General features: G+C 35.5%; 3 protein-coding genes across 7 annotated transcripts in view; 2 read left to right on the top strand and 1 right to left on the bottom strand.

Annotated features, from left to right (window-relative positions):
* Positions 1-35,768: 35,768 nt before the first annotated feature.
* LOC116125727 lies at positions 35,769-37,587 on the bottom strand. Its single transcript, XM_031411443.1, has 4 exons — positions 37,132-37,587; positions 36,668-37,030; positions 36,502-36,589; positions 35,769-36,139 (listed from the first exon to the last, which is right to left on the bottom strand). The coding sequence occupies exons 1-4, from the start codon at positions 37,585-37,587 to the stop codon at positions 35,769-35,771; spliced, it is 1,278 nt and encodes a 425-aa protein (XP_031267303.1).
* A 19,442-nt stretch (positions 37,588-57,029) lies between these two features.
* On the top strand, positions 57,030-61,078 carry LOC116125745 (GATA transcription factor 24-like). 4 transcript variants are annotated; one of them, XR_004127380.1, is made up of 7 exons: positions 57,030-57,142; positions 57,736-57,805; positions 57,894-58,027; positions 58,561-58,714; positions 59,450-59,562; positions 60,660-60,817; positions 60,925-61,078. XR_004127380.1 is itself a non-coding variant. In XM_031411462.1 (4 exons), the coding sequence occupies exons 1-4, from the start codon at positions 57,048-57,050 to the stop codon at positions 58,631-58,633; spliced, it is 372 nt and encodes a 123-aa protein (XP_031267322.1). In that variant the 5' UTR covers positions 57,036-57,047; the 3' UTR covers positions 58,634-58,805. The 4 variants fall into 4 exon arrangements, 1 of the variants encoding a protein (XP_031267322.1); XR_004127381.1 differs by lacking the exon at positions 57,030-57,142 and adding an exon at positions 57,235-57,249; XR_004127379.1 differs by lacking the exons at positions 60,660-60,817; positions 60,925-61,078 and adding an exon at positions 59,872-60,097 and having other exon boundaries at positions 57,036-57,142.
* Positions 61,079-68,490: 7,412 nt separating this feature from the next.
* Positions 68,491-72,089, top strand: part of LOC116125743 (putative PAP-specific phosphatase, mitochondrial) — a 6,123-nt gene continuing 2,524 nt past the window's right edge. Inside the window, exons 1-4 of one of the 2 annotated variants that reach the window (XM_031411459.1) lie at positions 68,491-68,742; positions 68,855-68,951; positions 69,072-69,174; positions 71,727-71,896. In XM_031411459.1, the coding sequence (XP_031267319.1) occupies positions 68,630-68,742; positions 68,855-68,951; positions 69,072-69,174; positions 71,727-71,896 (483 nt within the window). In that variant the 5' untranslated portion in view covers positions 68,491-68,629. Of the gene's footprint in view, positions 68,743-68,854; positions 68,952-69,071; positions 69,175-71,684; positions 71,897-72,089 lie in introns of both variants that reach the window. The other variant, XM_031411458.1, reaches the window with a different exon arrangement.

The following is a 72,089-nucleotide window of genomic DNA, read 5'->3' as shown; positions in this document are numbered from 1 at the left end:
AGAATTTTGAGTGGAAATGATCAATCCAAAGTGTGTAATTGTCAATACCTATTAGATACTTTGAGTGCAAATGCGGGTCTTGGGGGTGTAGTAGTAGTCTATGAAGATAATGGGTTTTAAGTAAATTTTAAAAGAGTTGTGCTTCGCAGGCTTAGCTAGTTTCAAAGTCCTATCTCAGCTGTTGTTTCATTTTCAACTACCAACTGCCGCCCATTTCTATGTATTCTCTCCTTTTGACTCTTTGCTTTTGCTATCTTACTTAGGACTTGGCCTGGCTATTATTGGCTTTTGGTTAATCTCCAATGGCCAACGCCAAACCCAGAAACCTTGATGTTACCCAATCAATACAATACAAATTTTTTATTTAAATCTACTAAATCAGAAATAATTTTTATACCGATTCACAAATTTTATACATACTCATTAGTAACTAAACTTCTAACTATATGAATCAAAGGTTTACAACTAATAGAACTATTATATTATTACTAAATACTAATTTGTTTTAGTACAGCTGCAAGAGTAATATCAATTTGAGGCTAAATGTGAAATTAGATGTGACCTCAAAAACGCTTAGGTCAAAGTTTTTTTTTTTTTGTTTTTTTTTTTTGGTTTAAATAATTGCCTCTTCCACGAACACAAGACCCCTAGATAGCTAACCTCAGTAGTTAAAGAGCTTGTCATCCAACCATAAAAAAAGAGGTTTTTAGGTCAAAGTTGGTCCTCGAGATGATGATTTTCATAAATTTAATGTGAATGAAAGTCGATAGGGTTAAGTCACCCTCTCTCCACATATATATAATCATGCCTATTTACTTTTGCTATGCAAATCAAGGGTTAACCGTTAATGATGTCAAGTTACTCTCTCTCCACGCGTATAATCGTACACCCCTAAAATTTTAACCATGCAAATCAAAGGTGGTAAGTGACGAGAGAATTTTTTGAATTTGTTTCATTAAATTGTTTATTATATAATTAAGGCATAATATATTGCCAAAATAATATTATCTTAAAATAACTAAAAATGATTTTGTCAATGAAAGGGAAAATTTTTCACTTCAATCCATCTTGCATCAAATTTTATAATTAAGATTATACCAAGTCTAATGTTCTAGAATTTATTCACAAAATAAGGAGAAGTAGACCTTTTCTTTGTTGGAATTTTTGGGTCAATGAAAGAAGACTTTGTCATGAATGATACGGCCCATAAAAGCTCATATATAATTAGGGCTTTTCTGAATCAATTTGTCTAGTCCTTATATATGTAAATTAATTAATTAATTAACTAATTAACTTATGATTGTCAATATCATATTACAATTATACAACTAAAACAAGGGCATTACAACACATCTATTCTATGCAAGACAATCACATAATTTTACATCTAAATATGTAAAGAAAGAGAGATGATGCATTTTTTTTTTTTTTTTAATGACTGAATTGTTCGGGCCGTTTTATGTGTATCTCGACTAATTCTCAGGAAAAGATATCCTACAGCAACCCACCATCGCGGCCTCTCAAGTAAATTATGGGTAATGGTACTATCTTTGCGCCTAACGGGGAATCAAAGATGATGCATTTTGATTCTAGAGTCATATAATTTAATTTTTATCTTTTTGAATTATGAAGTCATGTAATTTGAGTTATGTGCATACAAATAATTGTCTTCTTAAACTGCACAAAGATTTAAAGTGATACATCTTGAAATATTTTAATTAAATATGTTTGAATTTAAATTATATATACATATGAGTGTGTTAAATAATCACATTTTAATATTAAATAGATTATTGAAAAAAAAAATACTATTATACTAAGTACATAAATTATTTCTAAAGAAACATTTTCTTATGCTTAATTTTCACTGTTATTGCACTATAAAGGGTACTATAAAATCCATCTCATATAAATTTTCACACTGTGAACTATTTATTTGGTCTTACACTTGTTACACTCTAAACTTCCAGTAATTCAAGCTTTCATTTTATTATTATATTTATAATAATAATTTTATAATACATTTTAAATAGTATCCCTAGATTATCATACATTATATGTAACCTATCTCTGAAAGATACTTTTAGATGAAATTGAATTTGTCATAGTTCGTTGATGTAATAAATCCATATGTTATTAGTTTGAAAAAAGGGGCAATGTGGTCATATGGTTAGAAAAAAAGTTAAATCAGATAGCAAAACAAGTAGAAAATATATTTTGATTATAAATAAAAGATTAACAATTTTGGACAAACTGTTAGACAATTTTAATCAAACAGCTTGAAATTTAGGTCAAATGGTCAGTCATTATACTAAAAATGGCTAATGATTTTGCATAAAAGGACTAACTATTTTGGTACCATCGCATTTATCAAATGTAAAAATGTCATAGTTTTACCCATTATACCATGATATTTAATGTGAAACACTTCGATTGGGGGTGGAAGTATTACTTTCCCAAAATTGGAGGAAAATGTTTTAACACCGCACCTATGGGGTCACAGTATAATTTAACCCTAAGGTAGCGTTTGATTCAGAGAATATTTTATTACTCGGGAATATTATATTAATGGAAAAGTAGATTACCTGGTATAAAATATTTTTGTGTTTGGTTTGCAGGGGATTTATAATTGATAATGGTGTTTGGTTGACAATAATTTAATATTACATATGAGTATTTTACAAAAATACCCTTACTAGTTCAGATATCTAGGAATCAATTATAGCTTTGTTTGGTTGAAGAGGTATAATTTTGCCCATTTGCAATTAGTTTCTATACTTGTCCCTTCAAAGTTTAAGAGTTGGGCGAATATTTTCTAAGTTTTTGCCTAAATTATGTAACAAAATATAACCATTGCAAACAATTTTCATTTTTTATTCTAGGAAACTGGTTCTTTTACAAAGTAATATCGTCTTGTGGGAAATGACCAATGAGCCTTTTTTCCTAAGCCGCACAAAGAAATTTGAAACATAAAATAACAAACACAGCAGCAACAATGTACACTGCAATACTGGCATTCATCACCCTAAACACACCATTACAAACCTACACAAACATCCATCTCAAGCCCTATAGCAACACCCACCAACTGCTAAACCAACATACACAACTAGCAACTCAAACGTGCAGTGTAGGCTCTCAACACCTCTGCCCAATCGTCATACGATCATGTCTCGTTCCTCCATAACACCATCACCCAATGCATCAAACATGCAAACCATATCCTGCAGTAAAAAACCTGTTGCACAACTAAAAACTACAACCAAAGAGAAAACACAAATCAACAACCCACAAACAACAGAAAATCCATTCCTCTCACAATAACATACCAGACATTGAAATGCACCCAGGCCCACCAAAATCCTCCAAACATAGAAGCAAAATCCATAATCCACACCCCCCTTCAGCCCATACCGAAACACATCTCACTATCTATACATCTAATGAAACTATTGCAATTTAGCAGTTTGAAACAAACATTTGTATGTAATAGATATTTCAATAGAAAAGAAACTTAAAGTTGTATCATTGATTTTTCAATTGTGCCTTATCACAATGTTGGATTGTTTTCGAACTTTATTTTGTAACACATAAACTACTTTTTGTACAACAGTTATGGAAACACGTAATTTACAATAAAACAATGCGGTCGAATGCACGTTACTCGTAGCTTTAACCTTTTGTGCTGTTTTCACAGTCCTGTATAAGTCAGGAAATCATACTTCTTAGTGATGCAAATACAATTCATGACCATGATATGGTAGGTCATGATCAATGGTGACATAGTCCATATTATATTAAATCGGCAATTACAAAAGCAAATGTTTACCATTGCCTTACTGTACGCGACGTCCAACAGCAATTTGTCACAGAAAGATTTGACATCATCCTCCCAAACCAATCCTCTTTCATCTATGGTGAGGCAGAAGTTACACAACAACATAATAAATAACCAATTGTATCTTGATGGAAAAGGATGTAAAAAATTATGACTGGCAATGGAACAATGCAACACATACAAAGTACGGGTGCCCTTCGGTTAGGGAAAATTTCGCTGGTGCACGTTCGAGGAACTTATATATATAATAAAGCACAAAATAGTCGAAATCAGTTTGGTTCCTTTGTTGGGGCACCTGGACACACATAACATTCAGTAAGTCAGTGAGCATATGCACAAATGACAACAAAAATCCAAAATGTGACCCCTGTGGGGTGTAACCCTACACACATCAGGCACCATAAGAGGTATATCAGCCACTTGGTTAGTCTTTTCTGTCGTTGTTTTAGCAATAGTGATATCGAGGGCAAACCTGTGGAACAAGTTGTGGAATTAAAATTAGCCACAGACTCCAGCACAAGTGAAAAATGTGGAGCAGGATCTTGAAAATTGCCACATTTATTTTCGAATTTGTGGTTGTCTAGGGTTAGATCTGAAATTACAGTTGCGATTTCTTGACTTAGGGTTTCTTTGAGTCTTGAGTTTTTTGGGGCTTTCACACTCTTAGTAACTGTGAGACTTAGGAACCTAGATATGTCTAAGTTTGAGGTAGAAAAGTTCACGGGAGACAATGATTAAGGGTTATGGAAGATGAAGATGAGCTGTCTTAGTTAAGGATGGATTGTCAACTACCTTAGAGGGTGAGGATAGCTTACCTAAGTCTCTATCAGAGAAGATGAGGAAAGTGTTAGAGTAGATGCCCTAGAGCCAATCAATTATTGTNACTCCCATAATTGCCCCCGACCTATCTTCGTTGGTGGGGACAACTCTCATGACCGTCTCTGACTTGTAGGGATAGAATCACTCCAACCCCTGTCTCGTCCCTGACTTGTAGGAATAGAATCACTCCAACCCCTGTCTCGTCCCAGCCCGATGAACGAGGCTTTTCAGGAAAATTCCCGAACATAATTAAATATATCTATATATAATCTTAACATAATTTATTAAGTAAATTGATTAATTATTCAATTGTATAGTGGCTTAAGCTTAGTTAACCATATTAATTAATTAATTTTTCATTAAATTAAAATAACTAAATTCAATCTTAACATAATTTACTAAATAAATTGATTACTTATATAATTGTATGAAGGCTTAGCTGATTAGGCTTAATCAACCATGCTAATTAATTAATTTTTCGTAAAATAAATATATTTATATCTAATCTTAACATAATTTATTAGATAAATTGATTAATTATTCAATTGTCTGGAGGCTTAGGCTTAGTTAACCCTGTTAATTAATTAATTTTTCACAAAATTAATATAACTAAATTCAATCTTAACATAATTTACTAGGTAAATTGATGAATTAATTCATAAACATTATCTCCACTACAACTAATAAAATTAGTCAATTTGTGAAAGAGACAAATCTTACTATCCCAAGTTTCCAACATTGATTAAGTTTAACATTGTATTTAATTGATCAGTTAATTAATTACAAGGATAATTAAATTTCTGTAATTTGTAAGTGTTAAGCAATTATGTATATTCATATATTGGTTTGGTAAATTGTAATAATCTAATCAAATTTATTTTTGGGTCATGTATTATTATTTTGTGAAATTCATAAAGTAATAATACATATATTTAATTATTAGACTCCCTTATTTAAATTATTTTTTCTATAAATTTAATACAAACATTAGAAAGTGTTATAAAAATAAATATCATAAATTTAGATACATTACTTAAAACTATTATTTAAACTGTAACTTTATATACAATTTTGCAAAAGAAAAAAAAACATAAAATTCTTAATAAAAGAAGGCAGGGCGGGTTTTTTTTAAGACCGTTTCTGGCCTTACCCCTGATATTTCCAAGGATTCCCTGTCCCATTCGGGCCAGGTCAAGTCGGATTCCCACGGGGTCTAGGCAAACACCCATCCCTATTGGAAAGTATTAAATAAACAACTTTTTACTAATGACACTTTCCCATCCATCCACTTTTAAAATATCATTTTCCTACCCAAACTTTATATTTCATTGGTAATTTCGGTTAAATACAATCATATATATCGTAAAGTCGAAAATACCCTTGACAAAAGCCCTATCAGGCTATCACCCCAACCCGCAGCTATCACCGATCATCAGCGGTCACCCACTACTTTTTCGCATGTTTTCCCCTCTTTGCAGCCTTTTCCGGTCACATGTGACATCGAAAACTCTCTCCAACGGAACCAATCGAACCCCCACCCTCCACTCAGCAAAACCCCTACCTCTACTCGCCCTTCCATCTCGTCGTTTGTTGCTAGTGACCTATCATTGTCGCCACAAGACAATCACATTTTGCGACTCCAACCATCTGAAAACAACTAGATTTTTGGCTGCTTCCCAACGCAATCAATGTGTGCACACCCGAGCGCACACTTCAACACCACCCCAACACCCAGGCTTGTGTGTAGTGGGAGAAGGCTGGCTGGGGGGAAAAAGGTGGGGTGGTGATATCTAGAAAGGCTTGGATTTTAGTTAGGGCAAATGGTCGAGCAGGTGGTGTGCGGCAAGGTAGGGAGGTTGTGGGGAAAGCTTGGGAATGGTGGAAACCTAGAAAATCACCAGCAAAACACAAAAAATAAAAACTTCTCAATACACACAATCTCCTACAAATTTCCCTACCAATCAAACTCCACAAACAACAAATGCTGAAATGGTATTTTAAAAGTGTGTGAATGAGAAAATGTCATTAGGCAATTATTTGGGAGGAAAAAAATCTTTTGTTCATATTAAATACTTCTTAAAAATATAAAAAATGTCATAAAACCCTCCAAAAAATCATAAGCACCTACAGATCGTGCATTGTTACAGCGCCAATGGCTTGCGGTGGCAACGTCAGTGGCTTGCGGCGGCGGTGGCTGTTGGCAAGTGATAGTGACTTAGATGAATAGAGGTGTTTTTGTTAATTTTAAAACTTTTATTGAGAAAGGTAATTGTTAATATTTTGAGTTGAATAAAATAGAATTAGATTTTGAAAAGAATTTGAAATATTAAAACAAATATGTATTTGGATAGGATAATATGATAGGAAGTGGAAAAAAAAAAGAAACAAAGGGAGGGTAAATTATTTTCGTCTTCTCCAACAAAATTATAATCATGACACACCATGATCTCCACAACAATCTATGTGATAGTAGAATCATCTTAGTCGCAATGATATGTAAGATCATAAAGGCAAGCTCTTAGCCAATGGCGGACCTGCATTCGATCTTGATTAATGTCAACTTCTTGTTCATCTGAACCATTAAGCCTACCACTAATCTAAACCATTCTATTTTTCCATTTGATTTTCGTAAAAAATTTTAAGGATCCTGAGATTGTTTGAAATTATTATAAATATATTTTTTTTTCATTATTATCCACTCATGAAATTGAAAGAATTTTGAGTGGAAATGATCAATCCAAAGTGTGTAATTGTCAATACCTATTAGATACTTTGAGAGCAAATGCGGGTCTTGGGGGTGTAAGTAGTAGTTTATGAAGATAATGGGCCTTAAATAATTTTAGAAGAGTTGTGCTTCGCAGGCTTTGCGAGTTTCAAGGTCCTATCTCAACTTTTGTTTCATTTTCAACCTCCAACTGCCGCCCATTTCTATGTATTCTCTCCTTTTCAGTCTTTTCTTTTGCTATCTTACTTAGGACTTGGCCTGGCTATTATTGGCTTTTGGTTAATCTCCAATGGTCAACGCCAAACCCAGAAACCTTGATGTTACCCAATCAATAAAATACAAATTTTTTATTTAAATCTACTAAATCAGAAATAATTTTTATATCGATTTACAAATTTTATACATACTCATTACTAACTAAACTTCTAACTATATGAATCAAAGGTTTACAACTAATAGAACTATTATATTATTACTAAATACTAATTTGTTTTAGTACAGCTGCAAGAGTAATATCAATTTGAGGCTAAATGTGAAATTAGATGTGACCTCAAAAACGCTTAGGTCAAAGTTTTTTTTTTTTTGTTTTTTTTTTTTGGTTTAAATAATTGCCTCTTCCACGAACACAAGACCCCTAGATAGCTAACCTCAGTAGTTAAAGAGCTTGTCATCCAACCATAAAAAAAGAGGTTTTTAGGTCAAAGTTGGTCCTCGAGATGATGATTTTCATAAATTTAATGTGAATGAAAGTCGATAGGGTTAAGTCACCCTCTCTCCACATATATATAATCATGCCTATTTACTTTTGCTATGCAAATCAAGGGTTAACCGTTAATGATGTCAAGTTACTCTCTCTCCACGCGTATAATCGTACACCCCTAAAATTTTAACCATGCAAATCAAAGGTGGTAAGTGACGAGAGAATTTTTTTGAATTTGGTTCATTAAATTGTTTATTATATAATTAAGGCATAATATATTGCCAAAGTAATATTATCTTAAAATAACTAAAAATGATTTTGTCAATGAAAGGGAAATCTGTTCACTTCAATCCGTCTTGCATCAAATTTTATAATTAAGATTATACCAAGTCTAATGTTCTAGAATTTATTCACAAAATAAGGAGAAGTAGACCTTTTCTTTGTTGGAATTTTTGGGTCAATGAAAGAAGACTTTGTCATGAATGATACGGCCCATAAAAGCTCATATATAATTAGGGCTTTTCTGAATCAATTTGTCTAGTCCTTATATATGTAAATTAATTAATTAATTAACTAATTAACTTATGATTGTCAATATCATATTACAATTATACAACTAAAACAAGGGCATTACAACACATCTATTCTATGCAAGACAATCACATAATTTTACATCTAAATATGTAAAGAAAGAGAGATGATGCATTTTTTTTTTTTTTTTTAATGACTGAATTGTTCGGGCCGTTTTATGTGTATCTCGACTAATTCTCAGGGAAAGATATCCTACAGCAACCCACCATCGCGGCTTCTCAGGTAAATTATGGGTAATGGTACTATCTTTACGTCCAACGGGGAATCAAAGATGATGCATTTTGATTCTAGAGTCATATAATTTAATTTTTATTTTTTTGAATTATGAAGTCATGTAATTTGAGTTATGTGCATACAAATAATTGTCTTCTTAAACTACACAAAGATTTAAAGTGATACATCTTGAAATATTTTAATTAAATATGTCTGAATTTAAATTATATATACATATGAGTGTGTTAAATAATCACATTTTAATATTAAATAGATTATTGAAAAAAAATACTATAATACTAAGTACATAAATTATTTCTAAAGAAACATTTTCTTATGCTTAATTTTCACTGTTATTGCACTATAAAGGGTACTATAAAATCCATCTCATATAAATTTTCACACTTTGAACTATTTATTTGGTCTTACACTTGTTACACTCTAAACTTCCAGTAATTCAAGCTTTCATTTTATTATTATTTTTATAATAATATTTTTATAATACATTTTAAATAGTATCCCTAGATTATCATACATTATATGTCACCTATGTCTGAAAGATACTTTTAGATGAAATCGAATTTGTCACAGTTCGTTGACGTAATAAATCCATATGTTATTTGTTTGAAAAAAGGGGCAATGTGGTCATATGGTTAGAAAAAAAGTTAAATCAGATAGCAATACAAGTAGAAAATATATTTTGATTATAAATAAAAGATTAACAATTTTGGACAAACTGTTAGACATTTTTAATCAAACAGCTTGAAATTTAGGTCAAAAGGTCAGTCATTATAGTAAAAATGGCTAATGATTTTGCATAAAAGGACTAACTATTTTGGTACCATCGCATTTATCAAATGTAAAAATGTCATAGTTGTACCCATTATACCATGATATTTAATGTACGAAACACTTCGATTAGGGGTGGAAGTATTAATTTCCCAAAATTGGAGGAAAATGTTTTAACACCGCACCTATGGGGTCGCAGTATAATTTAACCCTAAAGTAGCGTTTAGTTCAGGGAATATTTTATTACTCGGGAATATTATATTAATGGAAAAGTAGATTACCTTGAAGATTACCGGTATAAAATATTTTTGTGTTTGGTTTGCAGGGGATTTATAATTGATAATAGTGTTTGGTTGACAGTAATTTAATACTACATAAGGGTATTTTTGACCTTACTAGTTCTGATGTCTAGGAATCAATTATAGCTTTGTTTGGTTGAAGAGGTATAATTTTGCCCATTTGCAACTAGTTTCTATACTTGTCCCTTCAAAGTTTAAGAGTTGGGCGAATCTTTTCTAAGTTTTTGCCTAAATTATGTAACAAAATATAACCATTGCAAACAATTTTCATTTTTTATTCTGGGAAACTTGTTCTTTTACAAAGTAATATCGTCTTGTGGGAAATGACCAATGCGTCTTTTTTCCTAAGCCGCACAAAGAAATTTGAAACATAAAATAATAAACACAATAGCAACAATGTACACTGCAATACTGGCATTCATCACCTTAAACACCCATTACAAACCTGCACAGACATCAACCTCAAGCCCAATAGCAACACCCACCAACTGCTAATCCAACATACACAACTTGTAGCTCAAACATGCAATGTAGGCTCTCAACACCCCTGCCCAGTCGCCATACGATCATGTTCCGTTCCTCCATAACACCGTCACCCAATGCATCAAACATGCAAACCATATCCTGCAGTAAAAACCTGTTGCACAACTAAAAACTACAACCAAAGAGAAAACACAAAACAACAACCCACAAACAACAGAATACCCATTCCTCTCAAACCAACATACTAGACATTAAAATGCACCCAACTCCACCAAAAATCTCCAAACACAGAAGCAAAATCCATAATCCACACCCCCCTTCAGCCCATATCGACACACATCCCACCATCCATACATCTGATGAAACTATTGCAATTTAGCAATTTGAAACAAACATTTGTATGTAATAGATATTTCAACAGAAAAGAAACATAAAATTGTAGCATTGATTTTTCAATTGTGCCTTATCACAATGTTGGATTGTTTTCGAACTTTATTTTGTAACACATGAAATATTTTTTGTACAATAGTTATGGAAACACATAATTTACAATAAAACAATGTGGCCGAATGCACGTTACTCATAGCTTTAACCTTTTGTACTGTTTTCACAATCATGTACAAGTCAGGAAATCATACTTCTTAGTGATGCAAATACAATTCATGACCATGATATGGTAGGTCATGATCAATGGTGACATATTCCATGTTATATTAAATCGGCAATTACAACAGCAAATGTTTACCACTGCCTCATTGTATGCGACGTCCAACAACAGTTTGTCAAGGAAAGATTTAACATCATCCTCCCCAAACCAATCCTCTTTCATCTGTGGTGAGGCACAAGTTACACAATGACATAATAAATAACTAGTTGTATCTTGATGGAAAAGGATGTAAAAAATTATGACTGGCAATGGAACAATGCAACACTTACAAAGTACAGGTACCCTTCAGTTAGGGAAAATTTCGTTGGTGCACGTTTGAGGAACTTATATATGTAATAAAGCACAAAATAGCCGCAATCAGTTTGGTTTCTTTGTTGTGGCACCTGGACACACATAACATTCAGTAAGTCAGTGAGCATACGCACAAATGACAATAAAAATCCAAAATGTAACCCCTGTGGGTTGTAACCCTACACACATCAGGCACCATGAGAGGTATATCAGCCACTCGGTTAGTCTTTTCCGTCATTGTCTCAGCAGCAGTGATATCGAGGGCAAACCTGTGGAATAAGTTGTGGAATTAAAATTAGCCGTATTATTGGCCACGGACTCCAGCACAAGTGAAAAATGTGGAGCAGGATCTTGAAAATTGTTGGAAGACCTTACTTTCTTATCAGAGGCTCAAACCTCTTTAGGTTAGCAACCGAAGTGAGTCCAACAATAACATACAGCTTATGTTGGGTTCTGATCACGCTACTTCCCCAAAGTTGCATAAGATCAGCAAACTCCAGTGACCCCTACATATATAGAAATGTAGAATATTAGCACCCCCATCAATAGAATTGAAAATTACCTTGCATTTGTAAAAATCAGCAAACATTAACTAACCATAATACAATAGGAATGAAAACATATTTTGTAGAGAATATGTCCTTTTTTTTAGTCCATTTCAGAACCTTCTGCCTACTAGCTTGTACGAAATACAAGAAAAACCACATGGAATTGAGACGCTTGAAATCCGATTTGTCAACATGTGTAGATCTTGTCCATAGTTTCCTGTCATAACCGAAATTATCAACACTACCAAAAAGTTTTCGATTTAAAAATTACATGGACGCAGGTGAGAAGCATACCCCAAGTGTCGGTCAAACATATTGTTGGTCAACATTCCATGTTGTCTACTGGTGGTAATGTGGTTGCTTGCCCGTCATGGAAGTTTCTTACCTATAAAGCAAATTGACCTCATTATGTTGTGAAGCATTGCTATGTTCCTTAAAGAACAAATATATGAAACCATATTCCTTACCGTCAAATTTGCTCTGGTTAGAGACTGTCCATATAACGTCTGAATCACCATGGCAGTCATGGTCGGCATTAGTTGATTTGGACCTCTGTACGGGTTCCGTTCCCCCTAAAAATGCATAATATGTGCAAATCGACTTCATCAAATACTGATCAGTCCTCCACGAACAAAGTAAGAATTTATGAAATCACATTACTGACCTTCATCTTTGTCCTCTCTACACAGTGGTCGTGTGGCATGTGACTGTCCATGGCACCCAATTTCGGCACTTTCCCCTCTTTGCCTTTATGTAGATGTCATTCCCCCTGAACATGTTTAAAAAATACATATGACAATCAAATTGAAAAACATGTAAAAAAAGAATGAGAAAGTAAAAAACAAAGGTAATTTTGTTATACCTTGCACTTAAGATAATTGTTGCAGTACATGATAATTGGATATCATAATAACAACAACAACATATATGACAGTACGGAACACTATATCATATTATGATTACCATTTACTTAACAACATTTACAATCCTTAACAAAAATCAGGATATTACACAACAAAAGATATCCGCGGTGGGATATGGTTAAGTGCTAACATAATGCACTATCACACATAATAAAAAAGTACACAACATCCACGGTCTATACAATGCAAATACTACATCATGGTGTTTCATAGTAAAAAATACGTCATACCCATGCAACTAACAGACTTCTACTGAGGCAACACATTCATCTAAATAAACACATCAGTGCACAAAAAAGTTAAATGCTATCATAAATATATTACTAATCATCAAATACTAGATGGTACATATTACTTGTGAGCTGTTTCCTCGCAAACTCTCACCTAAAATGAAGCAGTGACTCAAAGAAGAACTCAATTTTGTGAGGTTCCTTGCATATCACCTCCCCTACCTCCAGCAGCTCATCAACTATGAACCCATCCAAGTCAGCTATTGCATTGAACAATGAATTCCACTTGTCCTTCTCTTCAGACTCTCTTTGAAAAATGATGCAATGTCTTTAATTTTTTCGCGGATTCCTTCAAATACTTTGCTAAACCTGCCCATCTGATCCATGAAGTTAGAAAAACCTTCATCCCTAACCTCCCTCATGTCGTTACAGACAACCCTCCTACTAGGGCCACCTGTGGCTGTCTGACATGTAGAACTAGCCATCTGTTCCTTCGCCGGAACAATGCTTTGGCCCTCCACCTTAAGATTGACATTGACGTCCATATCTGTCTCATTAATCACCTTCTGCTCTGTCTCAAAAGCCTCCACAGCATCAGCAGGGTTCTCTGTAGCCCTTCCAGTTGCTCGATCTTTATCAAACACTGTGACTAACGAGTCATAATGGGGGAATGGTCTATGTCGCAGGCCTTTTGCGGTAGTATTACTCTACCAAAAAAATAAAAATAAAAATAAATAAATAAAGAGACAGAGAAATGAAATTTTAAAAAAAATTAAACATGTAAACGATTTCACCAATAAAAAACACTTACTTTGACCCATTCATCGAATACATCTCTGGTTGCGGTAATGCACTTCTCCCAATCATTCCATTCGAATCCACTGCCATTTTCTATCATCTCATTGATCGCATGGTACTAGCACTTCAGTAACTTATACCTCGAATCAATGTGAGGAATTGCCTTAAGGCCATGTCCAAGAAGCCTCTCCGACAGCATTTTTTTTAGTTGGGATAGAAACCCAACTTTAAATATGCCATTATCTACACCCCACTGATTGCTTTGCTTTAGTATTACAAGACAGTCAACTAGATGAGCATCTTCATCCTTCTTCCACTGTCTTTTGGTCACGGTATTGTTGGCTTTACCCTTTCCTTTTCTATAGATGTTTAGTACGTCCAAACTCAAACTCTTTTTGCCACTTTTGTTTTTTGGATCTGAGTTGTCCATTCTGTAAAGAAACTTCAACAGCACATTAGACAAAAACACAGCAAAATAACCCCAAATTTTAAATGATTTATACTACAAGAAAAGGAAAAAAATAATAGAGAAATTGTAAAAGTTGTTGCACTGACAAAATATATGCATGCCACAAAATGAAAGATAATAACTAAATAACTCCAATTTAACATGCAACAAAGCATCAACAACTAAAACATAACAAAAGAGAAAACCAAGTGCTACAAGTGTTTACAGTACAGTCACAACAAAAACAAAGTAAACTAATCAAATTGTTTGCAACAGAAGACATCAACACGAACATACACATTCAACAGAAACCCTAATAACCTGACACTACGTATTTCTCGAAGACATCTAACTATTGAACATTTCTTGAGCTAAATTATCTCTCCACGCAGTCCACGTAACACTTGTCTCCACATGCCTTATAACTTCACCACTGTCCTCCTCCTCGTCTTCGACATTGCACACTTCACCGACCTTACTCTCGATTGGGTTCGTTGACAGTTCATTTCTAATGAAGTTATGTAAAAGGAAACATGCCGAAATAATGCGACATTGGATTCTCACCGGGTAGAAGGATGTTTCTCGCAAAATACCCCATCTTTTCTTTAGTATACCGAAACACCTCTCAATACAATTTCTTGCTTGAGAGTGTTTCATGTTGAAATATTCTTGCAGCGTCGCTGGTTGACGACTTTGCCTCCACTCATTCAAATGATATCGTTGCCTTCTATATGGTGCCAGGAACCTTTTTCCATTGGTGTATCTAGCATCATATAAGTAATAAAACCTTACCATGAAATTAAACATGTTAGAATAAAAAAACCATCGACTATATTACTGTATATAGCTGTAGAAAACAAAAATTGATCAAGGATTTACCTTGGGGGACCTTTAACCCATGTCTCCTATTGATGGCATCCCTCAGCGCCCTACCATTTGCAGCTAAACCTTCCCACCCCAGGAGAACATAAATAAATTGCATGTCTGGTGTGTAAACACCAAGCACATTTGTTGCAATTTCATTCTTTCGGGTGTGATACCTAGGTTTCTCAACTGAGTCCACGTAAACCCTTATATATGCTCCATCTAAAGCACCCAAACAATTCTAACAGGACAGCAAAAACAGGGAAACATTAAATTAATTCTGGATAATGTTATAAGCAAACAAATATGAAAATGATAAACCGAATGGGTACAATGTATACCTTGAACCATTTCCATCTGTCATCAGTTGAATTCTCCAAGATGGGATCTAGTTTTTTTAGCAGAATTTTATGCAGTCTTAATATAGCTTGCAACACTCTATGGAAATTTCATGAAACTATCTCACCAGATCTTTTTGTTTGTCTTTTAAGAACTTTATTCTTCACATGGTGAAGAAAACTAGCCACCATCTCTTCTATAGTTGTATTTCTAGTTGATGCTAACTCGCCAATATTTTTTAGTAAATGACATAACTTGTAAAACAATTTGACATCCATTCTACAATTCTCAAGACATTGTGTATCACTATCGAAAACCATGTTTTGTAAATTGAGTGACCTAACATTATGACTATCAATTCGCTCGGCCGCATATCTTATAGATGCCTACCCATTGCTCTCAAATAATGCATACCCCTGTAAGTTATAAAACCCCTAGTATTCCTATTCCTATGCAGCATAGCAAGCCCAACAATTAGAACCATGGCAAACATGCTTTCCATCATGTGCAATTGCAAAAGTAAGATTGTGACCAAACACATCTTTTGCCTTAGGGGTAAACGAGCCATGATTGTTTCACCTACTCCATGTACCAACAAGCATAATATTACTCACAAATACCTATACCATTTCACTTCACAATTTAAAGTACATCAACACCAAAACCACTACATTAGACAATCAAGACAACCTGTGGAATGACAACCACCTAAACCCAAACAACAAAATGTAAAACCCAAAGGCTACGAATGCATACAGTTTAGGAAGATACAACCAGCCATTTCAGATAGCACATCACAGAAAAAGAACATCCACACAATCACTGTATCACACATGCATATTGCCTTAACAAACCCAAATTCAAACAGCACAATTTGAAATAAAACAAGGAAGCATAACCCAGAATTTAAACCAACATGCTTCATTCTCTACAGCGACCATATCATATTAAAAACTAAAGACCATCAAACCATGCCCAAACACTGACACTTCAAACCAAGATAATCATGCCAACAACAGTCCTCTTTTCATTTGAACACAACATCAATATATTTGGGAGCAGTTCCATGTATGAATGGACAAAAAAAATTAACCCTTTTCGTCGAAGTTGTTTGGTTATTGAAAATGGCGAATTGAATCACACAAAATACAACATTACAGAACTCACCTAACTCGATTAAAATGACAGAGATTGACAGAGACAAATTGATGCACTTGGGGACTGGAACTGCTTGACGACGAACAAAAATCAACGCATTAGTGTACGATTTAATAAATAGCAGCACAAATGTTCGGTGAAAGGAACCAACCTGGTGTGGTTCGCGTCGATTGGAGAAGAAAGAGAACCCTAATAGCACCGTTGGTTTTCATTGTGGAGGAAAAGAAAAAACGATGGTGGATTAGGGTTTAATTGAACATATAATATGTATTTGTAGTTTTTTCAAATATCAGGGGCTTTTTTGTCTCTATAAATTGAATATGGGAGGCAAAAAAGTCATCCTAACTCAATTTGGGAAACTTGTTATTTAAAGATATATAAGGGCAAATGTGTCTGGAATGATAAAATATTAAGGGCAAAATAGGGTAAAAATTATGATTACCCCGAACACCCCCTGAGAAGGTAATCTGATTACCCCCAATATTACCAATAGTAAACACTATTTACAATAAAATGTTACTGTAATATTATATTACTTGACAACCAAACGAGGGAATCTTGAAAATTAAACAAAGATTATATGATTAATCCTATTTCACCCCGAACCAAACGCACCCTAAGTGATGAGATGAAACTCACCAACTTCAACAGTGAAGCCGAGTCATGGACTCTTTATGACTACATGTAAGTTTTTCTCTTCTGTTCCAAGGACGCATAAATAATAAGTTAAAGTACTACCCCTCAACATTGATCAATTACAAAAAGTACCCTTTAAATAGCATCAAAAAACACCCTCTCAACTCTCAAGACAAGAAGGGGTTTGTAGTACTTTCACAAACTCATAATTTCCAAAAATAATTAAACAATCTTCCAGGGATCTTCGTAAAAATCCTTCATTTCCATTACCATGCTCATTCATTTCTCCTGCAAGTTAACAGTTCAACTTTACCCAAAACCCATCGTAACTCCATTCACCTCCCCGGCAAAAAATGCTTAAAGTTGCAAAACAATTGCAACGTCTCCTTTCATCACTTTCTCAGCTATAACACTGAAAGTTACCCAACAACCCATGTCCCTTTCTCTCTCACTTCTCTTCACATCACATCACATCGATCATTCTCTTAGCTATTTCCACAATCTTTCCTTCCATTTCCCATCTCATTCTCACTTTGCTCTCTTTTTTCTTCTTCTTCCGAAATGCTTGCGTTTGCTTGGAGTTTGTGGCAAAATTCACAGCCACTGGAGAGGTTTTTGATCCCGCTCGAATGTCAGTGGCTTTTGAGCCTTCTAAGTTGCAGGTGGTGGTCGTGTGTCAGCCATGTGAGGTGCTGCCGTCACTTTCGCAAATTGAACCGATTCTCCGTGTGGCTGAGGAAGTTAAACGCATCAACCTGAGAATTGGTTATCTCTGTAAGCTAGCTTATTATTTTTATGGCCTTTATGTTCATGTAAGGTGTTTGAACTTTTACTTTTTGTTTTCATTTGTTTGTTTATTTTAATTATGGAGCGTGTTTTATACAAACGACGTTGTTTTTAAGTTTGAGTGGGGCAATGCCTCTATAGTTGGATGCCTGGTAAGAGTACTGGGGCTTAAATATTATGGGACATGGGTCATGGTCTAAAGATAATGACCTTGCTTGGAAACGTTACTGATACCTTATAAACTGGATAATGTGATGGGATAAATAACATAATACCTCCTCTTTTGCCCCATGATCCAAAGCTAACCATCCCTAACTATCACAGTAAAGTAACATGCCTGCTAGGGAGATTATTTTTATACCTGTTAACTTATCGGGACCATAGGATCATGATTAATTAAAAGGAACCATGCGTAGATGGGTAGATCATGAAGTTAGAAACTGGGTTGGTAATGTTACTGGATAAATAATAGTACATACTCAGATACTCTTGCGGTCTTGCCCCTTCATCCAGAGATAACTACCGCAGTAGCATAACATTCCTACTGGTAAATTATTTCCATACTTGGTAACCTAACCCGTACTGCAGAATCATGTTTGACTTAACCATGGTTAGCTAACCAGGTAACATAACATTTTTTTTCCACGAAAATTATTTTTGGATTTGTTTAGTAATGTTACCATACCATTAGATCATTATTAGACCGGGCTAATAATGTTACTAGGTAAATAACATAGCAACTCCCCTTGCATGATTCAAAGATACCTAACCTTGGGAAACTGTTTTTGTACTTGTTCGGTAACGGTACCAATACCATTTGATCATCATTAAAGGGACCTCGGTTAGTCCTTGATCATGATCCAAGGTTTGAAACTAGGCTAGTAATGTTACCAGGTAAATAACATAGCTACTCCCTTTACATGATCTAAAGATAGCTAACATAGGTACTGAAACTGCTGTGATGTGGCATTTGATTTATGCCTATGTGGAAGTCAGAGTTATAACGTGGATGGTCAAAGTTATTTGATAAAAGAAAATGGGCAATTAGGGAATTTCTCGATTGGGATTTTTTGTAATCTAAATTGGTTTGGTTGACATTGTTGGTTGTGCTCCATTTCCTCGATTATTCTTTCTTATTTACAAAGAGAGAAAGGTTGTTACAAATGGTTTGAGGTGAAGTCTTGAATATCGTATGATGGGATCAAACGATGCTAGTAGGTTTAGTTTGTTAGTTTTTTATTCCTTTTTCTGTGTATAAATCATCCATTAATTTCTAGTTTTCTAATGTATGAGAGGTGAGGAACATCTGGGTTTTTCAGGTGTATTATAGAAGGTTTTTCTCGGGAATCTTTGTGTTAGTATGAGAGCTACAAACTCTGTAAGGTTTCCTTTTTCTCATACTGAATTTTTCTTTACTGCCCTGAAGAGTGGATGTATGTAGGGGTGTTCGGTTTCGGGTATCCTGCATTTTTTGAAGGAATCGGAATCAAAACTGGAACCAGAACCGACAGTTCCTTGAAATTTGGAACCAAAATCGATGGTTTCGGTTCCTAGGTACCCAGAACCAGAACCAGAACCTGTAACAACGGTTCCGGTTCTGTGTACCCTATAAAATTTATGACCCCCCAAAAGTTTTTAAAATGGTAAAAAAACCCTTAAAAACTTATAAATACCCCCCTACCAGGCACTTGTTAACAAAAATAAAATTACAAATTACAAATTCAAAATTACAAACTCCATTACTTTGTAAAGGTAGATTCTCAAAAGTCAAACCAACTTACTTTAAATGTTATGAAATATAAATATAAATGTATTCAAAATTACAAACTCCATTACTTTGTAAAGGTAGATTCTCAAAAGTCAAACCAACTTATTTTAAATGTTATTAAATATAAATATAAATGTATTCACATTATTTTTTCTATAAATTTTTTTATTAACCCCCCTACTCTTTAATTTTATTTTATATTAGTCTCGATTCCCAGTTTCGGTTCCGGTTCCAACTATAGGAACCGAAACTGAAATCGCATAGTAATAGTTCCAAAAATTTGGAACCGAAACCTACCCGTTGACGGTCGATTCCGAGTAGGAACCGGAACCAAACCCCGAGTACCCACCGGTTCCTGTTCCAATTGATTCTTTTGAACACCCCTAGATGTAGGTAATCAATTTGATTACCAAACCACTATATTTTTTTGTGTACAGCTTCTCTTTTGCTCTCTTATTACTTTGTGTTATTTACTTGTGTTTTTGCTACTGATTAGAAACTTAAGTTTGCTTGTTTTTGCCTTTTTTGGATAGTCTTATGTTCAACAAGTGGTATCAGAGCTAGATTTAGTTTGGGTTGTGAGATTATTTTTGAATTTGTGGTTGTCCAGGGTTAGATCTGAAATTATAGTTGCGATTTCTTGTCTTAGGGTTTCTTTGAGTCTTGAGTTTTTGGGGCTTTCACACTCTTAGTAACTGTGAGACTTAGGAACCTAGATATGTCTAAGTTTGAGGTAGAAAAGTTCACAAGAGACAATGATTATGGGTTATGGAAGATGAAGATGAAGATGAAGATGAAGATGAAGATAAGGGTTGTCTTCGTTAAGGATTTATTGTCAACTACCTTAGAGGGTGAGGATAGCTTACCTGAGTCTCTATTAGAGAAGAAGAAGAAAGATATGTTAAATAAGGCTCACAATACTCTAATTCTAGGTTTGGGGGATAGTTCTAAGAGAGGTTAAGAAAATGACCACACTAGCAGGGGTTTGGGAGAAACTAGACTCTATATACCTGTCAAAGTCTTCTCTTAATAGACTGGTTTTAAAACATAAGTTTTTTGGTGTAAAAATGGATGAAAACAAATCATTAGGAGAAAATATGAATGACTTCATGAAGTTAGTACAGGATTTAGAAGGTCTTAGTGTCGAAGTTGAAGACGAGGATCAAGCTATGATACTCATTAATTCACTATCCAAAATGTATTCAAACTTTGTTGACACCCTTAAGTATGATAGACAAACTCTCAAACTAGATGAAGTAGTAGTAACCATTACTGCTAAGGATCCTGAATTTAGAAAAGAGGGTAAGCAAGATGGAGAAGGGCTCAATGTTAGAGGCAGATCTGAGAAGAAAGTGTTTAAGAAAGGTCACTCCAGGGGTAGATCTAAATCCAAATCTAAGTTTGTGAGGAAATGCTTCTATTGTCATAAGGAAGGGCATTTCAAGAGAGATTGTCCAGATAGAAAGAAGAAGTTAGGAGAAAAAGAGGTTATTGGCAGTGTAGATGTAGCCTCTGATAGATATGAAAGTTCTGATGTCCTGATAGCTTCTGATAGAGAATCTGATTCTGAGTGGATTTTAGATTTTGAATGTACCTTTCACATGACTCCAAATAGGAGTTTTCTGATGAACTTTAAGAAGTTAGAATCAGGCAAGGTTCTAATGGGAAATAATGCAGTATGTAATGTCTTAGGCATTAGAGATGTCAAGTTAAACCTTCATGATGGCAATTCTAAAGTTCTTACAGAGGTTAGGTTTATACCTGAGTTGAAAAGGAACTTAATCTCCTTAGGCAACTTAGACTCAAATGGCTATAGTTGTAAGGCTCAAGGTGGAGTCCTTAAGGTCACTAAAGGGTCTTTAGTGGTAATGAAAGGAGAGAAAAAGAATGAATTATATGTTCTAAGTGGGTCAACTATTACTGGAACAGCAACAATGTCTTCACAAAAGCCAAATAAGACTTATGTGTGGCACAAGAGATTAGGACACATTAGTGAGAAAGGCTTAACAGAGCTAAGTAAGCAAAATGTCTTAGGAGGGGATAAAATAGAGAAAATGTCCTTCGGTGATCATTGTGTTTATGGAAAAATGAATAGAATTAGATTTAATGTTGGGAAACATTGTTCTAAGTCTATTCTGGATTATATTCACTCTGATGTGCGGGGACCTACAAAGTATCTTTCTTTGGGAGGCTATAGATTCTTCATTAGTATAATTGATGACTTTTCTAGCAGGATCTGGATATATTTCTTGAAGAATAAAGAAGAGGCTTTTAGAAAATTCAAATAATGGAAGTTTGATAGTTTGTGCAAAGATGGTGGAATTCTAAGGCATAGAATAGTGAGGTACACACCTCAACAAAATAGCCTAGCAAAAAGAATGAATATGACCATTTTAGAGAAAGTTGGAAGCCTATTATCGTGTACTAAACTACCCACTAAATTTTGGGCAGAAGCTGCCCACACTGCAGTTTACCTAATAAATAGAATACTCTCCTTAGCCATTGAATTCAAAACTCCCATAGAAAAGTGGTCTGGACATCCTGCCAATTATAGCAACCTAAGAGTTTTTTGTTGTACTATTTTTGTGCATGAAAAATCAGATAAGTTACAACCAAAGGCTATTAGGTGCATTTTTCTATGTTATCTTGATGGATTAAAGGGGTATTAATGTTGGAATGTTGTAGGGAAAAGGTGCATTGTCAGTAGAGATGTAAAATTTAATGAGGATGAGTTGGGTGGTTTGAGTGAGAAAGGGAGTGGTTATACAGGTAGGACAGAAGTGATTAATCTGGACCTAAGTGGAGAAGTTTCAAATTCTGGTAATACTCATCCAGATTATCAACAAGAAAACTCTCAAACTTAGGTGGATGAACCTAGCTTATATGATAATGACGGTGAGGATAATGATTTGCAAAATTATCAGTTAGCTAGAGATAGGGAAATAAGACAAATTAGACTACCTAGTAGATACTCTCATGCTGATATTATTGCCTTTGCTCTTCAAGTTGCTGAAGAGGTTGAAGAGGAACCTAGAACTATTAAGGAATCCATGAATAGTAGAAATTCCAGGTAGTGGAAACAGGCCATGCAAGAAGAGTATGATTCCTTAATAAAAAATCAAACATGGATTCTTATTAACAAACCTGAGGGTAGTAAGGTTGTTAAGTGTAAATGGGTTTTCAAAAGGAATGAGGGTATACCAGGGGTAGAAGCACCTAGGTTTAAGGCTAGATTGGTGGCAAATGGGTTCACATAGGTTAAAGGGGTTGACTATAATGAGATTTTCTCACCAGTTGTGAGACATACAACTATGAGTCCTTTTATCCTTGATAGCTCAGTTTGAATTGGAACTAGAGCAATTAGATGTCAAGACAACATTCTTAAATGGTGATTTAGAAGAGAAGATTTTGATGGATCAACTTGAGATGTTTGAAAAGGGGTTTAAAAACCAAGTATGTCTTTTGAAAAAAATCCTTGTGTGGGTTAAAACAGTCACCTAGGTAGTGGTATAAAAAGTTTGATAGTTTTATGATGAGTGTTGGATTTGTTAGAAGTAGCTTTGATGGTTGTTTCTATTTCAAATGCTTATATGATAAATGTTATATATATTTGGCATTGTATGTGGATGATATGCTTCTAGCTTGTAAAGATCCTTTTGAAATTGTTAGATTTAAAGGAGAGATGAGGAGGCGGTTTGAAATGAAGGATTTGGGGTAAGCTAGAAAGATCCTAGGCATGAATATTGAAAGGGATAGGAAAACTAGGAGACTGGTGTTATCTCAGAAAGAATATGCTGAAAAAATCATAAAGAAGTTTAACATGTATGACTGTAAACCTGTTAAAACACCTATAGGTTAGCATTTTAAACTAAGTGCAATCCAATGTCTAGAAACATAAGAAGAAAGAAGGGAAATGGCCTGCATTCCTTATGCAAATACCAGAGGAAGCTTGATGTATCTAATGGTCTGTACAATACCAAATTTGGCTTTTGTAGTCAATTCAGTATGCAGATTTATAAGTAACCCTGGAAAGAGTCACTAGGAAGCTGTTAAATGGAATCTTAGATATGTCGGGGTACACTGTCCACTAATATTATTTACAGCAAAAGGAAAAATCAGACGAACTTCATTGTAGGGTGTGTTAATGCTGATTATGCAGGAAATGTAGACAATAGAAAATCCATGATTGGTTTTGCTTTCTCTTTATGGGATAATTTGGTTTGTTGAAAGGCTAACTTGCAGGTTATTGTTACCTTGTCTACTACGAAGGCAGAATATGTTGTAATTACAGAGGCAACAAAAGAATCAATGTGGCTCAAGGGAATGCTTGATGAGGTTGGACTGAATCAACAGCAAGTTCCAATCAAGAGTGACAGTCAAAGTGCAATTTTCTTATGCAAGAATCAAGTCTTTCATGAGAGGTCAAAACACATCGATGTCAAACTCCATTTTATCAGGAATTTGATTGAAGACAAAGTCATTAAGGTGGAGAAAATTCCTGGTAAAGAAAACCCAACAGATATGTTCACCAAAGCTATTTCTTTGGACAAGCTAAGGCTCTTTAAGAACCTACTGTATATTGAAGAAAGTTAGAGACAGATTACCAGGGCAGTGAGGGATGGCAAAATCAAATGCCAAGGAGGAGATTTGTTGTGATGTGTCATTTGATTTATGCCTACGTGGAAGTCAGAGTTATAACTTGGGTGGTCAAAGTTATTTGATAAAAGAAAAGGGGCAATTGGGGAATTTTCCAATTGGGATTTTTTGTAACCTAAATTGGTTTGGTCGACATTGTTGGTTGGGCTCCATTTTCTCGATTATTCTCTCTTGGTTACAGACTCTATAAGGTTTTTCTCGGGAATGTTTGTGTAAGTATGAGAGCTACAAACTCTAAGGTTTCCTTTTTCTCATAGTGAATTTTTCTTTACTGCCTTGAAGAGTGGATGTAGGTAATTAATTTGATTACCGAACCACTATAATTTCTTGTGTGCAGCTTCTCTTTTGCTCTATTATTATTTTGTGTTATTTACTTGTGTTTTTACTATTGATTAGAAACTTAGGTTTGCTTGTTTTTGTCTTTTTCGAATAGTCTCATGTTCAACAGAAACATTTCCCTTTTGGGAAACTGATTTCGTACTAGTTCAGTAATGATACTGGTTTATCCACTTGGGAAACTAGTTTCATATTAGGTCAATAATGTTACTGGTACAAATAGATGGTATAATTAAGGGAAAATGGTCAAACCATGAGCCATGATCCGAGGGTAGAAACTAGCTCGGTAATGTTACCTGGTCAATAATGTTTAAGCCAAATGCTTAACCTAGTAGTGAGACAATTACAACATTTGAGTGTCCAGACTTATACATCTATATCATGTTAAGTAATTACTAATCAAAAATTAAATTTCCGTTTCTCGACACTTGTAAATTATGAATCATGTTCATCAATAACAATAATTTGATATAATGGTGTATTTCATATGTTCTCTTGTTATAAATGTAGGTTGTTTCAACGTCTTAGAGAAATCTCATAGATTGGATCTAACCATTTGTGGGGAAGGTGTCTGTACCTTCAAAACCCTCCTCGTCGTTCAACTAGACAAAGTGGGTATTATAATTTCGTTCGACCTAAAAGTTCAAACTATTAAGTAATAGTTGAGAAAGGTTTTTTTTTTTTTTTTTTTTTTTTAATTTGTAGGAACATGTTTCGTCATTAAGGTTAAGAAAGAAGAAAAGTGGTGAGTTGGAAATTCTCTGCTTTTATCAATAGTATTACTAAAACTATATCCAAAGCATTGAAGAATGCTGTTACTGAAGTTGATTTGTGAGTTCTATTTATTTTTATTTTTTTTTCCATAAAATGCTAATTCTTTATGTGACTTTTGATAAAATTGTTCTGCTTTTTGTGTTGTTTTTATGCTGAATTTGATAAAATTGTTTGTGTTTAAAATCCAGTGCAAATCTAGCCAAGGATTACCAAACTATTATGTTCTTTATGAGGTTTGGAAGTCCTTACAGTTGCCGAGGACTACCCAAGATGGAGAGGTAAGAATTTTTTCTTGAGACTTTCTTAACATGTGTTCTTATGACATCTTAAATATTTTTTTATTTCTTCTTCTACATCTTTTCAGTTGCATGTTTGTAAATTTACGGTTTTCCTAGTTTCACTCTAATCTGTATAGTTTATAGGAGATGCTTGTGCGAATGATTGAAAGAGCTACTATTGAGGTTAGCTAACGTAGAACATCTAATAGATGAATTCCTGGAGTAGGTTGAGCGTCAGAAGTCCATATATAAAGCCCAAAGTTCCTAAATGAGCATGTCCCATTCAAACGGCTATAACTTTTGATCTGGGAGGAGTTTTGGGGCTTGTAGGATATCGAAGGAAAGCTCTTTTCGAGCCCGACAACGTGGCAACCCGCTTTAGCCAGTTGGAGGCCGTTTTTGAGGTCAAAATCTATTGTTTTGGCATGTTTTAGGGCTATTTCAGTTTTTTTCCTATTTTATTTCGGGTTTTCTTGTTTTAATTAATTTAGATTTTGTTTCCTTTTGTTATTAGAAGTTCTATTAGGGTGGGTTGTCACTTTATATAAACTTATTTATCGTTTTGGATGCTACTCAATGAATTATTCAGATTTTAAGGTTTAAGTTTATGTGATTAAGACTTGTTATCAAAGTGTAGTTAAGTGCTAGCCTTGTTTTATTATGCCAACCCATTGCGTCCTTAACAATGTTCGATGCTTGAATGAAGTACCTATAATTAGGCCTCCTTCTCCCGCTCCACTCCCCCAATTGCTCACCTTGGAGGGTCCAAAGTGATCGAAAGTGATAATTTCCGAGATCATTGATAATGTTATCTGGTATTAATATTTTAAAAGTCGGTCTAACTAATAGTAAGGTGCCTACTAGAGACACAAAACTTGAAACTTTTTAAGTTTGTTACGATATTATGGTATGTATTATTAGACTCTTTGTCATATTTTCCAAACTTGGTGTTAGGATTTGATTATAGTAATGAATTAATGTGTAAACTCCTGTGTTGGGAATGTTAGGAGAAAGGGACCAAATGATATTTGGGTTCGAATTTAGGTATAATTTTCCAGCCCCTTTTTGTTTTGGTTTATTATTTGAGTCATTACATTTTTATGAATCAAATGGCAATGATTATCATAATGGTTATAATTCAAACAAGGACAATAATTATTTTGGATGGTAAATTATGGTGTTGGAAGCAACACTATAGTTCTTTTGGACCAAGATTTAAAGGGAAGTCGTGGACAAAATTACCCCTAAAAATTTATCAGATAATTACCCTTCTAAGTAATTTTCTCGGATATAGGCAATGTGATATTAAATTATTAATAACTAGAATAGATGATAGATAGCATTAAATAACATGGTTTAGGTAGTATATATTATCATTTCAATAATGTTGCTAGGTAAGTACCACACTATCTTTCTCTAAATGGACAATGCCTCTTAGATATTTTATGTGTAAGGAAGCATTTAAGTAATTTATAATATGATAATCAAAATAGGCATGTTAGTTGATTTATTGCATGATCATTATGCAAAAGTAAATGTATTTGTGGAATAACGAAAGTAGTTGCAACTTGCAAGATTATTAAGTTGATTTTCTACACAATTTTGTGTAATTAAGAGTTAATAATTAATCCCCTTGAGTTATGATATAATAACAAAATTCGCTCTAAAGTTTCCAAAATAACCGAAATCTCTTTGTCATTAAGTTTTATGTGTTAAAAATAAACAGGACAATTTGATAATATTTACTAATTCATAACTGTGTAAATTTTAACTAATCACTAACAATTTATTAATAACGGAGGGAATTCTGTTATGTATCAATAATATCTATATCAAAATTTATGTAATTATTGATATGTTAAAACAATAATTATTATAAGTTGATATAATAAAATGTTTGATTTATTACAAATAATCTAATGTCAATATGTATATTGCAATGACATTGATTGAGATTTATTAGCATTCTAACTTTGTATATATAACAATAGTTAAATAAAAACAAATATTATAATATTATCATCTTATAATCAATGTGGTATTTCACTAGAATAATTATGTGAATAATGGTGCATTTGGTACATTATTTTTACCTATTCTCCCAATTCTATTCTCAAAATATTGTTTGTTTTGTTATTTGAGGAATATTAGTATATTTTTTTAATTACTTTTAGATCCATTGAGTTTATTAATTTCATAAACACCCCCAAAAAAAGTTTAAAAATTAACAAAAATACCCCCACCCACCCATACTTGCCAGATTCCGGCAACCACTATCAGTGGTAGCTGGAATCTATCACAATGACCTACAAACGACCGGAATTGACCGTTAATTCATCGATCTGACCTTTTTCGACCAGATCCACAATGGATCTGGCCGAACAATGCTAGATCTGACAGCCAAAGAAATGGTCGTCGTTGACGGTCAACGACGACCAAATCTTGGCCATCGTTGACCGACAACAACGGTTATATCTTTGGCCGTCGCTAACGGCTAGATTTGGACTTTTACCGTCGTTGACTGCCAGATTTGGACTTTTACCGTCGTCGAGGGCTAGATCTAGCCGTAGATCTGAACACGGATCTGGCCAAAAAATGCCATATCGACTCCCTACCCGCCAGATCCGATCGGTTTGCATTGTAACGCCATTTTCTAGTGTGGTTGCGGGAATCTGGCACTATGGTAGGTGGGGGTGTTTTTGTTATTTTATAAAAATTTTATATATTGGGGTGTTTAAAATTAGCAAACCTAGGGAGTTTTTTTGTAAATTTTTAAATTTTACCTCAGTAATACTCTTCTATTCAACTACCCAATATTATTCATAAAATTCTATCCAAAATAATAAAATAAATGAAACCTTTGAATTGGATTCAAGAAAAACTTAAAAGAAAGCCACAAATGACTTGATTTTTTCCAAACCTAAAAATGTAGCACAAGGTGATATTTTATTTTACCTTAAAAAAATTTGAAGCTCTAAATCTTTCTTATAAATATGATTTTCATGATATAAGAGTACTTTATTACGTCACTATTATTTAAGAATGGCAAAGGAGCGGATTAGAGGTTAAGAAAACTCACTTATTTCCTATCCCACTAGATTTTGGTATTTATTTCATATTTTATCGTGCAAATTATCTGAACGGGACGGGAGTGAGATTCCCAACGTGCGGAATTTTTTTTTTCTCAATCCCATCTAATTCCTCAATTCATTTGAGAGGAACGGAGCAATGTTTTAAAAATCAACCCGTTCAATGACCCGAAGAGATGATCGGGTGCTGGATTAACCAGTTGAACCAATTCAACCGACGGATTGAACCGATGACATCATTTTCTTTTGTTTTAATTACTGAAGCTATTCCGATTCTTCAGCTTTCCCCTAATCAAAAGGTGCATGCCTTCTCCACCAAAACACACAAACACATTCACTCTTCCTTTTTGACAAAATCCTCATTTTCTTCTCTCTTATTAGTTGTATGCTGCCACTGTTATATGCACCTCCACCATTCTCCACCACCATCGCCACCGTAGCAGCAACGGCCTAGGGTTTCAACTCCTCTCACTTGTTTCTTCTCCTCTTCTTCGAGTTGGATTCTCTCTTCTTCTAGTGGCTTCGTTGATTAGTATTATTTTTTTGGGTTGATTAGCCTCATGTCTTTAATTGAAAATTGTAAAAGGGATTTGAATCTTGGAACTTCGGAATCTGAGTTGACAAAACCGGTTGGACCGGTGGGTCGATACAGTAACACCGGTCCAACAGCGGGTCAAAACTATTCTCATTCTCGTTTTCCACCATAACCGGCCTAGCTAAGTCACCGATTCCCGGTCGAACTGGTTAAACCGGCCGGGCCGGACCGAGTTTTAAACCTTTTGTTTATAGGGACGAGCACCTAATAAAATTAACATAATATTATATAAATGTTTATATTAAAAATAATTAACATTCTGATTAATTAAAATATGTAATTTATATTTATATTTGATAGATATCATATTACTACTATGCTTAATATAAGTATTGCAAATAAAACGAATTCGGGATTACCACTAATAAGCAAATCTTTTCTTATTAATATGTTCTACCAAGTCTGAGTTAATTTGACGATAAAAGAGTAAGAGGAAGATATAATATAATCTTTTGATTTTTAGTTCTCACGATTGTTAATAGAGGTGGTTACTGAAATTCTTACCTAATTATAATTATAAGATGGCAGAGTACAAACTGTCCCGAACAAACATCCTCAATAAAAAAAATTCCTCTCCTTGTTTCAAAATGGATATTTAATTGTCTTTAAAATTATTTAATTCCTCGAATTAACATCACTACTTCGCCCTAATAAAAAGGGCTCTCTAAGCCCGTGGGACATTTTGCCCTCCTAGATTTATTTAAGGTTGCACTATAATCTAATTTGAATAAAATAATTATTTCTTATTAATTAAAAATGAAAATCAATTTATCTTCCCGATCTTTGCTCCGATAAAGAAAAATAGCAAAATGCTTTCGGCTCTCTGGACACCAACCAACCCATCTCCGCCACGTCACCTCACCTCCATTGGGGACAGTGCCGAAGTGGGCCCCATGTGGCTGTCAGTCACCATCGTGGGCTCCAACTGAGAAAAAGTAATTTCGGACAAAACAAACCGACAATCATCTCTCATAGCAGCCTATTCACTACTCTTTAATGTCATAATTACCCCTACTTTTTACCAAATACCTAATATGCCCCTCCAACCTTGAAAAAGAAAGGACACCGGCATCTAGTTCAATTACCTTTTCATCCTCATTACTTCCGCATTACGTATGTTAGGTGAAGGAGAATTGAGAGAATCTTGTGGGGGTAAAATAGTCTTGGTTGTCTTCGAAAACGGCTACTTTTTTAGCCAATAACGTAGCTTTGTATCTTTAAGAATCTCCTTTTTAGCTTTTTTGAAATTCGAATAACCTTACCCAAACGCTAATGCCTTGCGTAATTACGAGAAAGTCCCTGCAGCATGTCCCTTGTATTTTACGTAGTTACCCCCAGCCAGGAAAGTTAACTACTATTTTAGTTTACTTAATTAGGAAGCACTTTAAAGGAGACTGGAAAAACATTATAAGTATAGGGTAATGCTACATATAAGTTTTACCCAGTTTTATATATAAACAGATATGGTACAAAAATAAATAAAAGAGTAAATATGATAACTTTAATTTTTTATATTTACTGTTTCATTTATTTTATACCATATCAATTTATATATAAATTTTTGTAAAATTTATTTGTATATCTAGTATTATTGATAAGTAAATTTTCATAAATCTCGGAATTGCTCTTTCATGTAAAAAAAAAAAAAAATTATTAAAAAAATATGGTTTTCTCTAACAATTAAAAAATAAAAATATTTCCAATTTTGTTAACATGACCGAATATCAACCCCTACAAGTAAAAAAATTTGGACAATGATAAGTATTATAAATAACTTACTTTTGTCTAAATCAAACATAAGACCATATTGATGTGACTTAACCGTCATTATTCATATATATACTACTATAAAAACAATTCAGAGGGAACTCATCTTTTAGAAGTTACACAATAAATAAAAGTAGCTTGAGAGAGCAACAAGCGATGCTAGAACCTCTTTTAACAATAAAGATTATTCTTAAATACCATTCTTATATTTTTTTTAATGTTTTTAATTAGTAGTCTTTATACCTTAAAATATATGTAGAATTTTATATTTTTTCACTTTTTTTTATAGAAATCAATGCATTTATTATTTAACATTCTCTTAACTTCATTTCACATAAAATAAAATAAAATAACACTAATACATAATAAACAAAGATTTTTCACAAAATTAGTTTGACTTTTTTGCATCACAAGTGTTAAGCGATCTTGACTACGATGATATGATTTGATCATTGTTTTATAAACAAAATGTTATTCTAAAACAATTTGATGGAGGTCACGTCGCTTTTATAAGATGTATATGGAATTTAAATTTCACATTGCTTTATAAGATGCATAACCACTTTAAACTTGAGAAATTGTGCCATAACTAAATAAAAATTAGCATCACTTTCAATTAACAGGAAATAAATATAATTTAAAGTATCTAGATAAAAAAAGAAATAACACTTAAGAGAGTGATTACACAAATATTGTTAAAAACCATTTTATATAATATAAAAATTATTTATAAATATATTTTCATATGTATTTTAATCAAACATCTAAACATAATTATTATTTTTTATATTTTAAAAGATTTATAAAATCTTTTAAAATTACATTAGAAAATCAATTAATATAAAATATTAGAAAAAGTTAATTACGATAATCTTAAACAGGTCATTCTGTCTTAAACGTCAAATGATTTTAAAAAATTATTAAATACCTCTAAATTTATTATATTTAATAAAAAATAATGGAAGCTTTTAGTTTAATAATGTTTGAAGGTAAATATTTTTTAATGTTTATTTGTTAATTAAACTAGAAAAGAAGACGTGAGTGGCATTCTTGTTAATTCCCCAAACTTCCAGCCCCTTATAAGACAAACGACACCAGTGAATTTTCTCAGTAAATTCAAATTAGTCTCTTCTTTTACATCTCCGTCTTCTTCTTTACTCTTTGCTTTACTCTCTCCTCTCTGCTCTCTCCTCCATTGCTTTCTTACTAAGTAGCTTCATCTCTCAGCACTCTCTAAACCTTCACTCTCTCTCCGTTAGCGCTTCTTGTAACCGCCTCTCTCTTTCTCTTTTCACATATCTCCAGCATTTTATTTTCCTTATTTATTTTGTTTTTCTTTTCAATTTCTTACTTTTTGTTTCTGTTTTTGCTTTCGCTGCTTGCAGATGTCAGATTTAGTAACCTGAAAAGCTCTTCCTCTTCATCTTCTTGTACTTACTTACCTACATTCTTTTTTCTTAATTTTTTTGTAAAGTTTTAAATTGTATTTTAAATTTTACTAGTTACTAACCACCATATAAAGCTACATTTAGAACTTAAACACTCATATCTTGAATGTTCTGGCAAATAATTTTTATAAAGAGTAATGCTAGCCTTACTCACTTCTCTTACTCACTTTTGTTAGAAAAAAGGGGAAAAAGTGGATAAGGCTAACATTTTAACAAAAGTGAATAAGAGAAGTGAGTAGGGAGAGTGAGTAAGGCTAACATTATTCTTTTATAAATTGGTGAATTTTAGTGTAAAGCAGCTTTATCCCACTTCTTTTTTCCCTAACAATAAATTAATGAGTTAACGACATTTTCCCACCCAAAAAATGACTCATTGACAAACCACCCACTTTTTAAATACCCTTTTAGTACCCAAAGCATAATTTTGTTAGTAGTTTTCATTGTGAGGAAGGGTAAAATGGTCAAAAGTCCATTATTAATGAGGGCAAAATGGTCAACAAACATGGGCAGCCGAAGAAGAAGAAAAGAAAAAGGGACGGCCAACTCTTCAAGCCGGATTTCCAGTCGATTTCTTTGCCATAAATTCTCCTAGACACCACCATCACACTCCCCACAATCCACTCTACAAAACCCTTACCTCCATCATCGTCCCTTGCTCATTGCCGCACGACCTTTCAACTTCCAAGCCGATTATTGCCACCACCAATCAACTACCTAGATCTTCATCTCTAAAAGCCCTAACATTCCCAATCTCGTTCGCTCACCAATCATCGGCGATTGAAGGTTCCCCACCCTAAGGTTTTTCGAGTTTTAATTGGGTTTGATTCGTTCAATTTTTATGTTTTTTGGGTTGAAATACAATTGATGAATCTTTGTTTTAGTATTTTGGCGGCAATTGTTGACAATGGAAGAGGCTAAGAAGAGAAGCAATGAAAGAGGCTAAGAAGAGGGGTTCTTTCGTAAATCACTATATTTCCCACCCAAACAGAGGGAAACATATTATTTGGGTAGTAAAGAGTATTTTAAAAGTCTAAGGTGGGAAAGTGTCAATGGACCCTTTTTTGGGTGGGAACATGTCGTTAACTCATAAATTAATTCATCAAACAAGATGCATGTGCAATAATGAGAAATAAAGAAGAATTGAAATCTTTAATTTCCACTCCATTGAACTTAATGAAGGGAAGTAGGAAACTACTGTATATTCTATCTGTTTTTTTTTTTTTCCTCAAATAGCTAGGCCATAGAGCATTATATAATAAGGTTTAGGTGTATATTGTCTAATTCAACACCTAATCAAGATATCAAATCTCCGAATCTCAGCATGACGATTATTAGCCTTTTAAATTCCCTAAATTTATTAACGAATTCCTTGGTAGCTTAGCATATATATATAAAACAATTAATGACAAACAATGACAAGAGACCCCACATTTTGTTTCTGCAATGTGTCTTTCAATCGATTTCTTAGGCTTATAAGATACGCAAAGCTTACACATGTACTACTGGGAAACTATAATTTTGATTCATTTAGCATTATTTTATCCTGCTTTTATATTGCAGATGTGAATTTCATACAAACCAAAGATACCTAGTCAACCTCAGAAAGGGCCGTGCACATGGTTATTGGTAACCAACAAGGGCGATAAAAACGACATTAAAAAATAAAGAACAAAAGAGTTTTTTTATAGTGGTTTAGCGGTATAAAGACCAAGCTATATCCACTGTTATGTTGTTGCTTAGAGATGCTACAGGACAAAGAGAAGTTACAAGGGAAGTGTGCATGAACTAAATGGAAGACATTTAGCTCTTGTGACCTTCTTTCNAAAGAGTAACTCTTGTGCAGCATAACTGAGCCATAGGCATCCGATTTATAGCTTTGGTCTCTTTTAATTATATATCCACTGGGAATACACAGAGCTGTATTAACATGTACTTCAAGATAAATATCATGACAAGTTTGCAATAATTGTTTATCATTAAGGACGCATATTAATTAGAAAAATCAATAATTAATTATATTTAATAAGGAATTATTAAGTGGGCTCATATCTATTTTGTCTAAACTGAACCAATAATTTACTATCAGTTGTGCTTTATTAATTATCAGGAAACTGTGAGATCCTCTCGATTTTCATACTTATCATATTTGCAATTACAGCATTAATGTCACCTCTCACTGATTGTCTGATGAGAACCACATGCTTTGCTATTGCTTGCTCCATTTACTTGATGACTGTTGCGTCTTAAATGGAGTACTGTCATTTTCATAAACAAAATGCATACAGTAAGTTTTCGATTACGTATCTCCACCTTCCTTTCCAGGATTCACACTTCTTTAATTATATATAAAGATATATCCTAAAAAATGACGTAGAAGGTGTGGTGGATAAATTCATAGAGTCAGCTGAACGTCAGAAGTTCATACATAAAGTTTAAAGGTTCTAAATGAGTATATCCTATTCAAATGGTCATAACTTTTTATCTGGAAAGAGTTACTAAGATACCGTTAGAAAGTTTATTTCAAGCCTGTCGACGTTACAACCGGCTTTTAGCCAACTGGAGGTCGTTTTCGGAGTCAAAATCCACCATTTTGGCATGTTTCGAGACTGTTTTAGTTATTTGAGCATTTTTTTTCTATTTTATTTTGGGTTTTCTTGTTTTAATTAATTCAATTTTTGTTTCCTTTTGTTATTAGGAGTCTTATTAGGGTTGATTGTCACCATATATAAACTTATATTTCGTTTTGGAGATCATTCAATGAATTATTCAATTTTTATTTCAGATTTTACGGTTTAAGTTTCTAGATTGAGACATGTGTTATCAGTTCTAAAATGTAGTTATGTGCTAACTTTGTTTATCATGTTAACGCGCTGCGTCAGAAAAAGCTTAATAGAACTCAGTGGTGAAAGAATTTAGATATGCTCACAGATGATATGTAAAGCCCTCCACATGAATAACNGTGATCTCCCTCGTGCAACAAATTTCTCTTCCATATTTGGCACCTTTATATTATGAGCAATGCAAAAATGAGAAACTTCATCAAGTAGATTATCCCATCCATTATTTCTGATCAACAATAATCTTCTTTTCGACAAGTGAACCAAAGACATAACATTTATAATATCTTGATCCTTCCTTTGCAATGCTTGTGAAAGTTCAAATGTGATTCCCAAAATTTTTTTCATCATGTGCAAGTTAAAAGAAAAATCAAAAGAAGTCATATATTCCGCCAAATCACTTGCTTCAACTCTATTATCAGAATTTTCAGTAAGATCCTCAAGCACTTCAATAACAGATGAAAACAAATTAATCAAGCTCAATAAAGTATCATAATGTGAACCCCACCGTGTTTCTCCTGGCCGTTTAAGACTAGTATCTTGATTAAGGCCTTGCCTGTTGAAAGCTCACCACTTTAAATAGCTTTTTTCACCTTCAAAGCTTGTTTCTCATTAAGAAGATCCCTACGTCTAGGTGACCATCCAACAATATTTATCACACAAGAAACTTTAAAAAAAATTCTCTCAATATTTGTATCCTTTTTTGCCACAGCTACAAGTGCCAATTGAAGTTGGTGAGCAAAATAATGAACATAGAAGGCATATTCATTATTTTTCAATATAAGTGCTTTTAACCCATTAAACTGACCTCTCATATTACTCGCACAATCATAACCTTGTCCACGTAATCTTGATATGCTCAAATTGTATTTAGAGAACAATATTTCGATTCCCATCTATAGTGACAAAGCAGTCGTATCCATGACATGCATAATGCTCAATAGACACTCAACAACACATCCTTTTTTATTTACATAACGTAAGATAATTGTCATCTGCTCTTTGTTGGATCCATCACGAGCTTCATCAACTAATATAGAAAACAAAGCATCTCTTAGATCACTAATTAGTTTGTTGATGGTTTCAACAACTGCAAATGCATTGATTATGTCTTTTTGGATACTAGGAGTAATCAATTTATCATGTCCAGGAGCATTCTCCAATGCTACTAATCTATATTCTTCATTTTGCTCAGTTGTATAGTGTAAAAGTTCAAGAAAGTTTCCCCAATTCATTGAATTATCAGACTCATCATGACCATGAAAAGGCAATCCTTGCCGAAGAAGAAGCCGACTAGCAGAAATTGATCCTTTCAACCGAATACGATAATCTTCTCGCTATTGGTCAGATTTCTTATTAATAATTGTACTCACATGCTACTTTTGGTTCATCAAAGCTTGACAATTTTTCAAAGCTTAGTTATGATAGTTGTTAGGACCTCTAATATGATATTTAAAATTTTCAAGTCTCTTCCAATTACGAAACCCATTAAGAAAAAAGAATCATCGCCACTTTGCTCACCTTTATCTAGTTTGAAAAGATAACAACATAAACAATATGCAACATCATTCTCAACACTATATTCCAACCAGTAAGGATATTTGTCAAACCAAGAACGTTGGAAACTTCTTTCATGATCACCATATTTTGATTTGGGAAACTTATGGTTGCGAGGTTGACAAGGACCCTTTTGTAGATAACGCATTCTAAGTTGGTCTCGAACATTAGGATGATAAAATGTAATTCTTGGTCGAAATCCAGGATCAAAAGGAAGATTTTCCAAGTCAACTTCGAAGCAATTTTTCTTTGAAGAAGGCTGGTTTTCATTATCATTGACACCAAAACAAAGTTGAGATGTCTTAGCAATTAACTTTCTTTTAAAATATTTTTCCATATCTAAATACAAAGAAATAAATTAACTCACGAATTGAATTCTATAATAACTATAGAAATTCTAAATTTTCCAACTTCAAGTTTTTCAATCATCAACTTAAAGTCTTAAAGACTTAAACAATTCATAAAAATAAAAGCCTCATTGATTCTATCTATATTTCTATTTCTATTATCTATATATTATTTTTCTTACAAATTTTGGGACCACAAAACAATCATTTACCTATCACAAAATATTGGAATCTAAAAACTTCCCCCTTTTTCCTAAAAGTTTTCTCAATAAAAAATTCAATGCACAATGCTATTATGCTAATACACACAAATAAAAGAAAAGCATTATACACAAAGGTACTAACCAGAGAGAAAATAGCTAATAGAATTTTGTTGAAGTCGAAAAACTATGCAGATTTAGGGAGAGCAGCAGAGGAGTTATGGAAGACGTGAGCGACTACCAGTCTGAGGGTTTGCAAATTGTAACTGCAGGGGAAGGTTCTACTCTTACAAGTTTTATTAAAAAAATGAAGATGGGCAGTGGGCCAAGTTTTTTAGTATTAAAATGGAGAGTGGGCCAAGACTTTTAGTACTAAAATTGAGAGTGTGCCACATTTTTTAATATTTGAAAATAAAAATTAAGGGTGGGCCAAAGTCAAACCAAATAGAATAACATATTTAATTTTTTTTTTTTTTAAATTCATGGCCCACCCTTAACACACTCTGGATCCGCCCCTACAGACAAGTGTATTTTCCTCTTGAGCTTTACTAAAACTAGAATTGTCCCTTGAAACGGAGGCTATGTTGCTATGGGCTCCTTTTATACTTGGTTCTTCTAACAGTGGTTAAGACTTGAGAGTGGGTATAACGGGATTGTTTGCACACATAATCCCCTTAATCAGGATCTGAGTCAATAATCTTCATGCTTGTGACAGACCAGGCCATGCTAGCAGCCTGACCCATGTTTATGATATTAATTACCTTGTGAGAGAAGGTAAGTGTTGATAGGATGACACATGGGATGATCCTGGCCGCCAAGCTTTTATATATTTTAAGGATGTGTGGCACAAACTGACCGCCAAAAAATTAGACACAACACATATATTTCTTTATTTATTTTGGAATTAAAAAAAAAAAACATATATATATATATATATATATAGGCCTTTTCAACCGACTATTTGGTTTGTTAATTATATTTCATTTATATTATCTAATCATCAAATAATTAACCATTAATTATATAGAAAAATTAAAACTACTTTGTAATGCCTAAAAAAGAGGGCTGACGTTAGCTTACGTCAATAAGCACCAATTAGAGTTTAGGAAGACTTTGTGCCATCTAGGAGCTGCCACGTTGCTCCATGACAGAAAAAATATGGTTGTCGTCAACTTAATAGAAATCAGGTTTTGTCTATGAGTGACTGAGGACTGCACACATGTCTAAGCCCTAGATAATTCGAGGATATTTCCTAAGTTATTAGCCAATGGGAGACAAGGAAGGACTTGCACGACACCTACCCACTTGCATATTTGTAATCATTACTTTGAATTCCTCTACTATTAATAGAGGACTCCCCCTCTCATTGTCGGGATTCTGAGACTAAACCCTCATTCTGATTGTAATCTTTATTTTCAGAGCAAAGATAACCTACGAGAAAGAGACTGACTTGATATTCTCTCTAAATAATCAGTTATTGTACCTCTATTCGCTGTTTGCTTTACGCAACCTCTTGTAATCTCTCATATATAAAAGAAATAGAGGACGTATGATTCACTTTAAGCATCCGAACCACTTTAAGATTCGTATCTTTTATTTATTATTCAATCTTTATATCTGATTATAATAGTTCACATGTAATTTCTAAGAACAACTTAGCACTTTGCACATGTAAGTTGTTGGTGTCAAAATCACACATCAACAATTTGACGCTAGAAGGAGGGCCTGGTTTTATATCTGCTCTTCATTTAGAATCTCTGATCAATTAGTTCTACTTGTGAGCAAATGGTTCGTGGTCTTGAAACCGAGCAAACTAGCGTCAACAACGAGGAGATCCCCAGGGTATAGGATCTTCATTCTCCCAAAGTACCTCCAATTCCTCAAGGTACCACGGCGAACATCCCCTTGACCTCTTAGCTCGATCCAACTGTAATGAATTACCTGGAAAGGTTTAATTAATAATATTTTCCAAACGGTTAACTAAAGGTTAGATTGTTTGGATCAGGTCGTACCGCCCAATTCTGACAAGGCGGTACCATCTTCAAAAATGCTTATAGGTCACGCTAAAGTGTGGAAACGTGCGAAAGCTCATACCACACGCACTACAGCACGTAAAAATAAGGGAAAGTAGGTGGCTGACAATGGGCCAAAGGCTCGAAAGGGCCAGTGAATATCGGTCGTGAGGCAGGTAGAATACATTTGGCTTTGTGACTTGACGGTATGTCACATCATGAGCCGTCTCACATCACATCGCATTGGCACTCCCACAAAAGTGCACGGCATGGAGATTCCCATTATTGCTAGAATGATGGTTCCGACCATCACCACGAAGGAAATAGCCACCGAATGAGGGTTAGTTCTGACCACCGCGGAGGTCGGGATAACTCCCCCAGCCATTCAGTGCCTTCACATGACTCTAGTCAACATGTGTCAAGGTATTTCGAAGGCTTTGGCCAAGGCGAGGAAGAGTTTGATCTACAGTCTTTCCTTAATTGCAATCGTGATGAGCAAACCCACATTGTAGAAAGTGATCCCTAGGTGGCTCTGCTTCCTCAAATATAGGAGTTACAGTGAGCTCTGGATCAACTTAGAACTCAACAGAATAAGCGAGGGTCAGTCACTGAGGCGTCTCTTTTTTCTCTAGCAGTTTTGACTGCTCCTCTCCCATTAAGATTTAGAATGCCTGATATGCAAGCATTCGATAGGAATTCTGATCCACAGGATCATCTCTATGAGTTTAACGACCTCATAGAGCTTCACCAAGTTTCCAACTTAGCGAAATGTCATTGCTTAGTAGTGACTCTGACTGCCCATGCTAAGCGTTGGTTTAGATCACTTCCGTTAGAATCTATCAACTCATGGCAGCAGATAAGTTTATTGTTTTTGAGACACTTCTAGGCTAATAGGAAGTTTTCAATGTCGTTGAACTATCTGAGCAACATATGACAGGAGAGGAATGGATCCCTCCAATCCTATATCAACAGGTTCCACAGGCAGCTGAATAAGGCGGCTAATACACCCGAAGATTCAGTTCGAACTCTTATTATTGGGGGAGTTCGCCCACAAACCGACCTGTGGAAGAAACTACAATCCAAGAATGATATTTCCCTCGCCCGCTTCTACAATCTCATTGAGAAATATCTTAGAATTGAAAATTCAGTGGCTACTTTGAATTGTCACGACCTCGGTCCTTCGACCAATGCTCCTAGTCAGAGGGAGGAAAATCAGGAAGAGAGTCTTAGAAGGCCTGATCACCAATGGGCTAATGACAATCATAGAAAGGGAAAGAAATAGCAGTTCAAGCCCAAGAAATCTTATGCCCAATTCCTTCGTTACAAGAATCAGTATACTCCATTGAACGCATCGGTAACAACTATTATGGATAAATTAGAAGAAGCTAATCCGCTCGGAGAGCCAGAGCCCATAAAAAATCCCTCTTCAATGAGAAACAACAAGAAATATTATTGTTATCATTGGGACAATAGGCACCATACTGATGAATGTCAAGCTCTTAAGCAAGCTATTGAAGACCTCTTTAAAAAGGGGCACTTTAGGGAATATGTTGATGGTCCAACTCCCATTCGGGAGAAGGATCAAGAGGACGATGGGAAGAAGTGTCGTGGTCGTAAAAGCCTTCATTTCATCGAAATTATATTTGGAGGGTCACACCTTGCGGAGAATTCTCAAGGTGCTCAGGAAAAGTACGCTCAAGAAGCTTACCATGACCCTATGAGTGTGTTAAACACGGCGTAACGACCTGCTAAGGTGTGTAGAGAGGAGAAGATTACTTTCTCAGAGAAAGATGCGGTACGATTGCTTCACCCTCATGAGGATGCACTCAACATCGCGGCTAAAATAGGTCGGTGCAAAGTTTACAGAATATTGGTGGATAATGGGAGCACCGTGAACATCCTATTGCAATGAGCATTTGAGGAAATGCAATTAGAAGAGGTAGATCTGAAGCCTGCCTCTATCCCTCTTTATGGCTTTACAGGGGATCGTCTGATTCCCAAGGGAACGATTACACTTTCTATCACTTTGGTTAAGACCCAAAAAGTGACTAAGATGACAGAATTTTTAGTGGTAGAATGTCTGTCCACTTTCAATGGCATATTGGGACGACCTCTACTCCAGAACTTCAAAGCTGTCACCTCCATCTATCATCTGAAGATGAAATTTCTCACTCTAATGGGGTGTAGGGAGGTCAAAGGGTCTCAGCGTGAATCTTGCGACTACTATGTAAGAGCAGTGCATATGACATGCAAAAGGAAAGGGAGGCTAGTGGGCGTTCTTGAGCAGGCTATGACGATCAGCAGGATCGAACCACAGCTAGATCCAGTGGAAGACAGCATAGATCCTCGTGTTCAGGGGGAGTATTCCCACAGTGGACCTGTTAAGACTCTATTTGAGGTATCAGTTGACCAGAATGATCCGACTCATGTATTAAGAATCGGAAGTAATCTCAGCACTCAGCTCGCTACCAATCTAACGAGCTTCCTCAAATAGAATATAGATGTTTTTGTATAGACTCATGCTAACGTGATCGAGATTAGCCCAAATGTAATATGTCATACACTCAACATCGACAGTGAGGTCAAACTAGTTCGCCAGAAAAGAAGAGTCATGAACCTAGAGTGTTATGCTGCTCTTATGGTTGAGGTGGATAAGCTCCTCTCAATCGGGTTCATTCGAGAGGCTCATTACCCGAGTTGGGTCGGCAATCTTGTTTTGGTGAAGAAACCCAACAGCAAATGGTGAACATATGTTGATTTCACGGATCTCAACAAAGTCTATCCGAAGGACAATTTTCCTTTGCCCAGAATTGATCAACTCGTCAATGCCACTTCCGGGCACAAGCTGTTAAGCTTCATGGATGCCTACTTGGGGTGTAATCAAATCCTAATGTACACGTCTGACGAGGAGCATACTTCGTTTATCACAGATTGAAGATTGTACTACTATAAAGTCATGCCCTTTGGTCTAAAAAACACTGGGGTGACCTACCAACATCTAGTTAACCATATGTTTTCTAAGCAAATCGAGAAGTCAATAAAGGTTTATGTTGATGACATGCTGGTCAAGTTGCATGTCGCTTCAAATCACATAGCTAACCTCGCAGAAATTGTGAAAAATCAGAGAGAACTAATAGTGTGTTTATATCTTGTATAATGATCAAAAAATAATACATCAATATATAGAAAAATAAAGAACTAATCGTGGAAACAAATAATCTAATCTAGGAAATGAATAATCTAACTTCCTATTTTACAGATTTTGTTCTTAATATATATTGATTACAATCCTAATATCCTAATATAGAATTATACACTTCAACACTCCCCCTCAAGTTGGAGGCATATGCACCAAGCTTGCTACAGATAAAATCAATGCACGGACGCCTAAGAGATTTAATGAGGATTTCTGCTAACTGGTCGTTAGAACTGACATGACTAGTGGTAATACATCCAGATAGAACTTTTTCCTGAATAAAATGACAATAAATTTTTATGTGCTTACTGCTTAGTCCTCTTATGAAATATTGGATTAGAGGCAATATGGAGAGCAGCTTGATTATCACAGAGTAACTTCATTTGTGACACTTCTACAAATTTCAACTCTTGGATCAGTTGCTTTAACCAAATGAGCTCACAAGTAGCAAAGGCCATTGCACGATATTTAGCTTTTACGCTTGATCGGGCAACAACAGCTTGCTTCTTACTTTTCCAAGACACTGGGTTTCCTCCAATAAGAATACAAAAACCCAAAGTAGAACATCTATCAGATGGAGACCCTGCCCAATCAGCATTAAAATATCCAACAATATGTGAATTACCCTTGTTCTCATATAACAAGCCTTTGCTTGGTGCACCTTTTATATACCTTAAAATTCGAACAACTGCATCGCAATAACTAGCACATGGAGACTGTAGGAACTGACTTACAACGCTAACAGAAAATGAAATATCAAGTCGTGTGATAGTAAGATAATTAAGTTTACCAACCAGTCTTCGGTATCTTCCAGGATCAGCCAGCAGCTCCTCCTGTCCAAGTGAGAGTTTTAAATTAGGATCCATAGGAGAGTCTATTGGTCTGCAATCTGACATTCCTGTTTCTTCAAGAATATCTGGTGCATACTTTCTCTGAAAGATAACAATACTAGATTTGGACAGAGCAATTTCCATACCAAGGAAGTATTTAAGAAGTCCTAAATCTTTGGTTTGAAAGTGTCTGAATAAATGCTTCTTCAATTGCTCAATACCATCTTGATCACTTCCTGTAATGATAATATCATCAATATAGACAACCAGATAGATACATTGCCCTGGTGTTGTATGTCTATAAAAGACAAAATGATTAGACTCACACCGAATGATACCAAACTCTTAGATAAAAGTACTGAATCATCCAAACTAGACACAATGAGACTGTTTCAAACCATACAAAGAACGACAAAGTTTGATACCAAGGAAGACTCCCCATGAGCAACAAACCCAAGAGGTTGCTCCATATAAATATATTCCCGAAGTTCACCATGAAGAAAGGCATTCTCAATATCCAATTGATATAGAGACCAATGTTGAATAGTAGCCATTGCTAAGAATAAGCGGATAGAAGACATCTTAGCAACTGGGAAAAAAGTATCAAAATAATCCATCCTATGTATCTGAGTGTAGCCCTTGGCAACTTATCGAGCCTTTAAGCGATCAACTTGACCATCAGGACTAACTTTGACCATATAAATCCAACAACACCCAACAGTCAAATGTCTAGGAGGTAATGGAACTAACTCCCATGTTGATTATGATGCAAAGTAGTCATCTCATCAACCATTGCCTGACGCCATCCAGGATCAGAGAGTGCCTCATGAGCATTTGAAAGAGCAGAAACAGAAGAAGTGTGGACACAAATGCATAATATGATGAAGATAAACGATGATAACTTAAAACGTAACATCAGCAGAGAGAAAATAGCGATGTGTTGATGGAGAATAACACTTATATCTTTTCTGAAGATGTGAATACCCTAAGAAAATACACTTAGTAGATTTAGCTGCCAAGTTGTCCTGACCAGCAGGGAAAACATGGACAAAACATGTGCACCCAAAGACATAAGGAGGGATAAAATACAACGATTGATCAAGAAATAAAATGGAATGAGGTACCTTGTCATTAAGGACAGAAGAGGGCATCCGATTTATTAAGAAACAGGCGATCAAAATAGCGTCCGCCCAAAGACGAAAAGGGACTTTATTATGTAAAAGCAGGGTACGGGCAGTTTCAATGAGATGTCTCTTTTTAGGCTCAACAATCCCATTTTGTTGTGGGGTATAAGCATAAGAGGACTGATGAAGGATTCCCTGAGAGAATACATGAATTTAGTGAAGGGATCAGAGAAATACTCGCGAGCATTATCACTGCATAATACTTGAATAACGTAATTAAATTAAGTCTTAATTTCTGCACAAAAAGATTCAAAGATGGAAAATAACTCGGAACAAGTTTTCATTAGGAATAACCAAGTACAGCGTGAGTAATCATCAATAAAGGTAACAAAGTACTGAAAACCTAAAACAGATGACACAGACTAGGTCCCCACACATCTGAATGAACTAACTCAAAATGGGATGCAGCCCGTTTGTTGACACGCTTTGGAAAGGTGCTATGAGAATGTTTTCCAAGCTGACATGTCTCACAATTTAAAGACGATAAATTATATAGACTAAGATGCATCTTTTTAAGCTTTACTAAATTGGGATGACCCAAACGATTATGAAGGAGTGCTGGAGATTCAGTGACAGTGCATGTTATAGATGGTAGATGGAGATGATAAAGGCCCTATGACTCATGTCCTGTGCCAATCATCCGTCTCGTGCCTCAATTTTGTAACAACAGAGTCAGTATCAAAAGATATAGAACAGTTTAAAGAGCGGGTAAGTTTACTAACAAGGACAAGATTAAATGGACAATTGGGAATATAGAAAACAAAGTCTAATTCTAAGGATGGAAGTGGTTTGGCATGACCTACATCTTTAACAACAGCTTTGGAGCCATTGGCTAAAGTAACGGATGGTAAAGATGTAACATTAGTTAAATGAAAAAGTAAGTAAGGGTTACCAGAAATGTGATCAGAGGCACCCAAGTCAAGAACCCAAGGTCTAAGAGAAGAAGACTGAGTAACGCATGCAACTGAATTACCCCGATTAAGCAATAACGGCAATAGATGAAAAAGACTACTTATTTGCCTGAAACTGGAGGTATTCTTCACAATCAGCCCCAATGAGAGTTAATGATGGTTGAGTGTGTCCTTCAGCCTGAGCAACATTAGCGGTTCGAGTAGGGCGACCATGTAATTTGTAACATTTTTCCTTGGTCTGCCCCCAACGATGACAATAACTACACTTGGGTCGTCCGCTTCGACCACGATCTCCCTATTTTCCTTTATAAGTGGTTTGAGACTAAGAAGCCAGAGCAAAAGAGTCAACAGTAGTAGAACTGGGGACAATACTTGGGGATGAAACCCAAAGTAGCCAAGCAAATACTTCATCAAGAGATGGCACAGTAGTGCTAACTAAAATCTGATCTCGTACAAGAGTGAGATTAGGACTAACAACAGCAAGGGTTAGAACTATGAAGAATTTCTCATTGTGCTAGATCATTTATAGCAAATTTACCAACGAGTAGGAGAAAATTGTACTCTGCCTTAAGGGAGGCCATCTTACCAAGAAAATCTGACATACTCATATCCTATTGTTTTAGATGAATGAGATTGGACACAACAGAATACTAGCGTTGAATATCATTGGTATATAGTAGTTTAGCTTGACTCCATATCTCACAACATGTGCGGTATGTTTTGTAAATGGGATGCAGATTAGTGTCAATTGACTGCCATAATAGATTACACAATAAAGCATCAATTTTGATCCCAAGAGACTTATCTGATATGATGTCAGTAGCCTTTATGGTCAAGTGATCCTCCAGACCTTGACTCGTACACCATAACTCGAGAAAGGCAGCCCAAGAAGAATAATTCGCACTCCCAATCAACTTATCAGTGGTGATTAGTAGGAGAGACAAGAAAGAAAAACCACCGGAAGTAGAGTTTGAGTTGGAAGTAACCATGATAACTAGCAAATCTGGCTGGAAACTAGAACCAGAGGTAACACGAAGCAAACAAATAGATCAGAGCAAAAGATCTGGCAAGGACAGCGACAGAATCCGGTGAAGTTGTCAAAGTTTGACGTCGAAGGCAGTAAAACCTTCGTGGGTTTTGCTCGTGGTCATCTTCTAAGCAAGCTAGTGCCAACGATGAGAACTAACACTCAGCAAAAAAGGAAATCAGAGTTGGATCTATCGGAAAGAAACATCACGTGTGAAGGCGCATGCAGTGACTGATGACGTTGATCTTTGTGAGGTTCTACCGGCGAGATGGAGACGATGAGACGTGTATGGTCAAATGGAGGTTCTGACCATCGGAGAGAGACACTTAATTGTCACCGGAAAAAAAAAAAAAAACAAAAATTCTGACAACCTAGCTCTAATACCATGTGAAAAATCAGAGAGAACTAATAGTGTGTTTAGATCTTGTATAATGATCAGAAAAATAATACATCAATACATAGAAAAATAAAGAACTAATCTAGGAAATATATAATCTAACTTCTTATTTTACAGATTTTGTTCTTATTATATATTGATTACAATCCTAATATCCTAATATAGAATTATACACTTCAACCGAAATGTTCGACATACTTTGGAAATATAGAATGAAACTTAATCCTCTTGAGTGTTCATTCGGAGTATACTCAGGGAAATTTCTGGGGTATATGGTTAACTATCAGGAAATTAAAGTCAGCCCCGAGAAGACCCAAGCTCTCCTAGATATGAAAAGTCTCGCTAATCGAAAGCAAGTTCAAAGCTTGAATAGGAGAATAACAGCTCTCAGTCGCTTTATATCCAGAGCAACAGATCGTTGTTTGTCATTCTTCAATATACTCAAGGCCAACAAAAGATTTGAATGGACTTCAAAGTGCGAGCGAGCCTTCTAGAGCATAAAAAAGCATCTCAGAAAGCCACCTCTTCTGTCCAAGGCCCTTCCCAAGGAAATCTTATTTCTCTACCTATCCATCTCTCAACATGTGGTTAGCATAGCTCTCATTCGGGAAAAGGCAGAATTTAGTGGCCAGTGTATTACACAAGCAAACGATTGCTGGACATCGAGACTTAGTATCTAGAGATGAAACAATTATTGTATGCCCTATTGATCACTTCCAGGAAGCTGTGACCTTACTTTCGTGTCCACATCATCCATGTTTTAACCAACTACCCACTCAGGCAGGTCCTTCAGAAGCCAAAGGTTTCGGGTAAGTTGCTTAAGTGGACTATGGAACTGAGTCAATTCGATCTATATTACAGACTGAAAACAACAATTAAAGGATAGGTTGTTGCTGACTTTATTTCGGAGCTCTCTCATCAACCAGATCATGAATTCAAACAGCTAGCCAGTGAAATTATCTAGGAAACTGTTTGGAACTTGTCAACTTGGAGTCTTTATGTTGATGGGTCTTCGAACAGGAGAAGAGCCCAAACAGGAGAAGAGTCGGAGCTGGTCTTCTATTCATTAGCCCTAAGGGAACTCGCATTTATGGAGCTATCAAGTTTGGAATCAAAGCTACGAATAATGAGGCTGAATATGAAGAGATATTTACTAGTCTGCGACTAGTAAGAGAAATAGGGTCAGATATGATCGACATTAATAGTGACTTCTAGCTAGTTGTCAATCAGATTTTGTGAGAGTATCAAGCCAAAGAAGAGAATATGATCAGTTACTTGAAGAAAGCCAAGGTCGCACTTGAGCCCTTCAAGCATTATACGATTAGGCAAATCCCAAGAGATAGTAATTCTATCGCGGATGCTTTGACAAAGATAGCCTCATCGCTGGACTTCGATGCTTCGGGCAATATTCTAATTAAGTACATCGAAGCTTCCAGCATCAGCTCACCTAATCAGGTCATAGCTGCAACTGAATCTGTTTCCTGGATGACTCTGATTATTTAGTATCTCAGAGATAGGGTTTTTCCTAACAACAAGACTCATGCAAAGTAGAGTTGATCGTTACACTCTCATCGGAGATCAGTTGTATAAGCGAGGGTTTAGCACTCCTCTCCTCCAATGTGTAACGGACGATGAAGCAGACTATATCATGAGAGAGAGATACATGAAGAATATGTGGTAATCATATTGCTACACGATCTCTCGCCAATAAAACTATCCACCAGGGATATTATTGGCCCCTACTACATGAAAATGCCTTCAACTTTGTGAAGAAGTGTGATAAGTGTCAGAGACTCGCGAACATCCCACGAGCTCCTTCCTACCAATTAACGACGATGACTAGTGTTTGGTCATTCTCTATGTGGGGAATTGATCTCATCAGACCCATGCTAACTGATAAAGGTGGCATCAAATATGGAACGGTCGCAGTGGATTATTTCACTAAGTGGGTCAAAGCAGAGCCTTCGACCGCAATCACTATAAAAAAGCTCAAAAACTTCGTCTTCAAGAATATAGTGTGTCGCTATGTTGATGGGTCTTCGAACAGGAGAAGAGCCGGAGCTGGTCTTCTGTTCATTAGCCCTAAGGGAACTTGCATTTATGGAGCTATCAAGTTTGGAATCAAAGCTACGAATAATGAGGCTGAATATGAAGAGATATTTACTAGTCTGCGACTAGTAAGAGAAATGGGGTCAGATATGATCGACATTAATAGTGACTTCCAACTGGTTGTCAATCAGATTTTGTGAGAGTATCAAGCCAAAGAAGAGAATATGATCAGTTACTTGAAGAAAGCCAAGGTCGCACTTGAGCCCTTCAAGCATTATACGATTAGGCAAATCCCGAGAGATAGTAATTCTATCGCGGATGCTTTGGCAAAGATAGCCTCATCATTGGACTTCGATGCTCCGGACAGTATTCCAATTAAGTACATCGAAGCTTCCAACGTCAGCTCACCTAATCAGGTCATAGCTATAACTGAATCTGTTTCCTGAATGACTTCGATTATTTAGTATCTCAAAGATGGGGTTCTTCCTAACAACAAGACTCATGCAAAGTAGAGTTGCTCGTTACACTCTCATCGGAGATCAGTTGAATAAGCGAGGGTTTAGCACTCCTCTCCTCCGATGTGTAACGGATGATGAAGCAGACTATATCATGAGAGATACACATGAAGAATCTATGGTAATCACATTGCTACACGATCTCTCGCCAATAAAATTATCCCCAATAAAATTATCCACTAGGGATATTATTGGCCCCTACTTCATGAAGATGCCTTTAACTTTGTGAAGAAGTGTGATAAGTGCCAGAGACTCGCGAACATCCCCCGAGCTCCTTCCTACCAATTAACGACGATGACTAGTGTTTGGCCATTCTCTATGTGGGGAATTGATCTCATCAGACCCATGCTAACTGATAAAGGTGGCATCAAATATGTAATGGTCGCAGTGGATTATTTCACTAAGTAGGTCAAAGCAGAGCCTTCGACCGCGATCACTATAAAAAAGCTCAAAGACTTCGTCTTCAAGAATATAGTGTGTCGCTATGGGATTCCTCATACACTCATCTCTGATAATGGAAAACAGCTTGATAATAAGGGATTCAAGCAGTTTTGTGAAAATATGGGGATTCATAAGAAATTCGCCTCAGTAGCAAGACCGCAAGCTAATGGTCAAGTTGAAGCTGTCAACAAGACTATCAAGCACACATTGAAGGCCAAGCTTGACGTAGCCAAGGGCAATTGGGCCTATGATCTTTACCAAAATTTCTATGGGCATATAGAATGCATATAGAACAACTCTAAAAACCTCTACTTTAGAAACACCCTTCTCATTAGCATATGGCTGCGAGGCAATGATCCTAGTGGAAGTAAGAGCTAGTTTACTTTGGAAAGAGTCATACAATGAAACAGACAATGAAACACTCTTGCGTTCAAGTCTGGACTTAGTTGAAGAACATAGTGACAAGGCTCAGTCAAGGATAGCTTCCTACTAATAGTGGGCAAAAAGATTATTTGACTCTAAAGTTAGGAGAAGAAACTTCCAGGTTGGCGATCTGGTGTTAAAAAAAGTCATTCTCGGTACAAGAGAACCAAGTGCAGAGGTATTGGGACCTAACTGGGAAGGCCCATATCGTGTCGCTAAGGTGATTCGACCTAGAACGTATCACCTCAAAAGGCTTAATGGTTCTAAAGTACCGCAAGCTTGGAATGTTGAGCATATTCGCCCTTATTATTAGTAATTCCAAACCCCGTTTATAGCTTGATCATTTTTTACTTGCAAAGTTTTCATTGTTGTAAATTCTATTAACAAGATTATTCCAATTTTTCTCAAAGAATTACTTGTGTCGTAATCTCAAGTTTTTAAGAATCTAGTTATTTATAACATTTTACAAGTTTTATGATCAGATATACTACATTTGTTTTGTGAAGTACTTGAGTTATAAATGTGGTGATCATCCTCTAGGGCAGGCTCTTGTTCTTCTTGCTCATCGACATCAACTATAGAAGCAAGAGTAACTTGGTATTCCTCGGGGAGGTAAGAGATATCCATGTTAGGATTGTTCAACCGCAAGCTATAAATAGTTTGCAACGTCCAGTGAGCAGCATTCCTCTCCATTTCGAGGTTCTATTGCTTCATTTGCTCGGTCAGCGAAGTAATTCGCCTATGAGCCAACTCAGGATCTGTCTATAGTGCCATATTCTTTATCTTTGAGTTTTTCGATAACTCAGTTCGAGTCTTTTCTGTTGCTTTTTCGTGCTCTAAACTTGCTTGCAACTCTTTTTCTCTTTGGCCCAACTCTTTAGTGAGCCTCGCTATTGTTGGTGAGAGCTCCTTATTGTCATTATATTTCTTCTTGAGCTCGATCTTCTAGAAGTCTGTTGCTTGCAGAGCAAAATTCCTTTTAGTCATGTTCACATTCGCTTGAATGTGGGCAACCTTTGCCTCTGTATCTGAAGCCATAAGATCTTGCTTCAGTTTGGCAATTTCCTCCTTCATCTCGTGGAGTTTGCCAGCAGAGTTAATCTTTATCTTGTTGTGGGCCACATTCAGGGCAAGCAAAGACTGCATGGAAATGAATAAAGAGTTAGTTTTTTTTTTCTTAAAAAGCTAAAAGATCGACTTATATGAAAGAGTTCTCGAAGAGAACAAGTCATTTTACCTGACTTTGCATCTGAAGTGCGGTGGTCACCAAGTCGGTAAGTCGAGAGGCCACGTACCTGTTAAAGGTTGTGGCGAGTTAGCATTCTAAAAAGGTGTAAACCACCAATCGCAAATGGTCTAGTAGTTGCCTTAGAAGATCCAACACAAACGAGTCAAGTCTCGTCGCGACAAAGACCCCTTCGACCTGTTGCTCGCCTGCTTCCCCTTGAGCGGTTGCAGTCGTTTCCTTTTTTCCTTGTGAGGTCCCAGGGGCAGTCAAGGTCCCGATAGTGTCCCTCGAGGTCATCCTCACAGAGAAGAATTGATAGGGCTGTAGCCTATCTAGCAATATCCCGAAACCTTTTGGCTCATATTTGGTTTTCTCTTTGGTGGGTATTATTTTTCTTTTCTTTGACTTTTGGACCAGGGTTTTCTTCCTTAGCGGATGAGCAGCAACAGGCTGGGGAGCTTCTTTACGTTGCTTAGCGGTTTGTTGCCTTTCGGCACCAATTTATATCCCCCTTACAAGGATATTGTTAGAGGTCGCTCTAACTGGTTTAGTTGGATTAATCCTAGGGAATGCGAGCCCCCCAGGCTTCTTCGTCATCTTCACAATCTTCGGTGGCATGGTTGTTGCATGGCATAAAGATGTGTCAGCAAAGAGAGTCTTCTTTTGTTAAACAAAGACTTAGAGTTTTTCTCTGTAAGAAATACTTACAAGTTGGACCGTCCAAAGATGCGTTAGGACTGAAAAACTCATACTTCCGAAGGTTGGCAATAGTCAATGCGGTTGCAATCAACTAGCTTCAACAAATTGGTCGTTTTGCTTCTTGCAAGAAAGTAAAAGATTTGTTAGCCTAATATATTAAGGAAAAGTTAAAGTTAAAAGATAAGTGATTTGGAAATTAGAAGGAAAACCTACTCAACTTTTTAAATTTACAGACTCCATCGTACTCGAAGAAAAAATACTTGGTTTCATAAGTCCCAACGTTGTTGGGGTAACCAAATATCCCTCCCTCGATCGTTGATCGCTTAGAGAGGTAGTATGAATCTTTGTCTTTACTCCTCTTTAAGTAATAAGCACAACCGAGTTCCTCTGTTGTTGGCTCGCCGAGGTTGTCTTCGCCAAATGCGATATACATGGTGACTGCTATCATATATGCATTTGGCATCGGCTAGAATGGCATAATCTAAAAGTGGTCAAGGATCGACCTGATGTAGGGGTGAAAGGGTATCCTCACTCTACATTTAAAGATCGCTTCCAAGATCGCAGCCAATCCCTTGGGAGGATCCTGACCAGTGTGCGACTTGTGTTGGAACACGTTTACGTTGATCGCATATTGAACAATTGCTCTTTGGATTTTGTCCTTCGAAACTATTGATCGTATCACCTTTTCAGGACCCGCCAAGGTGTGTGATGGTTGCGAGCTTCCGGGACCCGTCGAGGTGCCCGATGGCTGCAAGCTTCCCTCTTTGGCTATTCTCGCCTTAGGGACGTCCATCACTCTTAGAGTTTGTAAAGGGGGCAACATGTAGAGGTGACTCAAACTCCATATAAATTACCTCGTATGACGACTCAAAAGAGTAAAATAACCTTAGTTCCTCTTCCCTAGCTGCCAAAAACCCCAAAAATTCTTAAGAATGATTTTCTAAAGATCTGTGCCCTAAGTTTTGACTTTTAAAAGTGTTTTTTTTTCAAACACTACTCGAGAATGTTCATCATCTAAGCCTTCCAGATGTTCACACCCACCATTACTGTAAAAACTAAGTTTTTTGACGTGAATGAAAAAGAGAAGAAATTTCTTTACATCTTGATTGCTGGGAACAGATTTTCTATCGTAGTGTTGAGTGCGCATCAATCAGGAAAAGGATGAACTAATCTTTTGAGTGCAAAAATGTTATTTTTCTCTCTAAAAGTTTGAGTTCTGTGAAAAAACTTAGAATGGGCTTTGGGTTTTATAAAGTGGAAGACGACACTTGATTTCTTTTATGAGTGACGTTTGGGCGGGAACGTATTTCCAGCCATTTATTGTGACCACGTGTCACTGATCTGTGTGAAGAGTAACCTTCACACTTCGTAAAGAGACAACCAGCGTTTCTCTTTATTGAAATCGCCAAACACCGGCGTGATTATCTCTTCCACATTAAATGTGCCCTCGTCCGCATTTAATGCTTCAAAAGGGAATGTCGTTTCAACATTACTTGCATTTAATGCTCATGGTTGACACTTATTACGCAGAGACACGTCTGTCAGATAAAACTTATTTTATTGACCAAGATAGTTGTCAAGCGCAACGGATAACATCTAAGGAGGTCGTTTGAATAAGACATTTTTTCCACATGTCAAATTTGAACATCGAGCAAAATGATTCTCAATTGTCGACAGCAAAATGTTCTAAGTGTTTTCAGGTCGTGAATGATAGGTAGAGTATGAAACACATTTTCATAGCACTGATCATGATCCAGCTTAGGTCGCTAGACCTTTGCGAATGATCACATCAGGTCGCTTGTGTAGTTCTCGAGACCCATGTCACGATTTACTCTTAGTTCGCTGGTCGAGTCAAACTATCAGCCTCATGTCGTTTGCAACAATGTGGTTGTTCTCAACTATTAGTTCGGGCAAACACTCCTCGAGACAAGTCAGGTCGCGACATAATCATGAAGTTTCAAGATTTACGCTTTAAACCTTAAGAACTGGGGAGTTTTGTTATGCCTAAAAAATCAGGACTGACGTTAGTTTACATCAGCAAGCACCAATCAGAGTTTATGAAGGCTTTGCGTCATCCAGGAGCTGCCACGTTGCTTCATGACAGAAAGAATATGGTTGTCGCCAACTTAACAAATTTAGGTTTTATCTATGAGTGACTGAAGACCGCACACATGTCCAAGTCCCAAATAATTCGAGGATATTTTTTAAGTTATCAGCCAATGGAAGGCAAGGAAGGACTTGTATGACACCTACTCACTTGCAGATTTGTAATCATTACCTTGAATTCATTTACTATAAATAAAGGATTCCCCCTCTCATTTTCGAGATTATGAAACTGAACCCTTATTCTGATTGTAATCTTTATTTTTAAAGCAAAGGTAACCTACGAGAAAGAGACTGACTTGATATTCTCTCTGAATAATCAATTATTGTACCTCTGTTCGCTATTCGTTTTATGCGACCTCTTGTAATCTCTCATAAATAAAAGTGGACGTAGGATTTGCTTTAAGCATCCGAACCACTTTAAAAATCGTATCTCTCATTTATTATTTAGTCTTTATACCTAATTATAATAGTTCACGTGTAATTTTTAAGAACAACTTAACACTTTACACGTGCGAGTCGTTATTATCAAAATCACGGATCAACACACTCCATAATTCGTTTTATAGCACAATTACTTTCAAAAGAAGACTGATAACCAAAACAATTGAAAATTCTACATTGATTTACATGACATTTTGTCTTTGACTATTTTTATATGTATATATGATTGAAAATATATATCCCAATGCAACTGGGTAGTCGGTATTTATTGACTAAAGAAAATATTTAAAGTGACAATAATGTCTCTCTTGGTCAATCAATAAACAATATTAATAATGGGANTGGCTTTCCATCCACCATGAACCACATTTCGTGCTTTTTGTTACTTTTTATTGAGTGCAGCAACATGTAATGCACTCCCAACCCCCAGAATGTCTTTTTCCATTTTGTGTCCATATCCCAAAAATGATTGAAACAAATCTCTTTGAAACTCCTTTCACCATTCCTCACTGTACCTAAAATACCAAATATTATCGTTAAAACATCCCAACTTGACCTCACTGTCACCCTCACAGGGAAGTATAGTACTGTATTGCTTACAACCTCCAATCCGTACTCTCTATAGTTTACGCTCTAGAAAATCTGCACAATCGATATAAACAAAATATCAGAAAAAAAATTAAACTAAATCAAATATAAACAAAATACGCTCCAGAAGAATCGCTTAAGCGATGGGCAGATGATTTTGCCTCATACAAGATCGCTTAAGAGTAAAAGCAACGAATCACTTAAGTTTAAGCTCGCTTAAGCGATCTCTTCCAAGGCAGAATCGACATCTGCCCAGATCTAAGATCGCTTAAGCGATTCGTCGCTTTTACTCTTAAGCGATCTGAAATTGCTTAAGCGATACAAAGGATCGCTTAAGCGATTATAGATCTGGACAGATTTGGTTCTGCCTCGGAAGAGATCGCTTAAGAGATCTTGTAAGAGGCAGAATCAACATCTGCCAGATCTAAGATCGCTTAAGCGATCGTTTATATCGTTTAAGCGATTCATCGCTTTTACTCTTAAATAATCCTAAATAGCTTAAGCGACCAAGAGTAAAAGCCATCAATCGCTTAAGCGATACAAAGGACGCTTAAGCGATCTTAGGTCTCGGCAAGTACAAATACCTTTTCTTCGGCGGCCTCCTCCTCTTTGGTGGCCTCCTCCTCCTCGTTTGAACTCTCGCCGGACTCCTCTTCCTGGCCTGAATTCTGCTTAGCCTCCTCTTCCTCTTCAGAACCGTTTTGCTCCTATTCTCTCTCTTGTTGTGCCGCCGTCGTCTCCGCTGCTGGAACACCTTCACTGATTGGAGGATCCACCGGAGTAGCCAGTTGCTTGCGCTGCCAGACTCTACGATTCGAAGAGGCGTTAGGTTTTCCTTCTCATTGTGAATGTCAGCCATGGTTTCAAGAAAGGAAGAAGCTTTGGGATTGAATTTGGGTGTGAAAATTTGCCAGAATGTGGACTGTTATAGCCGACAATTGCACAGAATGCATTTAGGGATTGAAGATATCGATTTTTGCCTTAATTGGTTTCGATTAAGCGATTTGAATGGGTGGGGCTCTTTTTCAAATTTCAAAATTTAAAAACTTTCATTAATTAGTATGTTGTCCTTATATGTTTTAATCTTTTCATTTTAACCTATTTTACATGTTTATGGATCCTAACTGTACCACGTCAGCTTCTCTAAATTAAAAAAAAAATGAAAAACAGTTTCAAGGCCATTTTCTTAAATCGAAACTTGGGATGGCCGGTCAACTAAATTTTCTCTATCTTCGGCTTCCAATCCAACTTCATTCATCATCTTCGGTTCGGTTCGAGCTTCATTCCTCGACTTGCAGGTTCGTTCTCTGTCAGTCTGTCTTCTCTTCCATTTACCAGCTTCATTCATCTTCGTTTTAATGTAGTTGTTTTTCTTCATTCCGACTCTGATTTTCATTTTTGGGAGGTTTGCGTATTCATTCTTTGTTCCTGGACTTCGATTTTCATCTCACTGTGATCTTATATTTCTGTTTTAATGTTTCCTCCCAGATTTATCCTAATTAAACCCAGATTCGTTTTAACTCCTTAGAAGGTTACGCTGTTTTTTTTTTTTTTTTGGGGGGGGGGGGGGGGGGGGGGGGGGGGGGGGGGCGCGGGGGTGGCGGGTGGTTGGGGTTAGGAATGTTTTCTAATTTCTTGTGTTTGTTATCTTAGAAGAATGCGAAATTTAAAGTGTACTTTCGGTGATTGGGGCTTCAATGTTTTCTATTATTTTTCATATTGGCCGAGTTAATGTAAGAATAATTGGGGGAAGAACGCCACATTGGACATTGTGACGATATTTTGAAATTCGGTTTACTGTTTCATGAGCAATTTTTTAGAAAATTGATAACTTTAGGATTGCTCTTTTGGTGTATTTTGGTTTCTTAATTTGGTGGAATGCGTATGACAGGTTACTGGGGGACTGTGATATTCCTACTGCTGTTCCTAACTCTGAAAGTTGTCTCCAAGAAAACGTCGAGGTTGTATCATTTCAATGCTACCTTTCTTATAGAAAATTATGTCAAACTGTGTTGCATTGTCAATGTTTACTGATAATGTCTCTTCCAGGTTGTGGGAAATGCCTCATATGGGTCAAAGCTTTCACGAAGAATTGCCTCTCTCATGAGATTTCGTGAAAAGCGGAAAGAAAGATACTTTGAAAAGAAAATTAGGTACAGTTGTCGGAAAGAGGTTGTTGAGAGGTAAGGTGCTAACTCTGTTCCCCAAGTACTCCTTTTTTACGTAAGAAAGGGAGTACATAATAGGAGATAAGTGTCCTCTGATTGTTCCTTTTTTAAGAATAGAGCAAATGTAAAATCGTTATTGTCATGCACTCTTAATTGTCCCCGTAAATCTCTGCAATTCGTAGTGGGAAAAATTGAGGGGTTTTAGATGCTAGTTATATATGATGTGAACTTCACTTTTGGTTTCTCCTCCTTTCCTCACACATAAACAAATGTATAACTTAGTGCATTAGAACACATATCCTCAAATTTGGTGCGAACATATTAGGTGAAGCTATTTTTGCATATAAATTTGCTGTGATATGTGAGTGTAGGTTCATTGATATCTTTATTAATTTATACCTGTTTGAGTTTATATGTTTTATTAGAGTAATTTATATTTTGTTGCTCTTCATTTGTTAGATGTGAAATCATTATCTATCATGGAGGCTTGTGTTATTTGAGACATTGAAATATTGGTGTTAATACTGTGCAATTCTATTTGATGCTAGGATGAATCGTAAGAATGGACAATTTACATCATCAAAGGATTCTTATAATACAGATGTTGTAAACTCAAATTGAAGCAATGGTGCTACTCTTGAACCTGTGTGAGCTTGATTCTTACTTGTTATGTGCAAAGTTCAGCTATAAAAGCATTGGAGTGTAAGAATCTTCATTCATTTTAAGCTTATGTATTTTTTGTAACATTAATCATGCATGTCATACATTTTAAACTTTTGCATCATATTTTATATTTGTGGATATCTTTTTTTTTTTTTTTTTGCGCGTATGCCCCTTGAGGTATTTCGCTTCTAGTTTTCTTGTTGCAGCTGCCTGCCACCTATGCACACAAGTCAACACCTTCTCAAACTGTATATTTTATTTGGTTTGCCCATTGTGGTGGAGGTGAACTTCGGCTGCTAACCTCAGTCACTTGTTGAATAATCTCTTCCGTCACTTCATAGAAATATTAAATTTATTCCACTCTGGAATGTATGTGACAAAAAAAGAGATCTAGATTCATAACTTATTGCTAATGTAATATAATATCTCTTTTGGTTTGTAAAGTTTGACCTAATAACCTTTTAGAACCTATATAAGCATGAGCCTGCAAGGCTCCTTTCAAGTAAAAAAGGCTTGCATGTTAGTTCCTCGACCTTTCTATTAATTTGTTGTGGTTAGTTTCATGTTCTTTCTCTATCATTAGTCCTCAACTATGTTATTTTAGTACATTTCCAAAAACATTACACAACTGCTAGTTAGATGTTTGGTTTTTGAATTTAATAAGATCTGTAGTTAAACTTCGTGTAAAAAGGAAAACACAAGTTGTTTGCTTGACTAAATGTTCATTCACTGCCTTATTTTTCTAATGATGACTTTGTTTTTCTTGCTTTGCAGTGCCACTGGATTAGTAGTCCTAATTTTCCGTGGATCCTTCCACCAGAGAGGTTGAAACAAAAGTTGCTTGGCCTACTGACAAAGTTGTCCTAGCTTTTCCAAAACAATTTTAGGTAACTTATTTCCGATTATATCATCTCTTTTAGGTTTCATCTATTGTAACATATATTATAATGTATAATTTGGAGATAAGATTTGGAAATATGTAATATTGATATATCTTTAAACTTGCATGGTGCCGTTTTTTAGAATCATATGATTGTGAAGTTGGAGATTTAAACATGTTCTTTTCCTCTTTGTTTTGTATTACATGTTTGAGGTGCTTTTGTCTTCATCTTTTCTTGAATTTACAATATATGTGTTGTCATCTTTGAGAATATACATGGGAATTGAAGATGTCTTTTGTATTAATGTAATTATAGGTTGTGAAAAGGGAAGAGTACTTTTTTGTAAAGCACAATTGGAAAGGGAAGATGGTATGCATGATGGTTTTTGTTAAAAAATTTTGAATGATTGGAAAGGATAACTATTGTTCATTGTTTCCAATCATCTAGGTTCTAGATTTTATGGATGCAAAGAAAGTAGGGTGCCTATTTATTAGGCATATATACAAACTTTTTGTATATGAAGGTTCACCATCAATGAAATGGTCTTTGAAAAATTAGTGTATCATTATTTATAAGTTGTATTATTAAAGTAACAATTGTACCAGTTTTTATATATGTTATAACATATACGTTGATAGCACTTTCAAAGTGTTATGGAAAATAATTTTATAACGTTTACAAAATGTAATGAATACCTATCTACAACACTTTTTAAAACTGTGATAGCATCTTTAACATGTTATTAAGAACTATTTTATAGCATTTTAGCAATGTTAAGAAAAACCAATCTACAATATTATAAAAATGTTGTAGATTAGTTATTTATAAAATTTTGAAAATGTTACAAAAAATTAAACTATAATAGGTTAAGAATGTTATAAAAAAAACTTATTTATAACATTTATGTAGTGTACTTAATATCATTTGTTACACAAATGCGTGTTATAATATATTTCACAATAACATTTTATTACAGTTATTGAAATGATTAATAACATACAAAAAGTGTTATCAATTTTTATTTTTTAGTAACATGAGCTATAACAACATGTTTATAAAAGCTATTGTTTACTTATGGTAGCATTTTTTGCATGTTACCGTAGGCCATTTTTGTTGTAGTGAAATGACCATTAATGATCAATGAGTCATCTACCCAAATCCACAAGAAGGAACGAAAAATAATTGGTGTCATTTATGTAAAAAGAGCCTAGGCACTATCAAAGAGATTGCCTGAAATGACAGGCATTGTGCGAAAAGAAAGGTAAGCCTAGAGCTTTAGTATGTTCCAAATCAAATTTATCTGAATTTCTTTATAATACTTGGTAGATTGATTCTGGTTGTACCACTCACATTTCAAATACATTGTAGGGATTCCTTACAACCCATACCATAAACGCCAATGAAAGGTTTGTGTTTGGGGAGAATAGAGTCAAGGCACAATTCAAAGCCATTGGAACTGACAGTTTAATTTTAGATACTAGACATCATTTGGATTTATTCCAAACTCTTTATATATCTACATTGTCACGTAATTTAGTATATTTGTCTAAACTTGATTTAGAATGATACTATTTTAAGTTTGGAAATGGATATTTCAGATTATTTAAACATAATTGTCTTATTGGTTCTAGTGTGCTTTGTGATGGTTTATATAAATTGAGACTTGATAATTTGTTTGCTAAGACATTATTGACCTTGCATCAGAGTATTTGTACAAAACGTGCCCTACGGATGAAAGTTCTGCTTATTTGTGGCATAAGTGTTTGAGCCACATATCAACATACAGGATACAAAGATTATTAAAGAATGAAATCCTCCCTAATTTGGAATTTACTGATCTTTGTATCTGTGTGGATTATATTAAGGGAAAGCAAACAATGTTCACATTAAGAAAACAGCCACAAGAAGCACAAAGCTCCTTGAATTGATACACACCAATATTTGTAGACCTTTTGATATTTCTTCGTTTAGTGAAGAGAAATTTTTCATCACCTTTATCGATGATTTCTAACGTTATGGGTGTGTTTATTTGTTACATGAAAAATCTCAATTAGTGAATATTCTAAAGGTATTAATTAATGAGGTTGAGAGACAATTAGATAAGAAAAAGAAAATTGTACGATCAGATAGAAGTGGTGAATATTATGGAAGATACATTAAATTTGAACAATGTCTAGGTCCATTTGCCAAATTCCTTGAAGGGTGTGGCATATATGCTGAATACACAGTGCCAGACACACCACAACAAAATGGTGTTGTAAAAAGGCATAACCATATATTAATGGATATGGTTAGGAGTATGATGAATCACTCTTCATTGCCCTCATCATTGTGGATGTATGCCTTAAAGACCGCAGTGTATTTATTAAACATGGTTCCTAGTATTACTCCTAATTTTAGGGCTAAATGGGATTGTTGTAGCTTTAAGTTTAATAAGTTTTTCTCCTATTTTTGAAAATAATGAGCTTTGAAAATAATTTTGAGTGTGTTTGAAAATAATTTTAAGTCATAATTGCTGTGATTTTAAAATCTAAAATTGTGTGTTTGGTAAATTAGATTTTGAAATTGTTAATGTATGTTTAATGACCAAAATAGAGATTTTATTTCTTAAAATATTTTTATAATTCTAAATTTATATTTTGTTAGGTATATAATAAATAATTAAAAATGTAATAAAAATGTAAATGTTAAATAAATTATTAATTAATTAGAAAAAATTTCGATTTGGCCGGTAGTGGTCCACAGTCAGTCAAAGCCATTCAATCACCGTTGATCGGAGGTCAACACAAGTCAACGATGAAGCGTTAACGTCACAGTCGGTCCTATTGGGATCAACGTGAGTCGATCTGTCAGAATTCGATAAAATTACCAAATTTTGATGTGTCACTTTGAGGCAGAACGACGACAAAACACTTGACTACCTATTGTAGCCAAACGACGAGTCGAAAGCCGGTGATTCTATCAGATTCTGATAGATAGGCTCATGTCAATCCTGATAGGACTGTTGAGCCTATCGTCACAGCCACAAAATTAACCTTAATATTGTAGTAAGCAGTAACCAGGGTTGAATCCACAGGGAGCAAAGACTAACAATCTAATGTGTATTTGAGTTATTGAAAATGAAATTAGCAAATTGATTGATTAAAACTAAGAAAACTAATTAATTGCAGGAAATTAAAAGCATAAAATAAATAGCTAACTAAAACTTAATGATAAAGGTGTTGCCCTTCCGGATTTAGTTCGACACAAAACCAACTCTCACAATTCTACTCCTTGCTCTTAGACTTCCTAAACCTACAAGGCTATGCAAATTACATAAAATGATTTTCCAGCAATCTAGGTATAATTTAACCTGTCTCCCTGTCGTCTTAGTTATAGATCAATTGGTTAAAAACTATCATCGACTAACTAAAAGCTCTAACAATTAAATATCACTAGTTGGTACAAAGCCAACAGGTACAACCTATCAACTTTGTATCATGCAATCAACCTATTACACAACAAATGCATTCATAGTAGAAATGATATTAAACACTAATACAACTTAATTGCAATCAACATCAAAGCAATTTAAAGTCATAATCAACATTCAATAATCTCAAACCACATTCAATTATGTAACAAGTTCAATTTCAATAAATGTTCTCCATGGACATAACCAATTCAACACGTCAAGTATCAAAATAATATTAAAGCATCACAAACAAACTGAAACGAAAGCAAATATAATCAGAATACAAGAAACTTAGCCAATTTTCCAATTGTCCGAGCTCAATCAAGAGCTACCGTGAGGAACTATGGTCGTCGATCAAGGCTTGGCCTACACAGTAACGGACAATCGGGAGCTTAGCCGCTCATGGTGGTGTTGACAATAGCTAACAATGTTCGAAGGTGGCTGGACATGGTGGAAAATGGACAACCAGCAGTTGATGTGGTCAATTCATGGTTGAGGGAGACTAAACGTCACTAGAAATGCACGAAATCCGGCGAGAAGTCGAAAGGTCACCAGAGAAATACGAAGCATTGTTGACGTTTCTTGGTAGAAATAGGTGGATTAGCGGCTATGGAGCTTGGGATGGCTATATTGACAATTGGAGAGATGAGGGGTCACTAGAGGAGTCGAGAGGACGTTGGAAAATGGGTGAAATGGTAAGGGGAAACCAAAACGTCTTTGGCGGTGGAGGAACTGAAACGTCACACGCCGATGAGTGATGGATGATGAAGATTGGTGCAATAGAAGCACGAGAGAAGGACAAATTGGCGCAGAAGAAGTTGGATCATTGTCAAAAATAAAGTAATCGTGGCCAGAAGATGGAAGGTCGCGGCGACGGCGAATCGGTGACGGCTTGTGAAGGGAGTGGTGTGGACGACACCGAGGGAGCTGAATCATCACCAGAGAAGGTGCAAGGTCATCGGTGATGGCGGCATTAGGGTTTTGGTGGTGGCGGCTCTATTCTACGACAGTTGGCTTTCCTTTTAGAGTAGATATGAAAAATATCAATTTAGTCCCTATACAAGTGAAAAGTGACAAAATCAACCTTATGAAAATATGACTGTTTACCCCTGAACAGCATAAATGAGACAAATTCAGCCCTAATCAATAAACTACAACCTAATATCAACCCACACAATCTCAAAAATCATTTCAAACATGCAACATTCGTAAAAAAATATTAAAATGTGATTTTTCATGAATAAATTCATACATTGTCTCAGTATAGATTCAAATTAAATCATAACAAGGGTATTTTAATCACTTTAATGGAGTCATTTTCATGACTCTAACAAAGACCGACGATGAGGAGCAACACTCGTCATCGGAGGTCACCAAAGGTCATCGAAATTCAGCAATCGCTACCAGTGTCCACTATTGTCGTCGCCATCAATCACTATTTCTTCCGCTTGTCAGTTCAATTTTATCTGTTTCATAAAAATATAAAATTTAATAAATTTTTTCTTTAAAAATCTTTGTAAATAATACAATGGTATCTATGTCATTTGAACTACAAAATTAGTTTTGAAAATAATCTAATTTTGAAAAACTACACCAAGTAGCTTTTGAAATCCTTTTATAATTCTGATTATTTTATAATTAGCTTAAAATTTAATCAGTTTTAGAAGCGGCTTACTAGACACTTTTATTACTGTAACTTAAAACTTTATTAATTATTTCTTAAGCTACAACAATCCCAAACACATTACTGTAACTTAAAACTTAATTAATTATTTCTTAAGCTACAACAATCCCAAACACAGACTAAGGCTTAGTTTGGGATTTCTGTAGCCTGTTTCTGTTAGGGTGTTTGTTTTTCTTAATTTTAAAATCACTTTTTTTTTTTTTAATAGAAGATAATATAATATCAATTTGAAATTACAAAAATAAATTTATTTAAAATAATTTTGCATCATTAAAATAAATTTAAATTGAAGTTTCTAAATAAAAAAATTTTAAAAATTAAAAACTGGATCAAGAGCGGCCGGCTAACCACCGTCGGCGGTGGCTATCCACCGTCGCTGGGGATTTCATCGACAGCGAGTGAGTCGACACCGCTGGCACGGTTGCACCGTCGGTTGGCGCTTTGTACAACCGTGTCAGTGGTGTCATCAAATACGACAACATTTTGCCACAAATATCCGGCAAAGTTTCAATCGAACTTGATGGCCCGTTGTGTAAAACTACGTGGTATTTGATGACACCGCCGGCATGGTTGGTTGCAACCATGTTGGTAGTGTTGACTCACTTGCTGTTAGAGAATTCTTCGGCGACGAAAGCGAACCATGTTGGTGGTGTTTGGCCAACCACTGCCTGTTCTTGTTTAAAACTTTTCTCTTTTTATATTTTTTAATTTTTTTTTTTTTTTTTTTGGTAATTCAAGATAATTCTGGGATGTTTTGTAATTAATCCTTCCAAAAGCAGCTTATGAATTCTAAAAGTTAAAAAAAAAAAAAAGTTCCTTTTTATAAAACAAATTATTTCATAATCAGTTTCTAATATAATTATTTTTCAAATTAGTTTATCAAACAATTTTTGAATAATAAATTATGAAGTAATTAATTAGAGGAGAAGCTACAATAGTTCTAAGGGGGCGTTTGGTTCAGGAATGTTAGATTACTGGGAATATTGGATTACTGGAAAGATAGATTACCTTAGAAGATTACTGGGAATCTTTAAGAAAATATGTTTGGTTAGTTGGTGGGTATGTTATATTAATATGTTTGGTTATGGGAATAAATTGGTGGGTATGTTATTTAAATTACTAAATTGACCCTCTTTTAAATATTAATATAATATTATTTTTATTATTAATTTTTGAATTATTTTTAACCCCCAATATTTCAGATTTAGCTAAAACACCCCCGCTTATAAAAAAACTTTAATTCATGACGAAATCACCCCCACCTCCTGCCGCCACCGCGAACAACGGCCGGAAAATCGCCGGAGCCCCCAAAAACACTGGAAATTCTGTGGGAGGCTCCGGGAGGCTTCGATATGGCCGTTTTTGGCCATATTGATGGCCGAAAACGGCCATATCGGGCCAGATCTGGCCGGAAATGGCCAGATCTATTCTGGCCATTTCCGGCCAGATCCCTGGCCATTAACGGCCAGGTCTGGTCCAGACCTGGCCGATAATGGCCAGGGATCTGGCCGTTTACGGCCAGATCCCTCGATCTGGCCGGAAATGGCCAGAATAGATCTGGCCATTTCCGGCCAGATCTGGCCCGATATGGCCGTTTTCGGCCATCAATATGGCCAAAAACGGCCATAGCGAAGCCTCCCGGAGCCTCCCACAGAATTTCCAGTGTTTTTGGGGGCTCCGGCGATTTTCCGGCGGTTGTTCGCGGTGGCGGCAGGCGGCGGTGGTGGTGGCTGGGTGGCCGTGGTGGTGGTGGCTTGGTGGCAGTGGTGGTCTGTAAATTCTTTTAAATATAAGGGCATTATTGTCCAAAATTTTAATTAAACAAGGGTAAAATTGAAATAGGATATTAATGTAAATTTGTTTTAAAGTAGGGGTATTATTGTCCAAAATTTTTATTAATAAGGGATAAAATTGTAACAAAAAAAGATAACCCTGGTAATCTCAGAAAACCTAAGAAAATGGAGGTAATCAGATTACCTCTTATATTACCAATAGTAACCACTATTGGTATTTGAAGATTACTGGTATCTTATATTACTTGACAACCAAACGTGGTAATCAAGTAATATAAGATGACATTACCCCAGTAATGTCACTTAACCCCGAACCAAACTGACCCTAAGAGTAATGCTAACCTTACTCATTTTCCCTACTCACTTCTCTTACTCACATTTATTAGAAAAGTGAAAAAGTTGATAAGAGAACTGACTAATGCTAGCCTTACTCACTCCTCCTACTCAGTTCTCTTATTCACCTTTATTAAAAAAGTGAAAAAGTTGATAAGAGAAGTGAGTAAAGTTAGCATTATTCTAGTTCTAAACTCACTTGTTTGGTTGGGGGAATGTTGCACAACTCGGTAATGTCAATTATGTCATCTTATATTACTAATATTATCATATTTAGTTATAAAGTAATATATCATTCCAGTAATCTTACAAAACCAATAGTAATTAATGTTGGTTATATAGGTGATAATCTGAATATCATTTTATTCTTAGGTATTTTAAGATTACTTGGTAATCTTAATTTTGTTATAATTGTACCCCTAACAAATAAAATTTTAAGACATTATTACCCTTGTTCTTAAAACAATTTACCCAGAACGACCTAGCCGCCTTCCAACGATTGCTGGCCACCGCCTCCACCACCATCTTTGCCTCCAATCATCGGAACAGCATATGATCGGTTGGATCTAGCCGATCGTAAGTTGATGTGACTGTTTTTTACTAGATCCATCCATGGATCTAGCCTAAAACAGCTAGATCGGGGCACGATAGGCCAAATCCAACTGGTCATGCGTCGTTCCGGCAATTTTCCACTACCCATCAATTTATTCCAATCTAACCAAACACATTTTATAAAACATTCCAATAATTTTCAGAGTAATCTATATTTCCATTAATACAATATTTCCTAAACCAAACACCCCTTAAGTGATTTTTATACCCGTTAAATGTGAACTCAGTGACTTTTGGCCCCATAGCGATTATAGATTCTTTGGACAATCTAGGTCTGTTTGGTTTAATATTTTTCACTATCCTATTCATACTGTTTCCAAAATACCTGTTTGTTTCCCTATTCTGAAAATACTATTATATTTTATTCAACTGTTTTAAACCCCTTAAGTTTATTAATTTAACTAAACACCCCCCGAAAAAAGTTTAGAAATTGACAAAAACACCTTCACCCACCCACCCACCCACCCATATTGCTAGATTCCGACCATCATCGCTGGAAGGTGGCTAGAATATGGTATAATGACTCACTATCGACTGGATCTGACTGGTAGTGTGTCGATATATCATTTTCTAACCAGATCAATGGCCAAAGATCTGGCCGTTGACAACCAGATTTTTTGTCGTAGTTGGTCATCAACGACGGGCAAGTTATGGCCGTCGTTGACGACTAAACATGATTAGATATAGCCGTAGATCTAACCTTTTTCGACAAAATCCATGGTAGATCTGACTGGAAAATGTCATCTCGATAGATAACCGACTAGATCCAGCTGATCATATGTCATACTGTGACTCCGGCCATCCTCCGCTGTGGTGGCCAGTATTTAATGGTGAGTGATAGTGTTTTTATAATTTTTAATATTTTTATTATATAGATGTTTAGTAAATTAACAAATATTAAAAGTGTTTTTATTAATTTTTAAATCTACCTCGTTATTCCCACCTAACTCTAAAAATATCAAAAACACTAAAAGAAGCGCACCTCTATATATCGGCTACATGAATCGGGTTTCAAAGGCAAACAAGAGGCCGTTAAGTTAAGCCCAACCCAAAATCACCGAAAAGGACAGATGTGTCCTTCCATTGGCAACGGCTAACTACCCGTCACTCGACTCTTGCTCACAGTATCCACTTTTCTTCCTAGTTCCTACTTCACACCCTAACAATCACTACCTTCAATTTCACTTCATCAATCTCATGATTGCCGCCATGGATCTCCTCCACTGTACTTCTCATTCCTCTACCCTCAGATTCTTTTGCCCCCATTTTTCTTCCCCTACACCTCTCCGCCGGCGATTCTTCAGTGTAAGGTCTCTTCACTTCACTCTTCAAATCATTCAAACCCCTTCTCACCTTTATTTTTCTGATTCGTTTTTTAAAATAAATTTAATTTTTTTTTCCTGTTGCCAAATTAATTTTCAGGTTGAGTCTTCCATTTCCAAATGAGAAAGCTAACTATCACAAAGAGCTGGAAGCTGCAGTAGGTGTTGTGGAGAGAGCTTGTCGTCTTTGCGTTGACGTAATCTAATAATTTATTTCTCACTTTTAATTTAAGTTTCTTTATGCTTTGTTCTAGACAATGTAGCAAAGTAGAAGAATTACTAGTCTTTTATTTATTTATAAAGTGTTCTGATTGTAGGTAAAAAAATCACTGTTGTCCAGTGACGGAGGGATTCTTGAAAAGAATGACCAAACTCCTGTTACAGTCGCAGATTTTGGGGTGCAAGCTCTAGTTAGCTTGGGTAACTTTTTTTCTTTCTCTGCTAGTATAGTTTTCTTATTTTTCAATTTATCTAGTAACTGAAAGTGCTACTTGGACTAGTTAAGGGAATCATAGCAACATATGTAAGAGGTTCATTTCTATTAAATATGGGCGGGACAACCATGATGGGACCCACCCAATTTGAATATTAGATATGGGATTGTGTTGTGGTAATTGCTTTGGCAATTACCACTATCTCTGCACCTATATAAGAGTTTTTCATTTGATAAAAAACTCTTCAACACAACTCTTACGCAAATATATTTCTCTCTTCTTTTATTCTTACTAGAATAAAAAAGCACAGACCACCATCCTCTTGATTCTAGTAAAAATAATATAAGAGAGAAATATATTTGCGTAAGAGTTGTGTTGAAGATTTTTTCATCAAATAAAAAACTCTTATATAAGTGCGGAGATAGTGGTAACTCACAACGCAATCCCATATCTAATATTCAAATTAGGTGGGTTCCATCATAGGTGTCTCACCTATATCTAGTATCTCTCTCACATAGGCAATCGCCTCCGTTACTTTGAGGGAATGGAGATGAGACAATTTTAAGCTTATTATCTAGGTGATAATAGGGAGTCAAGCTTAAAATGTTTAACGTCGCCTAAAATAGAATAAAAATAATGTCATAATGAAATATGACCATAAGTAATAAATTATCAAAATTTATCACTTTATCTGTCTAATTGTCAGATTAGAGTTCTTATGAATTAAGAGTGTGTAAAGTGAACTCTAGTTAGACATTAGGTATGTATGAACTAAAATTTGTATGACATTTACAAGAAAAAAGAGACATGTACTTCATGGGAAAGGAGGAAATGATGTAGCATGTGATTCATACCACATGTGCAAAAATATTGACCAAGGGGGTAATAAAAGTCAAATCTCAACTTTAACATTGTGTGAAACCCTGAGATTTTGAGAATAAAATCTCATAGAGTACCCTTATTACTCTACTTTGTTTCTTGAAAACCTTATTTAATGATTGTTATCTTAGAGTGTTGCCAAAAGATTAAGATAAATTCAATCTGCTGGGACATTTCTGGAAAAGCAAATTAAATGAAAGTTGCAAAAATCGATAAGAGAGGAAGATTACAATTTTGGATTATCACACTATAATCATGTGTATTCATTGGTCGATCAATTATGTTTTACTTTTATGTAAAAACAGAACATAATTATGAATACAATTGACTATTATTATATATGAGATAGTTAGAGAAAGATGTGATAAGTAATCTAGGGTACTGCATACAACATACAACCCAAGTTTCACAATTCGAGAAGTTATATATTCCTAACATGTATATGACTAATGTGCTCTCGATGTATGCATGGTCACACGACATATTTACTGAAGTGTGAACTTTGAAGAAGCACAAAGAGAAATAGTCCCATCATGTGTGAGTGGGAGTTATTAAATATAGATGGGACACCCATGATGAGACCCACCCAATTTGAATATTAGATATGAGATTGCGTTGTTTTGGCAGTTGCCATCATCTCGGCACCTATATAAGAGTTTTTCATTTGATGAAAAACTCTTCAACACAACTTTTACGCAAATATATTTCTCTCTTCTTTTATTTTTACCGGAATCAAGAGGACGGTGATCTGTACTTTTTGATTGACAAGGAAAGGAGATATTTATGCTGTGAACTTTATTGCACTTCGTTTAAGTAAAAATGTGATTGTTATGTGTGACTTATGATATGATCTTAAAACGAATTAGGAATTCTGTAATTCTTAATTTACTAACAATTTCATAATGCAGCTACACTCGGAAAAAGTAAATTTATAGGAGGTAATGGAGATGAAATATGATATCGACTTGCCAACAATTGTATTCCACAATTTACATCTTTATTCTTTGCATTAATTGCCACATGATCTTCCCTTTTGATACTATCATCATACATTGACTGACAAAGTATGCAAGTGGGGTTGGCCACTGTTCCTGAATAAAGCTTCCTTTGAAATTATAGTTATTGCCACGTTGCAGCAAACTTTCCTGCACCCGTTGAGTTAAACTGTACTACTGGCTATTAACGGTCATTGTTGTTGCCACAAACTAACCATATTCTGTTGTAGCATATGACTAATCAGTCAATTGCCCTAGAACTTTTAGAGATATACAAGTTAAAACGGTTAGAGAAGAACTACTTTTGTGAGCATTTTCTTACAGAGGCTAAGTCCCTCTCCTCATTTCCTTCTCTCTTTCTCTTTTAAGTGGTCCTGAAAGCATGTCTATCTCCTCTATTTGTTTCTCTTCTCACACCTTAGCATTTTGTCTATCTTCGACTGTAGGGTGAATAAAAAATAATTGGCCTGAAGGGCTCCATTAGTAAAAAGTTAAAACCATAGTATGGAAAGAATGATAAGACTGGCTATTTTTATTGTTACCAAATCTCATTAACCTTTTGCTCAGACTTCTGTTTTATAACAAACTTTGCTCATATTGCTTTTATGCTTTTTGGTGATAGAGCTGAATAAATTGTTTCCCTCTGTTCCCTTGGTGGCTGAAGAGGACTCTGCCTTTTTGCGTTCAAATAATCTGGTGGATTCTGTGGTAAGTACGGTTGCTGATCAAGCAAGCTTTGGTGATGATCCATTGACTGAGGCTGATGTGTTGGATGCAATTGACAGAGGGGGGAAGGATGCTGTTGCCTTTGGAAGAAAGCCAGCCACGTATTGGGTAGGTCTGCATGAACTTTTGAGGAAACTTGGATTGTTTGGAAATTTAAATACTTGTATTTATCTTACATTGGTTCTGTTTGCCTCATACACATCAATTGGTACATATAGATGGAAACACATGATTACATTTAACTTTCTCTGATGCATGCAATTAAAACCAACCATTTATTTGTTGTGAAGAAGGAATATGG

This window comes from Pistacia vera, unplaced genomic scaffold, assembly GCF_008641045.1.
Source record: "Pistacia vera cultivar Batoury unplaced genomic scaffold, PisVer_v2 Contig170, whole genome shotgun sequence".
NCBI lineage: Eukaryota > Viridiplantae > Streptophyta > Magnoliopsida > Sapindales > Anacardiaceae > Pistacia > Pistacia vera.
This window is presented reverse-complemented; position numbering and strand designations above follow the sequence as displayed.

What these genes read in the sequence shown, in the direction of transcription:
- LOC116125745 (XM_031411462.1), top strand. Translation starts at nt 57,048, where the DNA reads ATGGCCGGTCAACTAAATTTTCTCTATCTTCGGCTTCCAATCCAACTT. An exon ending in GTCTCCAAGAAAACGTCGAG is followed by an intron (nt 57,806 to 57,893) that starts GTTGTATCATTT and finishes TGTCTCTTCCAG; the next exon opens with GTTGTGGGAAATGCCTCATA. An exon ending in CGGAAAGAGGTTGTTGAGAG is followed by an intron (nt 58,028 to 58,560) that starts GTAAGGTGCTAA and finishes ATTTGATGCTAG; the next exon opens with GATGAATCGTAAGAATGGAC.